General features: G+C 35.3%; 1 long non-coding RNA gene across 1 annotated transcript; it reads left to right on the forward strand.

The window, feature by feature from the left end:
* Positions 1-20360: 20360 nt before the first annotated feature.
* Positions 20361-49557, forward strand: LOC106017437 (uncharacterized). Its single transcript, XR_001190925.4, has 4 exons — positions 20361-20564; positions 35574-35640; positions 42747-42867; positions 49363-49557. It is a non-coding gene; the product is annotated as an uncharacterized lncRNA (long non-coding RNA).
* Positions 49558-72089: the final 22532 nt, after the last annotated feature.

The following is a 72089-nucleotide window of genomic DNA, read 5'->3' on the forward strand; positions in this document are numbered from 1 at the left end:
CTAACCAAAAAAAAAAAAAAAAAGAACATTTGGCCACAATGGCTACTTAAACAAGTTTAAAGGTAACAATTTAACTAGAATGTGCCTTTGACTGAAGCTCTTAAACTAAGATTGATAGAAAACAGTTTTTGAGAAGAAATAATGCATACTGATTTATATAAAATGCCGTTCACTGTATTTCCCTTTTTGTATTAGATTTAATGAATAGATATGCCTTTTTTTATTTTGTGGTACCCTACCATTAAATGATACCATCATTTTTTTTTTTTTTTCTGCCTAAATAAATTCTAATTCTTGTCACCTACTATCTGTACAGGGAGATTTGAGACATTATTCCTAATTGAGATTTTCACTGAATATCTTTTAAAGATAAATTTGTTTTATTCTTTCATCTACTATTTAAAAGGATTTTTCACATTTTTATCTTCTAAAGGAATTGTCAATGAGAAACTAAAACTGCGTAGACTATACATTAAAATCACTTTAGTTTTTAAGCTGTCATGAACTGTTTCAAAAAATGCTAAGTTGCTATTGTTTAATGTCTGTCATTTTATAATGCTTTAGAAGTTATCTATCCTGTAAAATTATTAACTGATGCTAAAATTGCCTTGTAAGTATTAGGACAATAGCAATTTTGTAACAGCTGGGACACTGCCAATGTAAGATAAGTACATTTTGCTCTGTAGATTCATAAAGTGCTTTGAAATGGTTTGTAACTGATGGATGGATGCATTTTCTAAGTGTAGAAAGCAATATTTTGTAGAGGGAAATGGCTTGAAAGCTGACACACATGCATGCAAATGCCATTCTCTTCAGTAAGTAATTTGCTTTTTCTTTCAAAAGCATAAATGGCATAGTTAGACACATTATTTTGTATATTGCACATAACAATACAAGATGCACAAAAACAGCAAGTACAAAACATTTCATATTGATAGAGGAACCCATGGCTGTAGTATATGATTAGCATAAATGTATACACACTGAAGAAATGCCTTCAGGATTAAAAAGTAAGGCTGAAAACAGGAAAAGTTCTTGTAACTTCAAGAAATGAAAATATTTAGAATATACTTTTTATTTCTCAACCTCATACCTTTTAAAGTTAGTTAAGCCATGTAGGGCCTGAGTTGGATCTTACTTAAGATCAATACTCCATCTAACTCCAACATCAGGCTTTGAACTTAAAGATAAATACATTTAAAAGTGTTTGCATTTCAAACTTAAAAACCAGGATGTTTTTATCATACACATAGTATGGAACAAATTTGCTTCCTTATATTTAAAGAACCATTAAACACTAAATCTGATTTCTGATTTATATCATTGTATCTTTGTTTTGTCGTATTATTTATATCATGTGCATTGCAAAACCAACACTTGTGATGTGCCCCTGGACATTTCCACACATACTCAGCTAACCAACCTTGAGGAGACCCAGCCTCACTGAACAACTGACAATAATACAGCCAAGCCTATACTGATTATGTGAAGGAATCTCAATCTTAGTCTGGAAAATGATCCCCAATGAAACCTCTGGTATATCAGCTTCAACAGGTCTACTCAATATGATTAGTGTCAACATGTGACCTTTTTGTTTAAAGAAAGGAACATTTCTTTCACAGATTCTTGTTAATTTTTTCATTCAACAATTATTGTAATCATGACCTCTATTGTTCATCATTTCCACTAACAATTTTGCTTCTACATCAGCTTCTTTCTTAAGATATATATTCCCATTAGATACAAAACAGCCATTAATCTTAATGGAAGCTATGCTCAGAAATGGAGTGAGAAAGATACCCAGGAGGTTTTGTCATATCTTTAAATTCAGTAACAAAAAAATTGATTTGAGCTAAATTCTCATAATGAATGCACATTGTTGAAGAATTAAAATTTAAAATATATTTACATACTTCCCAAATTTATTTTAAGAAGAATTGAAATAACACTCATATTGAATTGTGTGGCAGATTTCATGTGGTATCCAAAGAAATATCACTTAGTTTGTGATATTGTAAGAAACAGTGTAGGGTGAATAGCTCTTACAAACAGCTTATCTGACAATTTGAATCTTTTTGTTGTTGGTGGTGGTGTTCCTTTGTGTGAACTGGAGATGTTTTCTTCTGAAGTTTATACTTTTTTACAGTATAGAACAATTTTATTTTATTTATTTTATTTTCTGTTATTTTCCTATAAATTTATATTTAAAATTCAGAATTTGATCTGCAAAGTTTTCTATTGGCCACATGGTTTACCTCTGTTCTTGGACCTGATGCCTGTAACAGAAATTAAACAAAAACATGAAAAAACATGAGCTTTTTTGTGGTCATAAGCTTTTTATTTTTATTTTTTAATGTATATTTGAAGTACTTGAACATATATTGGTAGAATTATTGTCAGATTTTTTGACTGCAAAATTGTGTCAACGTTACGGTACAGCTATATGTAACTGATATGAAGAATAAAATCACAAACAAAATTAAAAAAAATCATTCACAGGAAGTGTTCTTTAGAAGGAATTGTTATCTCTTCATGTAATAAAAATTGAACGAACCTATTAATAATAGATTTTTTTTTTTTTTTTACCAAAAATCCTGATTGCAGTTCTTTAAGTTTATCTCATAAAACTACCTTATTTTGAAAGATCAGTTTGCAGAGGGAATGTGAGAAAAAGATTTAATCAGAAGCTGGCAAACAGTCAGTAGGGTGGAAAGAATTTGATGGTAAACAATACTTCATAAAATTACCAGATTGAAAAGATCTGATGACTCCCACTTTCAGGAGTTACTTGGACATTTTGCAACACTTTTAAAATGTTTGTGTTTTTAGAAACAAGTTGCAATACAGAACAACAAAAATCATTTTATGAAGAGTAGGTTAGATGTTTATCCATATTGTATCTGCCTTAAGGAGAAAACTCAGAACACGGAATACGTTTGTCATCAGAGATTATGACTGTAACACATCAAAACCTTCTATGATTTTTGCTTGCAGATGTAACTGTAGCCCATAGGTAGAAACTATGCCAAAACATGCTTTATATATAATGCATGCAAGTTTTGAAATGTCACCAGCTGAAAATACAACCAATTGAATCAAAAATAACCTGAAATATTTACATTTGAATCATATTACAATCTGAGCAACATTATAATTGTCTTCATAGCAGTATTCAAATAAAATCAATCTACAGTTTTGATTTACAAAAATAGATTTTTTTTTTAATTCAAAATGATGGAGTCTTGGGGGAAAATGTGAGAGAATGTGAATAAATAAAAAAAAGCATTAAAAGTATTAATTTTACTTTTACAAATTGCATGTTTCTGTTTTCTTTATGTAAGAGAGTGTATAATTAATTGGGAAGAAAGTAGGAAAAAATGTATTCATTCATATTTTCTGTTCCATTACATTTCCTTTATCTTTACCCTAATTCGTGTTGCATCTTTTCCCTGCACGTTTACTTCAACAATTTGTAAAGAAACAAATGAACATAGAAAATTTCACTAAACTAAGTACAAAATCAAAGTTTGATTCCCCTGTTTATCATTCTTCTGGAAACTTCTTTATAATTGTTTGTGTGCACACACATGAAAATTAGATACTACACAGGACCTTTTATCAATCCTAATGCTAAGAACATAAAATTCTTTAGACACAAGCTGTTCTTAACATTCTTGAAAACAGATGCTAAAATGTTTGGAAACAATATGGAATAAAGCAGGTAATATGAATAGATATTATGCATATTCTGGCTTCCCACAGCATGCATATTGATGGTGTGTGCAGTTACTCTATGTAGAGTGGCGGAAAAGTTCACTGTTGGTTTTAAGAGGATGGAACTATACAGTGAGGAACAGTGAGGAACTTCCTCACTGCGGACTGCTAACTAGAAGAAGAAATTAAAGGACATATCAGACTAGAAACACCAGAGATTCAGTTGCCCTAGCTTCCCATTCAAAACCACTGGAAGTTTTTTTTTTTTTTTTTTTATAAGCTTGGTCTTTTTTGAAGCTTTTGCTTAATAGTCATATAGTCATCTTAAAATATCTGTACACCGCAAAAATCTTCAGACTCCAAAATGTCTTTTTTTTTTTTTTTTTTTTTTTTTAGCTATGATGTTTGGATTAAAACTCCCTTCAATCTTTTGAGAAAGAAAATGTGGCTTAAAGGAAATAGCATTAAAAAAAAAGACTTGTTACTCTTTAGGAAAAAAAATGTTTATGAAGAAAAATCTCAGTGAACATTTGACCATGATTTAAGGCCCATTTTGAATTCTTCAATTTGGCCTCTTGTGAAGTAGATGGGATCATTTTCCTCAATACAATTTCTGTAAATCCATCTCACTCTTATTTTATAATTAGGAGTCAAGCATTCTGAAGGAGCAGGTTATACAGAAGCATATTTACAACAGTGATTTAAATAGGTTTTATGTACTCAAGCTATCAAGATACAGTAACCTTTAATCACAACAGGGACTGAACTGAGAAGAAAAACTTGGTGGTACTCTGTAGAACACGCTTGCCACAGTCATAAATTCTTCATTCCCATTTGCTACTTTCAGGCTGTAACTCAACAGCTAGTATTATGAGACTGAGATGAACTAGCAAGATAGTTGTAAATAAATCATTACCCTCAAAATGTTTTATTTTCAAAATGCAATGGTTCTGGCAACAAAAAGCTTTAATCCCAGTGAATCATTGGCAGGTACTTTCACATATTTAAATTATGGAAGGTGTGAGGTTCTGGCAGGTTTCATTTACTTTCTCAAATTATATTTTATAAATTTTTGCACATCTATCATATGTTTAATTTTTTTTTTTTTTTTTTTTTTTTTAAGCATTTGCAAGGTTTAAGGAATTGGGTCTAAACATTCTCCAAATAGGTCAACGTCTAACCTAATTCTCTTTTTGCAAGACAGGGAAGCAGACAGACAGAGGTTCAGTGCTGATGATTTATGAACCATCTGTAAAACAGTGAACCCCTTTACCTTCTTACACATGCATTACTTTCTTTACACATGCATTGACATAAATTAAAATTGAGACGCTCTACATAGTACAACTAACTTACAGCCTTCAGAAGACTGAGTTTATTCAGACTGAAGTAAGGTATCAGTGCCATAGTCTTGGTAGAGTCTATCATGATAGTCCAGACATTTGAGGCAGCATGAACAATTTTATCCTTCACAGTAAGTCAGAAACATTTTAGAGGCTTCTTTGAGATTCTTCCTATTTAAAATTAGGTGCAGCCTGTGCTCTCACATTTCCATAGCCACAGTCAGAGGTCACCTAGGTTGGCTCCTGAGGTAATTATTTAGCTCAGTAAATACAAATAAACAGTAGGAAAAAAAAATGACTGATTTCAAGAGTCTTCTGGATTTACTAGGAAATTTTCAGATTTTAGATACAAAAATGTCTCCCTCCCCCCCCCCCCTCCTTTCCTCCCTCCTCCTCCCCTCCTCCTCCCCTCCCACCTCCCCCCCAATTCCTCCCTCCCTCCCTCCCTCCCTCCCCCCCAATTCCTCCCTCCCTCCCTCCCTTCCTTCCTTCCTTCCTTCCTTCCTTCCTTCCTTCCTTCCTTCCTTCCTTCCTTCCTTCCTTCCTTCCTTCCTTCCTTCCTTCCTTCCTTCCTTCCTTCCTTCCTTCCTTCCCTCCCTCCCTCCCTCCCTCCCTCTTTCCTTTCCTTTCCTTTCCTTTCCTTTCCTTTCCTTTCCTTTCCTTTCCTTTCCTTTCCTTTCCTTTCCTTTCCTTTCCTTTCCTTTCCTTTCCTTTCCTTTCCTTTCCTTTCCTTTCCTTTCCTTTCCTTTCCTTTCCTTTCCTTTCCTTTCCTTTCCTTTCCTTTCCTTTCCTTTCCTTTCCTTTCCTTTCCTTTCCTTTTTCCTCTCCTTTCCTTTCCTTTTTCCTCTCCTTTCCTCTCCTTTCCTCCATGTTTCTGATGTCTCTGATTTCTCCCTTGTTTCTTTTATGTCTGCTCATGTACACTTGACTTCCCATACAGCTATTTTCCTTCTGTCCTGATAAGCATGTATTTGTTATTCCCCAAAGGATATGTCCTTTAGATGAATAAAATAGATGTTATATATAAGTTCTGTAGTCTGACTTTCATGCTGCTCTATTTTCCTGCAACTTACAGGTAGCATAATTTAACATTTTTTTAAAACACAGAGAAGATAAAAATATTTTTAGGGTAAAACAATAAATTAATCTACATGAGATTAAGCATAATGTAAGTATCTGCATAGTACATTTGTTTACATTACTGAGTTGATTTTTCAAATAGATTATATTTATTCTAGTAAATAAATAAATAAACTTAATCCTGATACTTTTGTACTAGTGAAAACAATCAGGTATTTCACTGTATCTGCTAAAGCTCTACTCAACAGCAAAGCAACTTTACAGCACCACAGTTGAGGACATGTCATGATCTCAGATGTTCTTATGATGAAAAGGATTGAATAAAGGAAAGCAACTCTATGTACCTCATCTCACCACAACTGTACAGTTTGTGTCAGCAGAGCACCTGAGTCTTCCTGACCTGAGGGCTGTTGGCTGTTAGATAGTAAAGCAATCTAGGGGTGCAGTAGCAAGGAAGTGTAACTATTGTGTTAGGTGGCACCATCCACAAAATGAGAAAAAGGTGCCAAATCTTACTGATTGACTGCCATGCAGATGAAGTTTAATTTAAATACAGTTAAGAAAGAAATGAAGAATATGTATATTCTGGGCAGTTAAGAAAATCACTCTTAGAAGGCAGAATTCAGGATGCATGGCTGTGTATTTTAATTATAGTTTTCAAAACTATAATTATCAAATGCATTCCTTTCACTTCCTACAAATTAGAGGTCTGAGTTGCTGAACCTGACAGCATGAAAAAGTAAAAATTTTCGCTAGGAATATTTTTTTTTGTTTATCTGATAACTGAATTTCTTCAGATTTTTTTATTCTTCAGTTAGATATAATTACTTTTCCTAAGGTTTAGTGGTATTTTATGCATCTATAATATCAAGTAGGTTTGCAGTTGGAATGCTACTGCAGTAAAATAAAGGTTACTATATGACTGCTAAATTCCTGTCCTCTTTTTTGTATCATTCTGGTCATCTGTATATAGGGTGAGACAAACCACAGATACAAGCACAAAGTTTTCAGTTTATTGAATGGTGGTTACAGTAAATAGAGCATGAGATTTTAAGGCTCTTCTCCCTCCATACTGCTACTCCAAGAATCCTTGAAAAACATAGCACAATAAGATTGCCAGATAACATTCTCCTCCTATCCATCTCATTAAGCCACAAATGTTATAAAAGCAATCAACACATAAAGATTCCTGGTTTCTGTTTATTCATACATCTGAGGTAGCAACTTACTGGAGAGTATCATGATCACAGACCTTCCCATTTATGTAGTTTGAACTAAATAGTTTATATTTGCTGAATCCTTTCCTAATTATGATACTGGAACAAAATGTTCCCCCACCACCCATGTATCTCCCTCCCACATACTACTTCCATTCAGTTCCCCTGACAAAGTCTATCAAATTGCATGTACCCCTGTGCCTGATATATATATATATATATATATACATATATACATATATATATATATATATATATATATATATTAACATCACTGTGCCTGAAACATATCCTGCTTTACAAGGACAGGAAGAAAAACTGTATCACTAGGGGTGATAGAAACATCTGGGTACCAATTCCTATAAGAAACAGAAAGTGGAGATTAGAAATATACAGAAGGGGGAAGAACCACACTTCCTTCTACATGTAAATATATTAATATATTTTATCATATATATAATTTGTGGTAGTCTATAATATTAATATATACCTGTACATGTAATGTGTATAAGCTATATAATGTATTGCACTTATGTGTATATCTATTGTACTTATGTGTTATATGTAATGTTCTTAAGCTCAGTCAAATGCTGATAAACTAGATCCTTTGTGGTTCTTTCAGAATCAAGCTTAGATTTACCAACTGTACAAAGAAACTGAGCTAGTTAAACTCATATATGCAAGTTCAGAATCAAGGGCAACAGTATGTCCTTTAGCACTGCCCAGTTTGTGCAACATTTGTAAGCTAGGTAGCATTACAGCTACTCAGTCCATGGTGTACAATGTCATATTTGATTTTGGTTAATTCATGTCTGTCTTGAGAACAAAATTCTCTTTTTGAATATCATTTTCAATTTTGCTTCCACAAAGGCACAATGAGCAAGATACACTCATTGGAATGGTAATTGCCTGACTAAAAGGTTTTGGGTGTGATCAGAGCCATAGCTGGATCTTTACTTTGTGCAGAAAAACGTCGATATAATCTTGTGATCTTGTGAAAAGTGTGGTGAGGGAGAGCAAGCTAGGAGGAGATTGCTTTATTCATGTGTTCTCAAGTTTTGAATAGGAAACCACATGAGGATACCAAGCTGTAAGGCAATCCAGTATAGTATGTGAATTTTAGAGCAGTGAAAAAGTCAACCTTGTAAAAAGAACTAAGTTCTCAACATTGCCTATAATAGAGATAGTGTTCTGCTATCACAATGCAGGCCAGACTAGGCCACCAAAGTTGTTTTAGGAATCCAAGGAAGGAATAAAGTACCATACATAGCACAACAGCAGGTGAGAGACTCTTTTAAAGCAATTTTTGTAATATTTATTATAGAACTCTAAACCAAAAAATGAGCAAAGGATAGAAAGGAGCATTTGAACGAGTTATTGTAGGTTATTATATTTTCAGCTGCAATGAACCTGATAATGAAGTCAGTTGAGCAAGAGCATAAAGGTCCCACACTGACAAGAAAAAGACATCCCCAAGCCAACAGAGATGTTTTAACAACTACAAGTACAGTAATATAGACTGGATTGTAGCTAGTGACACTGAAAAAAATAATCAAGTAACCAAAAATAATGTTTAAGCTCAAAATATAGGTTCCTGGTGTCTCCAAAAGGGAAAATAAATAGTGAATTTAACTTTAGGGCTCTGAGAGACTAATAGAGATTACCAGAAAGAACACACATTTACCAAATTACAGCATGCTGACACAAACGACAGACTATTTTATCTGTCACTAAGCTTCATTAGTAATGAAGGGGGAAGAGGGAAAAGTCTGGTGGCTTCCATAGGGACTGTAGACCAGAATAGTTTGGGATTAAACTTTTTTGTGCCAACATTACAAGTATAATTTGCACAAAGATACAGTTAACATTTCATAAATGCAAAATAATACAAGCCTGGGGCATGTGGCTGCAAATTCTTAGAAGACTTCAGTCAGCAATACTTTTGAATCAGTCTTGAAGGAGACTGGAGAATTAAGGCCCCTGTGTCCAGCTGAGAATCTGAACAGCTCAGAATTTAAAGCAGAACTTCAACAGTTATTCTGAAAATAAAATAAAATAAAATAAAATAAAATAAAATAAAATAAAATAAAATAAAATAAAATAAAATAAAATAAAACAAAAATAATAAAAAAATACTAGGAGCTTGAGAAGCCATGAACTTTTTTTTTTTTTTTTTTCCAATTGGAAGTAAATTTTACCCCTTTGTCTTCTGTCTCTAAATGAACTATGTAGCTGTTTGAAAAGATATAGTAAACTTCAAACATTCCTAAGGACTTGTGGTAACCCCAAAATTCGTATTTATAAGAAATAGTTGAGTATATCACATAGTCAAAATATGCCTTAACGGATTTCATCTATTGAAAGAAAATCATCTTCATTCCCCTGAACTCTTCTAATTATGGTTTCAGCACACCACGCATTGCATTGGGTATAAGGATCCAGGTATTACTTCTTTATCAGGTAAGTGATGCTTGTTTGTCAGGCCAAAGGTATGGCCCTTTGAGCCTTAGAAGGTTCTGCTGAGAGATAGCTTACCTCTGTAGCAACTGAGAAATCATCTTCTGCTTTCAGTTACCACCAACCCTCAATCTCTTCTCTTCTGTACATACATCTAATGTAGTTGTAGGACTTCTCTGTACCAGCAAAAGCTTGTTAACCTGCTTTGTTCATGTGTAGGCAGCTATACTTAAAAGGATGAGATATACCTGTCATGACAGGCAACTGCCATATCTGAGAAGCATGCTCTGAACTTACCTAGTATTAAACAAAGGGTTTAGGCATCTTACAAAACAACATTGTAGGATTAAACACCACAGCTGTCAGTGTTAAGAGTTTCATGTAAAAAATGGCTAAAGCTCTCAGAACCCATGTGATACCAACCACCATGTATGAAATGGTAGTAGTGCGATTATCCCCTGATATCCATGTTGACGAACAAAGGCTCATGATGATAGAGATAAGTACTATATGGAAACGGAAAATTCATGGTGCTGGAAAAGAGAAACAAGGAGGAAAGAATGTGGTTGTATGTTCTCTGAGTGGGCATATTGTCTTTGGATTCCTGATGCCTGGTTTCTTATTTTTTATTGAATGATATAATTAAAATACAGAAGCTGGGTAATGGTTAAGATTTTCCTTTCTAGGAAAATACCTACTGACTGGGTTACGAAATCTATCGCCTCAGGAGTCTTGCATTCTTTCTTATGCACGTGGACATCTGGTACCAAAAGTTTGACTCACACCAGAAAAAGAAAGGCTCTTGTCAAGTCTTCTATATTTTACATGTATACTGCTCTACTCATAAGGCATTTTTATGAACAAGTTGTGATACTCATTTTATCAGGCCTATTTTAAAAGGCAAAGAGTTGCACTGCACTTTTCTATCCATTTCCTATCAGTGGGTCAACATTATATGAGTAAGAGTGAAAAGCATCTGCTTGACGTACATGTATTGAATTAGGTACCTAAACCCTGGAGAAGGCTGAAAGTTCAAAGACAACCTCATTTTGAGTGTTTCATATTTGGTAGATCATTGGAATTTGGTATTTGAAATACTCTAGCAAGTGTGATGATTTGGGGTTCACCCTTCTAAAAATTTTTGTAGTTAAGAGAGAACTAGAGAGATTATACAGATAAATTTAGTACTTCAGTGTGCATATTTGGAAACAAAACAAAACAAAAATTAGCCCTCATCTCAAACAATATTTTTAGGAGCTCAATTACTTATTCTTTTTCATGTTAAAAATATTTTCTTTCCTCAGTATTGTTATAATTCCCCTAAACACTCTTCAAAACAGGATACAGCAGTTTACATCTGAATTCTGCCCTAGGAATATCTGCAGTGCTCAGGCAGGATGACCACTTTAATTACACAGAAATGGTATTGAGGCAAGATATTATTTCAAAGCACATACACCAAACAAAAATCTATATAATTTCCATTTTCAAGCCACTAAAATTTGTCTTAGGATCCTTAAGAAGATAAAGTACAACTATTAGAAACTTCTTTTGATAACAAGTGCCTTAGTTCACCAACTTTAATCCTACTGCTGCGTTGGACATAGGTCACAATATTTTACCTGTTTCATACCTCTTTCCTACCCTCGAAAAGCTAGATTCCTAATGAATAGGTAATTAACAAATTCTATGCGTTAGCCAATTTTACCAAGTAATATAATCCTCTAATTTTTGTGTTTGCTTTCTGTTCATTTTTAATGTTTTAAATTCCCTCCATTCCTTAGGTGGAAAACATTTTTATTGTGTTAATATGAGAACTTTCAAAGATATTTTTGATTTATAAAAAATTCTCAAGGGATTTGACTTCAGTGCTGGGAAAATGCAGGAAGTACTTCATAACTGGATATCTTTGAGTAGGAGTTTAAAGCATTTACTTCTTTTTATTTTAATTTTGTAAAATTTTTACTTTTCTATCTAAAAACAAATTGTATCTATGAGTCCAACACTACTATTACCAACCAAAAGGATGAATTCTGACTGTTTAACATGGTGCCACATCTGAAAATATTAAAGCAATTTAAGCATACATATGTAGAGAAAAGGCCTATAATAATATCTTAGCAGATTTTTTTTTTTTAGCAAGACAGTCCACTGCTTAGTCTTTCTTAGTCATACATTATTATTCATTACACAAAGATCTTGTCCTGAGGCAAAACCCTGACTCAGTTGAGTCAGTAACAAAACTACCACCTACTTCAATGAGATGGAGATAACATCTCTGGAGCCTTGTTCATTAAATTATTTTTTTCAAGCATAATCATTATTTTTTTCTCTGTGAAATTCACCCCCAGAAGGCAGTTAATTGCTTTACTCAGTAGTGGGATTTTAAGTTTTAAGGCTGTGTATCATACAAAAACTTGAAACTTCGACGTGAAATAAGTGATTACATAGTTTGGCATAATTGCAATATGTCACAAAAAGACAAGCTGTTAAAAACCGCATTAGAGCTGGCAAAGTGAACACCTCTGAAGTACAACCAAAATGGTGTCATGCTTGCAACAGCAACACATATGTTCCAGAACATAGATTGCATCAGAAAAAAAATAAATGGAGTTTCTTTGTCAAAGAAAGAAATCATCTGCTATTCTACCCAAACACAGCAAAAACTGTCTTTATTTATTACTGGGTAGTGTATTTGTGTTAACTACATTTAGGACAGGAGAGTTTGTGGTGACACAGAGCTCAAAAGGAAAAAGAAAGAAACAGTAGGAAGCAGTAACATTGGACATAAAACTGGTTTTGTACAGCAGTTGCTGTTACCACTGCTTGATGATTAGTGTGGCTGGATGATTAGTGTGGCTGGTAGCTGTGTACTTCTCCCACTTAAAAAAAATAATCTCAGCCTCTGAGCAATGTTGTCCTGAATGGTTGTCATTGGGCAACTTCTGCTTCCATTGGTGTCCTTGAGCTCCTGATCTTATTATTACCTTTAATTATGTAACCTTCACTAAACAAACCTTCACTTCATTAAGTATGACCTTCACTAAACAAAATTAACCTTAATTAGTCTTTTCTGAAGCTATGACACCAACAACTCTATATTGAATTCTCAAAGTTTTTCATGATCAGATCACAAAACTCATGTAGTCAGATCAATGACTACTCTTGAGTTTGTATTCTCTACATATCAGTATTTACCAGTTTAGTCTCTCAGTGAAGAAGGTTGTTTAAATTCATTCTCTGCATTTTCAGGCAGCATGTGTGTAGTAATTACATGTCCTGTTCCATGACATGGAAGATCCATGCTTTCAAAAGTATTACAGGAGACCTTGTAGCCTTTCAGATTTGATTTTGGATAATATCTAGACATGTCTACAGAAAGTCACATCTAGACCTCTCATTTCCTTGTTAGCAATTTCTATCTATACTGTCCAGAGTGCTCAGAAGCAACCTGCAATGCACATTGAAGAAATCTGGTTATTAGCCAGCACGTTCAGACATCCATGTGCCAATTCTGGTTACTGTAAATAACACATAATTATTATAGCATTTCAGATAACACACCATATTGGCTTACTTTTTTTTTTACTTTACATATTGGTTTACGACTGGGAAACAGCATGACAGGGAACAGTTGCAACATGCCTCGTACGCTACAGCTAGTCTTAAATGGACTTTGACAATTTGCAGGGCCAGGGCACTTGAAGAGGGCGAAGGTTTTTCATTCATCAGACCAGACTACAAAGACAGCAGAGCATTGTCTCACACAGAAAAGATGGACCAGCTTCTTTCTTCTTTCCTCCCCAGCTCCTTTTCCTTGTAGTTTAACTTACAGATCTCAAAAGCTGTAATTCCCAGCAGTTGGTCTTAGAACCTTTCCTCAAACAAGTTCACTTGAGACTAAGCTTGCAAAATACAGACAAGGAGTAAAAAATTCACATTCTTTAAAGCCTATTGCCTTGTTTTATTTATTTATTTATTATTTGTGTGTGTGTGTGTGTGTGTGTGTACACAATCACTTCTTGAGAGGGAAGAACAATCTGCTGTAAATATGCTACCTAGGCAGTGAAATTTTGCCTACAGGATCTGTCTTATTTTCCTTTGTGGCTTGTCTTAGTCTATTTTGTTCTATTTGACTGTGTATTTACTGGTTTTGTTTTGGTTTGTTTTGTTTTGGTTTGGTTTGGTTGTTTTTTGTGTGTGTGTAGTTTTTTTCCTCCCCAGAGGTATTTGATAGTACACATCAAAACAGCTTGCTGCTTCACTACCCAGGACTTTACAGAAGATGTCACCATAAAGATCATAGGCTTTCCTATTGAACACATATACACACAAGCTCACAGATCATGGTAGAGGAGTGTGGGTTCCCTTTATTAGCAAGTATGTTAGTCCACATTCTACAGAAATTACAATTAAATAAATAAATCTCTCTAGAGTGGTTGTTTGCAGTCTGTGGTCTTCAGCTGACCAGTCATCTATGAAGTAGATACTCTGAAGCAATTTAGAATATCCCCAGTCACCAACCTGACAATATGGTTTGTACACAAAGAAGAAATACATCTCAAGAAATACATCTCTATTGCTCAAAAAGGTTTCCTACATTTTGCTGTATAGCATGTCCACAGATCTTAAAGAGTCATTTGTAAATTTTTACACTGTATATTTATTTTTTATCTAATGAAGTCACATTCAAGCCTTAAGTTGAATTAATGCTAATTTAGTAATCAACTGGGATGAATTAATTCAATTGAACAGTGTTTTTTTAGAAAAATCATTCACATAAGGACAAACCACATCTTCTGAAGTTAAGACCTGAAACTTTTAAAAACAAGACACAGATCTTGCCAGGAGTGTTACTTCGGATAAGAAAAGAAAGTTCAAATAATAGTTGCAGCTTCCAGGTTCAAGAAGTCATCTGTCATTTCTACTATACATTTCAGAATTTCTTCTTCCCAGCTTGGGAAGAATTGCTGCTTCCCAGAGTGGTAATTCTTCTCTGCTAGAACCTAGTACTAGATTGCTAAAAAATAAAAATAAATAAATAAAAAAAATCCATCTCAGTGCAAAGGCATTTGATGGTGAGGAAAAAAGCCTACACAATCCCACAGCTTTTAAATAATACTAATCTTTTGCTGTCATGTTTGCCCCCTGCATACTGTTAGACCATCAACCACTGCTTGCTTATAATGGAAACAATTTGGACAAGTGCTTATCATTATCAAACAAGCACTTATCATTATTAATTTAGATTAAATGCTTAGAAGCAATATGCTATAAACATGTCTGTGATTATGTGTTCTCATTTTTGATTTATTGCACTAATTTACCAATTTCACATTTATTTACTTCAGAAGTAAGTAGAATTATAGATCTATGCATTCAGCAGGTACAGAGGAAGAATTCAAGCCTTTGAGGTGGCTTGTTCAGGGAATGACTGTTCTGGATTTTTTCACAGGTACTTCAAACATTACAGGTAGTGCTATAATCACGTGTAGGTGTAAGGATCCTGTGTAAGGATCCTTATGCAATATTCTTATGAGCAGAAGTCTCAGTGGTTTGCAGCAGTAGGCGTCAATAGTTCAAAAGGTATGGCATCTGCACTGTTCAATGTAGAAACAACAGAAGTGACATCTTTAATTTTTTTTTTTAGAAGGAAAATAGGCCTAACTGTGGAATATTTGGGAAAGTACACCTCATACCAATTCACCTAGACATTTCGTCATCCTTTCACTTTCACTTTGATGCACATAACCACATAACCATTTAGATTAAAAAAAAAAAAAAAAGTTTACAATATAAAATCCAAAGGTAAAAATACTGTGTGTGCTTAGTCAAGGCATTTCCAAATTCATAATGTTTATGTCCTATCACATTCAATATCCTAAAGAATTGCAAAGTATGCTAGCCCATGCATTTCCATATCAATTAACAACATAGAACTTTGGCCTCATACTTTAGATAGTAGAAATTATAAATTGCTAATACAGGTAACAGAGTATAATTGGAACACTCCTTGGTGTGAAATGGTGATGTCTTCTTTTTTAGTCCCTTGTACCTGTAAATCATTCCAGATAACACATCTTAAAACTGAAGTGACAGGACTGACGAACGATTTCACACAGACTTAGTGTAACTCTTCACACTATATTCCATTGAGTGTTGCAATATATGTCAATTAATATTGTTTCTTTACCTTACAATAGTTTGAACACATTTTGTTCCTTCCAAATTATTTTCAGAATTGTCATTTAATAAAAATAAAAATCTGAGAAAATCAATTGTCTCTTATGTCTTTAGCATCAGATAGCAACTTACTAAGGTGTCATTTCTGAGATTTTTCAAAATGGTATTTCTATAATAAGTATGATAAAAAGGACAGGTTGGTTCATGCTAATTTTTCAAGAAGTCTATTGTAGCACTTAAAAGGACTTGTTTTTCTTTTCTCTTAGTATATGTTTAAGTATTTTATATAATCCTTTCAATTTTTTTTTTTTTAACTTCAAACTGATATTCACTAACTGCTGTAAAAGCATTGGTAATTCATGCTTTGCTAATCTGAACGCTCCATAATTGGCACATAAAAATTCTCAGCAAAGGCTTAATAGCTGAGGGTTGCAATGAGGTCTCTTCTTACCCAGATTCCCTTCTCTTAAAAGATAAATGACAAGAACAGCTATTCTGAAAAGCAGGATTCTAAAAAATATAATTCATGTTATTAAATAACAGTTACCCACTGAAATTAAATGACATTTTATAATGTATTATTTATTTACTTGCTAATTTGCAAGACTCATACATTTTCTCCTCATTTTCACAGCCTAAAAGAACAGGCCAGTATGAGACAGGCAGAATATTTAAACTCTATGTAAGACCTTTAAACAGTACTGAAGTAGAACAGTGTCTTCTGATAACTCTGTAAGAGTTATCATAACTCTGTAAGAATTATCAGAAGAGTAACTAGTAAGTTAACTTCACTAGAAATACATATGAGTTACATTTCATGCCATGTAATTACTTGTTCTTAAGATCATCTCAGGTATTCTCTCCAGTTGTTCTTTTTGAAAACTGAATTTAGGATCCCATATATTTGTGTCAGAAAAAGTCACATTATGTAACGCTTAGTTATTAGAAGTGAATTCTAAGGGCAGCTAGGTAAATGATAAAAAAAAAAAAAAAAGAGAGAGTGAGAGAGAGAGAAGTGGATTGAATCAGAATAGATTCCAGGAATATTTTAAGTGAGGATATTTAGATATTCCCGGACTACAGTAACAAAAAGAAAATCAGGAGCAAAGGTTTGGACTGAGCACCACCTTCAAAAGAAAACAGTAGAACTCTAACTCAAGCTATTGGCAGAATCTATGGAATTTAATATGCAGCATCAATCCTTGAGGCATATGGTCCGCATATTAAGTTTCACCATCTTCTCTGTCCATACTGTTACAGTGCATTTTGAGATGCTCAGAAGGTGCATTTGGCTTACGAATTAAACCACAGTGGCATAATAAATAACAACATAGAGGAAAACCAGCACATTAATTACATAATACAATTTAACAAATGAATATATCATAAAAGAGCGCTGATAAGATTTCTATATTAGCTCATTTGAAAATATATTTAACAGGTAATGAATAGGTATCAGTTCTTATTTTGCTGTTTCTACATTTTTTATTATTTAAAGCATTAAATATTCAAAAATGAGCACATATATATATATATATTTTGTGATGAGCAATTGACTGACTTCATAAATCATAAATTATGAAATGTCATTTCCTATTTTTTCTACTTACAAGCTTGGTTAGCACTGCTTATATGTTTATATAAAAATAACATTTCTTTGAACAAAAATACTATTAATTCTATTGACTTACCATTTTTGCAGCTGTCAATGACACTGACTTGCACTACAGCTTTGATTTTTCAGGCTCTCACATTTCTAATGATAACCAGAGGGACTAATTTGAGTAACACTTTTAAATCAAAGGAAACATACATTGCTAAGTAAGCAATTAATAGATATACTCTCTTCCTATAATACAAAGGACAAATATAGTGGTAGCTATTCTAAAACATGAAGAAATAACAGATATTATGGTATTTAAATAGTTTTAGCAAGTATTTTAAAATGTATTTTTCTGCAATTGTGGCACAAATAGTAAAAGTTTGAATAATTATTTAAAGAGAAAATGTTACAACACTAAAATAATATGATAATAATGAATATAGATATAATATTAAATGTTAATGTACATTATTTTCATAAAAACACATGTTGCATAAAATAAAATTTTATATTCATCTCATCTTAATCCTTGATATAATTTCAACATCTCTCTATATCTGTGTCTTTTTTAACACAAACTCTGAAAACTAAGAAAATGAAAAGCTAAATTCTTAGTATTGTTTTCGTTGTTTTATTTCATGTGGAAGTACACATTTTCTGTACAGATTTTATTTCCTCCCTAGTCAGGAGTAGATGATTGTTAATGTTTTATTGCAAGTATCTGTGCACAGGAGGGTTGCTATTGCTAAGGGGTCAGTGGAAAGCTGGAATCCCTTGAACAACAGAATTAAGGGTGCAGAAAGTTCCATAATACCTTTAATTTTGATGACAGATGAGTCCTTATCCTATCAAGTCCATACAACACTGACAATATGGGCTAATATCTATTTCTGGTATCCAATTAACCACAGAACTGTAAGAACCGTAAGAGAGAACATTATATTTACAATGATAGCTGTTTAATTCCATCTTAGAACAGCTCAATATTTGGTCTTGAGAGTGCTGCCAATCAAATATAAAAAAGGCTGCCTTCAAGACAGCTGGGTACCATTTCTAAAGAGACTAAAAGAAAACACCGTAAATACTGTTATCAAAATAGACGACTATGCTCTACTCCCTGTGAGAAGAAAATTTTGACGGAATAATCTTTGTCACAGCTCTTGGCTGAGACTGGAAGAAGAGTCACTATGTTTGGTCCATAAAATTTAGTGCTTAGTGGGATGCAGAAATCACCTGTTCTTAAAATTACAGAGCTTTGACCAAGGTTCCTCTGATTTGCTAAGAAGGTGTGGTTGTTCCTCAGCAGCAGCTCACAGAGGCCCCTGTCTGTAAATAGGCAGCATTTGCACTCTCTTCTACCCTGTGTTTTCCCAAACAAGCTTGTTTGGGGTAGGAAGGCACTTAAACCATCTTCCAGGGCTTCCAAGAAAGGAGGTGGAGACTTTTAATTGTATTCAAAATGTACCAGTCAAGCTGAAGGTATAGTATAAAAATCCCAAGTTTCTCATCACAAACGCAGAATACATCTTGTTATTAATCTGAATATAAACAAATATTTCTGAGATGATTGTTGTTAGAGACAGCAATCTGTAAGGGAGATGACTGTGAATATGCTGCCTGACCCACACAAAAATTCTGTGTGAAAACTACAGAACTCTATCTGGTTTGTCTGAAATGAAGAGATGTCTATGTAATTGCCATTGCCTTCTTTTAAAGTCTTTGAAATGGAAACATACAAATCCTTAATTTTTACAAATGACGTTTCTTTTCATAAAGCACAATATTAATATTTTCATTTTTTTCCACTCATTACCTCCTCCCAAATATTTTCCACCTTGAAATTTTGTTCAAGTTATACACTTTTAAATTACAAGCAATTTTTATGTACTTAATCTTCCATATTAAACAAGTGGAATTTAAATTCTCGTTTCCTTGATGTTCTGTTTTATGTTAAACAAATTGAGGATTATGCATTGATGGTATAAATATACATATAATCACTTCTTTAATTATGCATATGATTGCTGCCTAACTTCGTAATACATTCCTACAGAATACATTCCTGTAGAACTAAAAGATTTTAATTTTCAAAATGTTTTTCACAATATTAATTTTCTTTAATTTCAGAGCATTATATTAAGCATATTTAAGAAAAGCTCTTTAATGGCCTTGACATTTACTTATCTACATATTTATTATTTTTTCTGTTTTCTTTAATGTTCTTATAATGACAGTTTTTTAAAGCTGTTTGAAGGATAGAAATGTAATCTAGAAATAGTATTTAACATGCAGTTCATCTTCTGTAACTACTGGAAAAGGGAACTTGCAGGGATATCATGATTGTTTCTTCATATCACAATAAAAAGATTTAATACTTCAGCACTGTGATCCTGAGCAGGCTAAGGTTTACGTTACAAAATCAGTTCTCACTTGTGTTGTATCCCAACAGTATTTCTTCAAGATAATGGTTTATGAATGTGTTTGGCAAAACATGTAATAGTAAATAAAACTGGGTTAAACCCAAATGTACACATATATGCATATATAAGATTAAACAGATATTCTGTTCAAAAAAAATTAACAGTCTCCATTTGATCCTAGAAGCACAGAAAAGCACCCTCAGCTTTTCACATGTGACAAAGGCCACTGCCAGTGGGCATGCTACATTTCTGCTCAGTGCAGCTGTGAACTGAACTCAGCTGTTTTCTGCCTGGGAAGCTCACGCGACCCAGTAACATGGGGCAATGTGTGTTTCCAGTTTCTGAGTGTTATGTGGAAGGGCTGTGCCTTGGCAGGACAGCACCTGCTGCCAGGTGCAGCAGGAGGGCAGGAGCGGAGTCCTGTGGAAGCCCGCAGTAAGGGAAGGTCTTTGGGCCTCCTGCTGCAGTGAGCTGGAGGCTCTGGAAAGGAAGCAGGCCCTGAGGAGGAGGATTTGGTTATGGAGCTGCAGAGACTACTGATATTAAGGTAGGCTTGACAGCCTGGGTGCTAAGCTGACTTTACAGTGGGGAGCGGTTTTTAATCCGAAGCTTTCATGGAACGGGGAAAACCTTGAAAAGAGAAATGGTGAATCTTAACTGACCCCGTCTCAGTTAAGGTATATTGGACAATAAATATGAGCCTGCTGTGACTTGCAGGTACTAAGCTCTGCTGCAGGACACTGTTAGCACCAGAAGGAAGACATGGGCAGGCAGGACTGGAAGACAGAGCTGGCAGCTGGCAGTATGTTGGCCAGGGTGCTGGGAGGTGAGGTGCCTGGCTGAGCTGCCTGCTGGCTGCTGCTGCATGGGCAGCCCTGTTTCCTCCCCTTCTCCTGGCTGTGCGCTTCCCCTGCTTCTGCCTTGTTGGTGCTTCTCAGACCTCTCTGAGCCAATTCAGTTAATTAAACCATTGGCAAACTAAACCAACCAAAAAAGCAAATAGCTTTCCACTGGATTAGTGGGTCAGTTTACTAAGGGGTCAGGTACGTGCCAGAGCTGGAATGCAAGGAAGAGGAGAATGGGACTGCTCCTTTCAGCATCAGAAAGCTGTTAAGTCTGCTCAGTTGCTCCTGAAGCACAGGACAAACGTCCCTTTGGACGCTGGTGTGACAATGCAGATAAGGCAATCAAAAGGCTAACCCCTGCTGAAAGGGATGTTCCTACTTCCTTCCTCCCAAGCTTTGCATTGTGCTTCTTCTGGTGCTAATGCGTATTTAATCCTACCACCAACTAGTTTAGGGGAGATTATTGCATTCTTTTGTTTGTTGGGGTGGCTTTCTAACCTGCTTGCTATGGGGTCAGATGGTGGTAGGGAAGCAGTGGGAATGCATGGCTGGACTTCCTCATACCATGTCAGTTAGCCTTTGAATTGTCTTAACTGCTTTGTTAGGCTGCACTCGGTGGTTCTGTTGGCTAATTATTGGGAGCAGTTGAACCCTGGAGAAACATGAAAGCAAAGCGCACAGGCCCTGCAGGCTTAAAGAGGCTGTTAGTGGGTAGGTGCTGACAACTGATTAAGACTTAGATGGTTCTCCAGCCAAACTGAGGAGTTTCAGGTGAGAAAAACTCATCTGGGTGACTGAATACTAGAAGAAAGAGGTCACACAGTAGTAGTGACATCTGCTGTAGTGGATAAGACTGGCTTCACTGCTAGCCAGCAGTTGCATGGTAGCAATAGCTCACTTAAGAATTAACAGGTGTTATGGAAGTATGATTGGGAAAACAGCATAGTAAAAATGTGTTACACCTGCATATGAGCCCACTAGAAACCCAATGACAGGAGTCCCAAACCTCAGTGCATTTCAGCAATAATGAAACTTGCAAACAAGGGTTATCAGTGAAATTATCATATGTTTTACCTATGTTGAAGTGATTGTGGAAATACAGCACAATAGCTGGGAATATCTTTCGGATTTAGAGCTAATTCCAGAGTGCTCTTCAGTCAAGACATCTATGTTTGAATTATTTGACTATAAAAGAAGAAAAGCCGCAGGCATTTTGAATTTATTGCATTCAGAGATTCAAGGGGGACATGAATAGTGTTGAGCTTATGTTTACTCAAGTTCTGGTTGGGGGTTATTTTTTGTTGTTGTTTTGTTTTTAACCAGAAAAAAACAGTTTGTTGTGACAGGCTCACACCTTGTCTCACAAAACCAGGGATAAATTCATAAAACTTTATGGACTAGTCTTTCTCAGACACATATTCCGCTTCTAAGAGGACCTTACTTATTTTCTGTGAGGACTTTTCTCCTTTGATCTTCTACTGCAGCATATCCCTGGAAGCTTCTGTCAGTAAGTGACCTTGTTGTCCGTAAACTGTTGTGTCTTTGATGGACTGAGTACATTCAGTTACTCATCCTGACCATGCAATAATGGGCAAACTTACAGAATCGGATGTATATAACACATGGAATAAATGTGATCTTGAGTGTCTTTTTATCAGAGCATCAGAGAAGCCTCTGCCACTTGCTTATAAAACACTCTTATGAGTGATTCTAATGGTGGATGACATTTCAGAAAATGTCATGTAAGGCTATAGATTACAATATGCAAATTTTTCACTTGATAAGTTACTATGGGACTGAGTGGCTCTCCATGTCTAATTTGTGACAGTGAACCCTTAGCAATATAGCTAACATTAGAAATAGAAGGATTACAGAAACACAAGGTACAGAAATTTCAAGTCTTTCCAAAACTACTGTGACAATGCAGGCTGTGAAATAAGTTACTGGAGAGCATGGTGATTGCCCGTGGTTCAGCAAAGATTTGGCTATTAAAACATATCAAATGACTTAAAATATGCACCTAGGACTTCCATCTGATGACTATCAGCACTTTCTTTCATTCAGACCTAAAATATATTAGTATTTCATGGATAGATGTTATGTTTGGTCACTTATTTAAGCACAGTTTGGTTTACCTTTTAAATATATTTGCCACAAAATAAAGCTGATTTCTTTCAAAAAAAAAAAAAAGAGAGAAAAAATGTCATTGCTATTTTCATGGTAGTAAAGTGTTTGCATACATTATCTCTGAATCACTAGGGAAATCCTAGGTGAAATAATTCACATGCTGGAAGTTAGAAAACAGTAAGGCTGCTGTGGAGAGGGAAGCAAAAAAAGAGAACCATAAGGTTTCAAATGAAAGTATTGGATGAAAAATAAATGCATCTTGGAAGATGAATATATGGTTTTTGGACTTCATATTCAAATTATGTGAATCATTGTTTTTCAGGTTAACATTCAAAAATTCAAATTCAATGATTATATAAGTATATGGTATATGATTAGAATTTTCTTACACACACACACACACACACAAAGTGTTTTGGAAAAGAGTTGACTATTTATTAAGACTTCCAGAATGTTTTGTTTCTGAGCGCTTGCAGCATAACCAGAATGAAGGACTTGATTCTGTTGCAGGAAGAGATACTTCCTCTTCTGCTTGGTAGCCCAGTAATGCTATCACTTCCGAAATGAAGAATGTCTGATAAAATTCCTCTAAGAGGATACTAGCTGTAGTTCTTGAAAGTGATAGAGACTTGGATTCTCATTTCAGGGCCAGCAAATGTCTGTCTACACAACTTCCCAAAGAAAAGATTGACAGGTATTCAGGACACCTCTCTGGTCTGATAACTTAGGTAGTCTGTCCCCTGAGGCCTGTTGTCTTTCAGACTTACCACTCTGAACAGTGGTCTGTTTAACTGTGTGTTTTCCATTTCTAAAGAGAGAACTTGGCTGGGAAGGGGAGAAGGTTTGGAGGGAGGAGTGTGAATATGAGGAAGCTCTTCTGTCTTTTGTGGTGAAGCCGTACTCTTTTTTGAAAGCACATGTTGAAGCTGGGCCTAGAATCTAGAATAGCCATTTCAACTTCTTTCTTAACAGCTTATGACAGTAGGGGAAAAAGTCATTTTCCATGTCTCTTGGTTTTCAGTCTAGGCCCTAATTTCTAGGCCCTAAAGTAGTGAATCAGACCATTGCAATACGATTTCTCACTGTTATTCTGGATGAAGCTATTAATAAACCACATGGAGCTTTGTCTCACTACCATAAAACAGTCCCATGGTGTAATTGACACTCGATATTTCAACAAAATCATAGTGCTATACATCAGTAAACAGTCTATAAGCTGAGCTACCAATTTTGGTGGGTGCCCTAGAAAGGCTGATGTCCAGTAAGTTCAGCTGTTTCCCTGTGAAGAGTTGTTGGCTCTTTCTGGGACCAAAGCTTACACTAAAATTGAATGGCAGAGAGCCTTCTGTTAATTTAATTACAAGTTGCTATGGAGTATCTATGGATTGTCTTTTTGAGTAGGTGGTCATACTAAAAATGGTGTTATTTGTATGCATTTCTTTTAAATGCAAACCTACCTATGAATGAATGCTTTCCTCAGTCTGACAATTTGAATATTTCAACAAGACTTCTAGTTTGAAATGGAATAAACTTATACACTTTGTTCTATCATATTCAGAATACCTTGCCTGTAATTTTTCTTAAAAGTCATAGAATGGTTTGGGTTTGAAAGGACCCTTAAGGATCATCTAATTCCAACCCACCTGCCATAGGTCAGGGACACCGCACACCAGACCAGGCTGACCAAAGCCCCATCCAGCCTGGCCTAGAACACTTCCAGGGATGGGGCATCCCCAACCTTTCTGGGCAACCTGTTCCAGTGGCTCACCACCTTCTGAGTGAAGAATTTTGCCCTAACATGTAAACTAAATCTAACCTCTTTTAGTTTAAAACAATTCTCTCTTGTCCTATCACTATCTGCACATGTAAAAAGTTGCTCTTCTCCTTTAAGTACTGAAAGGCTACCATAAGGTCTCTGTGGAACCTTGTCTTCTTCAAGCTAAACAGCCCCAGTTCTCTCAGCCTTTCTTCACAGGAGATGTGCTCCAGCCCTCTGATCAGATTCATGGCCCTCCTCTGGACCCGCTCTAACAGATCGACATCCTTCTTTTGCAGGGAGCCCCAGACCCAGATCACAGAATTTCTAGGTTGGAAGAGACCTCAAGATCATCGAGTCCAACCTCTGACCTAACGCTAACAGTCCCCACTAAACCATATCCCTAAGCTCTACATCTAAACGTCTTTTAAAGACTTCCAGGGATGGTGACTCCACCACTTCCCTGGGCAGCCTGTTCCAATGTCTAACAACCCTTTTGGTAAAGAAGTTCTTCCTAAGATCCAGCCTAAAACTCCTCTGGTGCAACTTAAGCCCATTCCCCCTCGTCCTGTCAGCAGGCACGTGGGAGAACAGACCAACCTCCACCTCTCTACAGCCTCCTTTAAGGTACCTGTAGAGAGCAATAAGGTCGCCCCGAGCCTCCTTTTCTCCAGGCTGAACAAGCCCAGCTCCCTCATCCGCTCCTTGTAGGACTTGTTCTCCAGACCCCTCACCAGCTTCGTCACCCTTCTCTGGACTCGTTCAAGCACCTCCATGTCCTTCTTGTAGCGAGGGGCCCAAAACTGAACACAGTACTCGAGGTGCGGCCTCACCAGAGCCGAGTACAGGGGGACAATCACCTCCCTAGCCCTGCTGGCCACACTGTTTCTTATGCAAGCCAGGATGCTGTTGGCCTTCTTGGCCACCTGAGCACACTGCTGGCTCATATTCAGCCGACTGTCCACCATCACTCCCAGGTCCTTCTCTGCCTGGCAGCTCTCCAACCACTCATCTCCCAGCCTGTAGCTCCGCTTGGGGTTATTGTGCCCCAGGTGCAGGACCCAGCACTTAGATGCAGCACTCCAGGTGGGGCCTCACAAGGGCAGCGCAGAGGGGGACTCCATTGCCCTGCTGGACACCCATCTGTTGATGCAGGCCAGGATGCAGTTGACTGCCTGGGCTGCAAGCACGCGCTGCAAGCTCACGTCAAGCTTTTTGTCCACCAGAGCCCCCAAGTCCTTCTCCACAGGGCTGTTCTCAATGAGTTCTTCTCCCAGTCTGTGCTCATGTCGGGCACTGCCCTGATTCAGGTGCAGCACCTTGCATTTGGCCTTGTTGAACCTCATTAGGTTCATGTGGGCCCACTTACCAAGCTTGTCCAGGTCCCTTAGGATGGTATCCCTTACTTTTGTTGTATCAACTGCACCACTCAGCTTGGTGTAATCTACAAATAAAGTTTTTAAAAGTTGTCTAAGAGAATCAAGCTTTTCAAAAGGCATTTTGATGTTTTGGGGGTGAAGTGACTGTGGCAGCCAAATAATTTTCACTATCTGTACCTGAATGATTGATATGGACAGTCATGGAAAACACCTACCTCAGTGAATTTTTATCAGAAAATTAATTATTGGGGAAAAAAACCACCAGTTTATTTCCCATTTTCGTTATATAAAAAGCCAGATTCCTATGTGTTCATTATGCTCGTATGTATATTTCATTTTTATAGTTCAATTTTTGTTCCGATGTGTCATTACTGGGAAAAATATTTGGCTAATTAAGAGTACCCTATAGGGTAATTTTTCATCAGGTGGATACTTTATTTGTTATAATTATTGTGCTGGATGCATTTGTTGTACTAAAATTAGGTGTACATATTACTTATGTATATTTCATTTTAAGATAGGACATGATTGCAATTTGTTTAGGTTTCATAAATGTTTTATATGCAGTAGTACTTGTAAATGCTTCCACTCTCTTAGGATGTTTTCTCTTGTCCTAGAAATCGCAGCAACTTGTCAATTGCTTGCAAAAATCATGTTGAAGTTCACTTGTAATTAAATTTTTTACTATAATTCTGCAAAATAGTGAGGTGTTAACTTATATTTGCGTTCTCAAGTCAGTTTTTATTTGCTTGTATGAAGGAGAAATTACTCTTGTCTATGAATGAATTTACTTCAAGTAGCCACTTACATGTGTAAACTTAATTGTTTTGTACATAGAAAGCAGTGAAGAATGCCAGCCTTCATACTTGAATGGCAGTGCTAAAACTGTTTGACATTGAAGTGGTCACTTAAACTGAGCATAAAAAGCTGTATGGAGGTGTCAATTCAGTCAAACAATCAACCACTTGCTTAACTTCCAGCAAGTATTAGTAATTTTCTCTGTTCAGTAAATATGAGCTTACTGGAAGATTTTAATAGGATTGAAGATTAGTTATGCTCTAAATAGTCTACAAGGAGAAGCAGATCAGAAATGTACTTACTTGCATGATGAGTTTGTCTATGGAAAGATTCTCATATCAGTAGATGATAGTTTTGTAAATGTTATAAAAATACACATATTATAAATGAATATAATAATGAAATGAGTTAAATAATTGAATGATGGAATGGAAAGTGAATGTTAAGATACATGGAGAAATGTTTATACAGCCCATACTTAATGCAGTTGTATAAGTCACACTAATTGACTGTCTTGTAAGAGATCACAATGAATATCCTTAAAAGAGCTTTAACCCTTTTCTAAAGGCCTGAAGTACTTGAACACTGTTCCATCCCATGCCATATGCATCCCTAAAACTCCCAAACCACAGCTCGATATTTTGGCTTACAAATGAAGGCAGCCTACTGCAGTGGTTTCTTGAGCCAATAGGCAATCTCATGCCTCTGCCAGACCCTTCTGTCCCATTCTCCACAGCTGTATAACCTCTTGATTTCTGGATCGGATCGAGCAATGGAGGCAGCATAGGGAAGATGAAGTGTGTACCTCTTTCAATGACCAAAATGAATTAAAAACAAACCCACCACCATTAGAGCAGCTAATAAAAGTACCAGAAGATGTCCAAATCATGACTTTTAAGGCTTGGGAAAACAACATCAGTTGACTACCTCATGTTTGAAGCCTTTGTGCTCTCTTGCTGCAGAGCTCAGTCTGCAAACTGCAGGGTTGCATGGCTGTATGATGCTTCAGACTCTGGAAGCATTAAGATGTATTATAGATCAGAAATCCCAGCTTTTCAGATGAGTCTGGAAATGATAATGTTGACATCTTAAAATAAGGCAGAGGATTTTAGGGCTCTCCCTGAAGACTGAGAGAGCAAGCTTCTCCTCTTTTACAGAAAAACTAAGCATAAACACTTTCATTTCTCTTAAATGGAAGGTTTTAAGAACGAACTTTCTGCAGGGAATTCCAAAATGTTTTTCTGATTTGTAATGAAAAGATGTTTAGATTTTCTCAGCAACAATGATCCTAGGTCTGTGTGTTGTCTGTGGCCGTATCTATCTCAACTCCAAATGTGGAACAGTGCCAGGCACAAAGCTGCTCCTCCAGGCATGAAGCTGCTCCTCTGAGTTTTACCATCCCTTTTTCCCCCATAGTCTGGTTTGCAATGGAACCTCTAGTCTTGTGAGCCAACTTTGAGCTCAGTCTCTCCATATTTACTGCTAAAAAAAAGAGACTTGACAGAACAAATCTGAAGACAACAGTGTATGAGAATTTTCTAATGCTTAAACTAAATGCTTCTCCACCTCTTGAATAGAAAAGTTTACACAGCTAGTATTCTTTGAGATACTAGAAAATGTTAAAGAAAGCTTGAGGTCCAGAGGTCTGAGAAATGCTATTCCATTGAAAGTAGTAAAAATATGTGTTAAATGAAGTTTCTGCTATTATAAAACACTTTATAAGAATGCAACCCTGAGTATATCTTAACTCTAGTGTTTGACTTTAAATTCCACTTTGTGCCATTATTACTATTTTTTGTACTTGCTAGGAAAATCTGTTTATATTACTTCTGTAGCCTCAATTGTATTTTAAGGAAAGGTTCTAAATTTAAAATGAACAATCAGTTGAGTCTGTATTAAAAAAATTGCAAATGTGCTACTGTATGTCCACCTGCAAACTGCTCTTTCTCAATACACTAAAATCTAGGGGCCTAAATTATTGCCATCATATTGTCAAATGCCATCATCGTTTGTACTGGAGAAGCTTTTTGTCTGATGAACCTAGCAGTGTAATGGTTTGCATAAGACTGTTGTTGTTGAAATGTAGTAGGCTTGATTATGTTTCAGGTGTAAGCTCTCTGTGCCAAGAAAGTGTACAAGTGAATCTGTCAGTTCTGTCTGTTGCCTTGGAGCTATTTAGAAGATTCAGTTGCGTATACCCTTGAGTGCCATTTCTATGAATATGAAAACAGTTAATGTCAGTAGATGGTGCTCAAGAGTACAGAGCGTAGTTTCTAGGTTTTTGTGAAGCTGGTTTAGCTTTTGCTCTGGGCAGAAAATGGCTTCCTTTGCACAGTACTCTTAGAAAAGTCCCCACACTTCATTTACTTAAAATTCTTTCTGTGAATATTTCTGCTTTCAAGGGGGCTTGCTGAATGCTTTTAGTCTAATTGGGTTGTAAGTCCAGTTTGTTTGTTGTGTACATGTATTGCGCCCCAAATGGAACCCTATATTTGGAGATGCAGCATAATACTAAAGCAAAGCTAGCTTTACTGAATTTAATTAGGTGATACGTGTTGACAAAAATTAATTTTCCATTGAAAAACCAGTAGGTAGAGGTCTAAGTGCAGGTGGTTTGTTTTCCTCCCATGCCTTGAGGTCTCCTATTAAATTGTGGTCAGCGGTACCTAATCTAACAATTTACTACACTTCAGAAATATATTTCCACAATAATGGAGATAAATATAGTATGAGAATCCAAAGAAGAATATTCCTATGGTGTACTAATGTACTAAAAATGAGGGTTAGGGGCTGGATGAGGAAACAGCATGTAAAATTTATAAGTAGTTTCCTTTTGAGACTTATGAAGAAAGGTAAAACAATGGAGCTTGGCTTTAGTATTTTCCAGAATACGAACTGATTTTTTTTTTTTTTTTTGCCAGAACCTATGACAGTAAAATGTAAATAATGCAGGTAATTACAGATCTCAAATAAGTTTATGTTCTTTGTCCAGCTGATAAAGTATAGACCTGGCAGGGTCCATGATTGAATATTCATGTTTGTTAACAAAGCAGATTGTTTGGATCACATATTCCGTTTCTGAAAATGACTCAAATTTTTGACTGCAGAGAAGCCAGTCCTCTAAGTTTAGATTACATTACTTCCTACTTATCTTAAAACTCTCCAGGGTATTTTGGGAAAAAAGTGGTGTTTCTCTGTCTAGATTCATATTAGGTGTTAGTCTTAGTCTTACTCATCTTAGGTATTTATTTAGAACAATAACACAAAACTAGGAAGTCTTCATGTTGCACATGGAAGTTAGTGTATTTTCAGTTTGGAGAGAATATTTAAAATTCTATCTTTCTTAATGTCCAACGCTGTAATTTTAAGGGGTTCTCTTTTCCTCACTTTTGACAATGGTTTTTCTTTAAGAGGCATTAAGGTTAGTTTCTTTTGCTTGAGATATTAACAGTTTACACCCTTCTGCCACAATAGAGAAAGCAGGATCTGTCCTTCAGTCTGTTCTTGGCATAGTTTAAAAAAAAAAAAAAAAAAAAAAAGTATAAACACTGAATTCCTGAGCTTGCTTTGAGATGGAAGGTCATTAACAGGGCACTTGAGCAGATTGGTATTACAGTCAATTGAGACGCTGAAACATCCTAAATGGCCTAATGCAGCAACTAAGTGCTTCTTAAATTCCAGAACTTTTACTTGAGCAGAGCATTCATGACCAAAGTGAATTTCCATTTCCTTTAGTAAATGCTGTTTTTATATAGTCGTAGTTGAAGAGGCAACACAGTGTAAACACAGCAGTTTGATTCTATCTCCACAGCAGCAATAAACTAATTTGTCAAGTTATAAACATGAAATCTGAGCCTCAGCTAAATATATATGGTTACAGGTTGAATTAATAGAAGTGGCAGGAGTATGTGTGTTTATATATGTGTATACAAACATACACACACAGAGCCAATGTAGCACTGTCAGACTGATCAGCATGCGAATTAGGAACGTTTCATCCTTTGAGAAGCTAATTTTTGCCCATGTTCAGTTCAGCATTATGGAAAGGATAAATTTGATTTCATTTCTTTGTTCTAAAGTAAATTTCTGTCAGGAAAGAAGGAATGGATGGAAATACATTGTATTTGATTTTGTGTGTAGCTGTTCTACTAATAAAGTACCTTTAGATCTAGCACTGTTTTTCCCAGTTGTTTAGGTAACCACTAAAGTTTTGTCCTTCTCATTAAAAGATTGTGAGAACATGGTTTGACAGGGAGAATAAAGAAAACATCTGCCCATGTGTAAATTCCTAGATGAAAGGTGATACAGGTATGGTTCATACTATATGTAAGGGCCTCCTGTGGTTTGAATTGTGAAGAGACTATGGATGGTAGAAAAGGGCAGCTAATCTTGGAATTTAGCTAAAATCTAGCCACTTTAGCAAGGTTTTATGGACAGATAAGACCAAGCACTGAGACTGAGTGAGAAGTATTGAAAAGTAGTGAAGTCCGAAGTGATTCAGACTGTATATACTGTATATTCAGTATATGCACCCTGGCAATGCTGTATGGTGGTGCATAGGAGTCATATATTTCCATCAATTAAAAATATGGCCTTCTAGAAGTTTAAAGAGTTTCTGAAGCACTTTGAAAAAACATTTTGAAGTAGGTCTTGGCAGATGATGTTTGCTGAATTGTCGTAGTTTTTTACTTGTTATCTCATCCCTCTGTCCCACCTTTGTAACAGAGGACATGTGGCTGTGCCCTGCTGCTCCAGTTTACTATCCAGTACTTTCACTTTGACACCTTTTGAGACTGGGCATGTGTTAAGATGCCAGGCTGTGATGTGGAGTTGCTGAGCGAGCAGCATATGTGCCCTTTTGCTGACTGTGTGTTCAACAGCTATCTCAGTGGAGGGCTAGCTGTGAAACATCAGAGAAAGAGGAGGAAGGCAGGTGAATCTGGGTGTCAGTTTGCCTGCTTCAGTGAGTCGTGACTCTCATTCAATGTATGATGAATTACCTCTTGCATGTCTAACAGATTTCCACGTCGCACTTTGTGAGATAAAGGTGGGCTTTAGTGAGTGAGGGCAAATTTGATCTGTTCTTCCCTTCCAAGTGAATCTTTGACAACTTTTTCCCAATTTCAACAAGCAAGTTCTAAATTAAGTGAGCTTCCCTTTTGTGTGTCTGCCTTGCCAAAGGCTGCTGCTGATATAGTCTTGACAAGCATGGCTTAAAGAGTCTGAAAGATGAAAAGCTCTTGTGCTTTAGAGACCAAAGCACAAATCCAGCAATGCACTCAGGTGTGTCAAGGTCACTCACTAGTATATCCAGAGATGGTGTTTTAGTGTGGACTTCTCAGTAAGACCCTGCTCAAATGCATCACTCTTATCTGAAGCCATATGTTGCACTAAGTTATGTAAAGGCCAAGACCAGGGCAAAGCAAGTTGGTGTTAATAGCTTTCCCTTTTTGTCTTTGTTTGCAGTAGTACTTCCTCACCTGGGGAAGGCAGAGAAGGGGAGTAAGGAAGAATATCTGTCTAAATATTTAAGTGAAGCAATGGAAAGAAAAGAAACAATAACATGTTGGAATGATGAGATTTTGGGAAAGGGATTGGAAAAAAGAAGAAACACCTACGTATGCACAAAATTATCTCTTACAATCTGAATTATTCTTAAAGCCCCTTTTCTAGTTTTCAGTTTTGCACCTGTTTCTATATGTTTGTTTACTACAAATTTTGGTCTCAGTTAGACTGATAGACTAGCCATCGTTTGACCTTTCTGAAACATTGTTTCTTTTTTTCTGGGAAGTCAGACAGAATGTGTTTGTACACATGGTGAGTCCAGGATATCCTGGTCTTAGGGCACAAAAATGGGCCAGCCATATGTGCAGTGAATCTACATCAGAGGTGCATCAGTTCTACTGTGTCTTTAAAACAGAATTAATTGATGCATGCCCAGAGATTACTTGCTCTGCTTTTTGGACTCCTGAAAATCTGACCAGGGCAGTTTTGACACTTGGCAGGAAGTGGAATATTGGAAATATTCGGCTGAATATGAGCCAGCAGTGTGCTCAGGTGGCCAAGAAGGCCAACGGCATCCTGGCTTGTATCAGAAACACTGTGACCAGCAGGGCTAGGGAGGTGATCGTCCCCCTGTACTCGGCTCTGGTGAGGCCGCACCTCGAGTACTGTGTTCAGTTCTGGGCCCCTCGCTACAAGAAGGACATCGAGGTGCTTGAGCGGGTCCAGAGAAGGGCGACGAAGCTGGTGAGGGGCCTGGAGAGCAAGTCCTATGAGGAGCGGCTGAAGGAGCTGGGCTTGTTCAGCCTAGAGAAAAGGAGGCTCAGGGGTGACCTTATCACTCTGTATAAGTATATTAAAGGAGGCTCTAGCGAGATGGGGGTTGGCCTGTTCTCCCATGTGCCTGGTGACAGGACGAGGGGGAATGGGCTAAAGTTGCGTCAGGGGAGTTTTAGGTTAGATGTTAGGAAGAATTTCTTTACTGAAAGGGTTGTTAGACATTGGAACAGGCTGCCCAGGGAGGTGGTTGAGTCACCATCCCTGGAAGTCTTCAAAAGACGTTTAGATGTAGAACTTAGGGATATGGTTTAGTGGGGACTGTTAGTGTTAGGTCAGAGGTTGGACTCGATGATCTTGAGGTCTCTTCCAACCTAGAGATTCTGTGATTCTGTGAAATACGAAACAAACATACAAAAAGCAAGCATGTGGTAAATGACATCTGAAAAATATAAATTCAGGCTCTATTTTTGTCATTCAACCCCTTGTATGAGATTGATTTAACAGATAAAACCAGAATCCTGCTTAAAGTGTTTGTGATTGTGCCTGTGTAAACTGGTGGACACTAATTAATTTTTTATTTTTATTTTTTGAAATAAGTGTATTTTTGTCTGTTCACTGAAAGCTGAGGGAAGAAAGACAGATATCCAGAGTCAGCAGTGCTCTATGCGGTGACATTACTCCTTATTGTATTTATTTTGCCCACTTTTAACAGTGGGAGGAAGTCTGTGGAGGGAGAGTTGTTTTATGAGACATCTGTAAAAAAAAGGATACCTTTATTTGCTGTTTGTCAGCATTTTGAAGATTGTGTATCTGGAGTCTAATCCTATGGTAAAGTTGGTCTCAAGTCACACAGGATTAGTTGTTTATTATGGCACAAGATTCATTTCTCAGGGGATCTCATTTCAACTATCACATAACATCCTGCTTATCTACTGATCTCTTGAACTTTCAGGTCTCTGTGTTTGTTCCTCTAATGTGGCTTTGTAGTCAGCTATTAAAGCTGTAATAGTTTACTGCTGATAGTAGTTTGGTATCTTCAGTAGTAGATGATATGCCTTAAAGAAACATTATGTTTCTTGACTATTTTACTTCTGAAGTTTCTTCAACTCTTAAAGAGTTTCTTTAAGAAGTCCTAGGTACTGGAAATCAGTTGAAAGAACCAAGAGGTACTGCCCATGGCTTTGGTTAAATTTTGTTTTAATAAACATTTCGGGAGTTGAAAAAAAAATAAAATGTGTATGAATTTTGAGTATGAATTCACATCAATGGAAGTATTCCCAGTAGCATTAAAATCTGGTTCCTGAATCACTAATTAGCTGCTACATGACAGTAAAATTTACACAAAACCAAAAAAGCTGATGAAATAAACTGAATAAACTTTCAAGATAGATTATATATAAACATTTTAAAGGATTATTAAATGCCTTGACTATGGCCTAGTAATTAAAATGCACAAGTAATTAAAATAAACAATTCATGCTTAATATCTGTAATACAGATTAGTGTAAAATTTTGCAATAAATAATAGCAATGTTCTTATTTAATTAAGTCTAGGATGAAAAATCTGCCCTCAGGGTTGTCTAGTAGATCTCAGTCTTTCATTGTTTGATCTAGTTACTGAATTTGGGGGGGGGGGGAATTTCAGTGTTATTAATTTTATCTCTTTAGAACATGCAAAAAATATATTTTTATTTATTTGATTTTTATCTATTAATTTAATTTAATTTAATTTCTTACCAAAAGCTTCCTGGAATATAGTCCTTCTCTTTTTACAATCCCTTTGTAGAAAGTATCCTTTCCCCATATTTATGAAATACAGATTATAGTTACAAATCTAGTGTGATAAAAAAAATATATTTTTTAATGCTGCTCATCAAAAATAAACACCATGCAATTGACCAAGCAGGATACTAGTCCTGCCATAGCATCCCTGAAATCAGACTGAAGTCATCAGATTCAAGCTTTTGGGCACTGGCGCCCTGAAGTCAAGGACATCAATTCTGTCTTCATCTAGCTCTCTGTTGGACTTTTAGAAAGTGATTTCATTGGCTGGTTGAGGGCTAAAAAAGAGTAAATCTTTTTTTTTTTTTTAAATGTACATGTGAAAATATTTAAGTAGGATATACACAGAGCAAACTGTTCCTGAGTGAATTATTAATTTAGTAAATTTTTCTTACTCCCAAGCCCACATAGATCCTGCCAGGAACATCCATGAATAGATTTCAAATACTTCATTATTTTTAATTTAATTTCAATACTTGCAAGGGTGTCATGTGCATAGATCAGACTGCTACAAATTTGCAGACTGCTTGGAATGTGGAAGCCTCTGGCTGTCTCCTAGAGGTTAAGACATTTTTGTGTTCTTCCAGACTTGTTCTGCTTCAGAGGCTAGAGACTTGTCATCTTAGCAGTCCAGATGGAAGGCTCGTCTTGAAGGTAAAAGCCTGACTTTGTCTATCTTGACTATTTAAAATCTGTCTTAAATGTGGGGTAAGCTAGTGCAGCCTTGGGGCTTTAAATCTAAGTCCTGGGCTCCTCTTGGAGAAACTTCTGCCTGGGCTCCCTCCCCCTTCATTCTTCCTCTCTATCCATATATTTTCCTCACTCCAGGGTTTGAGAAGTATTGCCTGGGAGTTTTTGTCACTGACAATCTTCTCTTGGCCAGTCAGTTTTTCATGTTCCGTTAAGGGTTCCCACTTTCTTACAGAGCAGATATAGGGTCCTAATGTTAGACCTTTACCTATTTGCAATTATGAAATAGGTAGTAATTACTCATTTCATCTCTGGGGTACTGTTTTTCCTGTTCACACTACTAAAATATGTATGAAAGAAGAATAAAATTTGGCTTTCAGGATGGTTGGGGAGTACAAGCTGTCACCCACATGGAAGTATGATTATTAAAGAGCTTGCTTGCCTTCAATATTTGTAGCTGAAAACCCAAATCCTTTCCTGCATGTTTGCTGAACAATTACTTGGAGTAACAAACACCATAAATGTAAAACTGTGGCTAGAAACTGCAGAACTTATCGAAGTCTGCTGTCAAGCAGGGTAAGGCAGTGAGATGGAAATAAGGTCTATAGTTTTACAGGGACTCAGAAGAAAAAAATCCCTTCTATGTTATTATTTCTCAAAATGGTTGTATATTCTCACAGCTTCTTGAAAGGTAATGTTCTCCCCTTTAACACCTTTCTTTAAAAACAAAGGAAAGAAATGATGGGAGGGGGGGAATGCTGGTGAGAAGTTGTGAAATCTTTTTTGTGGTGAAGTACATTGTTGGATAAACCCCTGTGATTGTGGTATTGTTATAGTGCTTATTATTTATTCTATAGAAAGTAGCAGCTCTATATTTACTGAATATATAGTTATGGACTTTAGAACATTTATTTACTTGGATGTCCATAATGGATCTGAATAAACTGCTGTGTAAGCACACATTCAAGCATTTTAAAAAAGTGCATATTGTTTACTTGATTGACCATATACAAAACCATGATAGAAGCACTATTGTTTAGCCAATACTGTTTTGAGGCCATGCCAGACTAATAAGTGAATAGGTATTCATAAGTGTTTCTAAAACATATATCATTTACCTGGTATTAGGAGTGTAGCTTTTCAGAAGTGCTTTAAAGTGTACCTTACTAATGTATTTTCCCAATAGTGATTACAGTTAAACACTTGGGATTTTTTTTATCTTTAAGAAAAGTACCCCTGAAAGTGCCTTGAAAATTTTAAAGGTTTACTGTGAATACAAAAATAGGAACTGCTATATCCAATAAGATGAATGTTGTTGTTATTACTATTAAGAGCAATAGTACAGTAGTGTTTAGAGGCTGCAGGTGATATTAGGGCCCACTCTGTTATGCACTGTGCAAATATACAGTTGCAGTTTTTGAGCTGATCTTTACAAATCCTGTTTAGTTAACTGGGTTTCGTAGCACCAAAAAGTTCAGCCTATCTGCTTACATTCACAACTGAAAATAAAATTTTACATTAAATAGTTCTTAAATATTTCTAAGAATGTTTCACACATGCTAACTTAATTTCTGATGTAGGTCTGCATTACTAATTTTGCAATAATATATGTAAAGATGAACATAATTTCTGCTCAAGAAACTAATCTTCCCTGAAGAAGAAAAATAATTACAGTATATTCATACTTTGACATACTAAAATAGCTTCATATTTACTGAAATTAATTAAGTGCTGATCAGACGGTGGCATTTTCTCATGTTTTCTTATCACCAGATCCTTCAATCTAAATGTTTTTCTGCTCTGGCCCAATACGAGCATACTGGAATATTGATGTTTGGACTTACACATCTCTTCCAATCTTCAGAAAGTTGTATTAGGAATCCCATTGCATATCTTTTCTTCCTTTTTCTGGTCATAATTCTTCCTGATGTACCTTAGACTCTGTTTTTATTAGTCACCTCACATTTTTTTCTTCAGTGTTGCCATCCAGAGTATAAGAAAATGATCCCTGCTCTTGCAACGACATACATAAACAGCATATTTTAGTCTTTGTTTCAAAATCTCTAGCTGGCCATTTAATTTGGAGAATATAATTTGCCCAATCCTTTCAAGTATTTGGCTTTTACTGGTGCACTATTTCTTGTATTCTGTACTTGGATTTCATAAATTTTTGTCTAGAGACAACTGCAAATATGACAAACTTGACTTTATCTCCCTTTGTAAGGGTGTGTCTATGGCTTGTATTAGTTCTGTTAGAGATACGCCGTTGATGGTTATCAGCTTTAAGATGATTATAGGTTTTTGGGGCTCATTGTCTCATTTTGTGTGAGAGTATATATATTTCTATTTTCAACCCTTATGTTCAATGTCACAACAACAAAGCAGGTACAAAATGTCAATGGATTCATAGCTTATTCTATATAAAAATCATTTTTGCTTAGCTTTGTTTGTGTAAGTTAGAGATAGTCATAGATGTAGACAGGACTCTTCTGTAAATGGAAGTTGCAATGTGGTATTTCCTGATTCTGAAGGTTTTTTTGATAGTGACAGTATTACTTGTACTGGTGTTCTGTATTTCATCAGAGGTGATCATGCACAGAAGCTGTCATTTGTTGCAGGGACTTTGCTGCATATACAGCTACTGCCTTTCGTTTGGACTAGCATTCCTTTATTGTTTAAGAAATTAAACGGTCAGATTAAAGGTATGATCATCTTCACGCATCCTTTAATTAGTGCTACACACTATTTATACCAGTGCTTACCTAGTGTCTTGGAGATTGAGAGGACTAAGATCCTTGAAAGTCATTATCTCCTGGCTACTGTCTATATTTCATGACTTGAAATTTTTTCATTTTCTAATACTTTTATCAGAGGAATGCCCTGGTATAGTTTCACATTAATGGAAGACAATAAAATAAGCACAGGAAAGTGGCAAGTAAGGTACTCTTATCAGCATGACAAACATTCTTGGATGCTTGTTTGTATTTTTTATTTAATATTTATCACCATAGATTGTTAAACAAACCAAGCTTGTGAACAAAAGGGAACAGGTACATTAATCATTCAGTTTTATCCTTACTGGAAAATAACTTATTCATACCAAATTGTTTATTTTCTGAAAGTCCAGGATAAAACATCAAGGGAAAATTCGTATTAGTTCTACTGGATGCATTTAATCTAATTTTATGCCTCAGATTAGAAAAGATTTTAGTGTACAAACAGAGAAACACATGTAGCTTTATTTTATACTGACAGCCATTTTTTTTGTATGACAATTGCTGATTTGTATCTTTGCTTGTTGAACAATAAGAACTTCTAAAGGTGCAAAATCCAAAACATAAACCTACTTTATGACTTGATTGGGTGTTTTTTTAAAAGGTTGTTGGTCTAGAAGTAAATTTGTTAATTATCCTTGGGGATGGTGAACTTGCCTTATGGGAGGCTTGAGTGATGGCAGAGAGCTTATTGGGGGTGTCTTGAGAGCCACTTCCTTGACTTCTCCTGTCTTTCTCCTAAGACATCTTGGCAGTGATGAAATACTGGCAGTTTGTGATGATAGTCTTATGAAATGAAGTTATAGTACACACAGTATGGTTCCCTAGTGTTTTGTTGCTAAGTAGTGCTTGTGCATGTTTAATCCCTTCCTTGAAAATTCCAAAATAGAAAATAGACACCTGGAGGGAAGGAAAACTATTCATCTCCGACCTGAAATATGTTTTCTTACATTGCTAAATAAAGGACTACACAAATTCCCTTATTTACACACCCACATTATGCCAACGTACATGTTAACCTTTACAGTTGGCAGAAATTGGGAGACTGGCTGCCAGTTTCTGTTTTGTATAGATTGAAGTAATCAAGCATGGCACTACAGTATGAAATATGTAACAAACGATGTTAGAGTGTATATCACAAGACTGCAGTGCAGCATGAAAGTAATGTTTCAAAAAGAGAAAGCAGAGAGCTTATCTTGCACCTTGCTTTGTCTTGTGCACTGGGGATGAATTTGGGCCTGTGATTTTGTTTCTGTAGTGACAGAAGTGTCTGCAAGTAATCTGCAAATACAAATTTTAAATGTGGAGAAGTATAAAGGAAAAAAACTTAAAATGTGGGGAAAAAAGAGCTCACATCATGTGTAGATGTGTATTATACTGGTAGAACTAAAGTAAGGGTGAAGTTCTGCTCCTGCTAGAACCAGTGGGACAAAATACCACTCAGATGCCTTTAATGGGATGCAGGTGTAAAGACAATTTTCTTGAAGACACTTTATACCCATTCTAGTATTCTCACTGCCAGCTTTACTCCAGAGTGCAGATAACTTTTCAGATCTGTCCTTAACACAAGATATTTGAGACAGCCTCTCTTACTAACCTGCTGTAGTGGTGCTAAATTCCAGAGCAAAAGAATCAGCAATCAGTTTAACAAGGTGCTGGCATAAGCACAGTTTCCAGAGCAGAGTAGAAGGAAAGGGAAAAGATACTCCTTGAAAGAAGAAAGGTGTAGAAATTGGCTTAAAAAGCTTGCTTTGTGCTACTGAATTTCCTTTTGCCAGTGAAAATTATTTTACAATACGGGGAAAAGGAAAAATAAAAATTGAGGAGAGGTGGGTATTTCTACCCAGTAAAGAGAACAGAAAAAGCAAAGTTTGGTGCTTAAAACAAAAACAAAAAACAAACATAGAAACGAAGATTGCATTTACAGTAATGTAATGGCTGAATGAGGAGTCTTTGAGACTGTAAAAATGTACCTTGGAGCTTTTCAACTCTGATAGTCTCATCTAAGGTTGTACATCCAAAATGTTTTGTCCAGCACCCAATGATCATATTCTCAAATCTGATGCAAATGTGGAAGTTGATATTTAAGAGTGTTTGGATTTAAAGATGATCTTATTTGAAACATTTTTTTAACTCCCATTTGTCATTTTGCTGTTTTCTGGTATGTGAGAGGGACTTCCAAGTATGTTTTACCCAGTGTAGTTTTGTTTCCAATAATGTTCATTCTTCCTTGCACGAAGATTTGATTCAAATATAAGGATGGAAAAGTGAGCTTTAGACTTCAAATGTCAATTTTCCTCTACGGTGTAAAATTGTCATAGTGTAAATAGTAAGCTTTAGTTGACTGTTACTCCCAGTTCAGTTTGCGGCTCAGTTACCCTCAGAGGTTTAGGTTTTTCATTTATTCGGTGCTCCTAAAATAGTCATGTTCTGTGACTTCAGCTGTTTCCGGAAAAGACGGATTCCTTTCTTTCCCTAAGATGTCTCGTGAAGCGTAAGCCCGAAGGAGCAAGCAGAAGACAACAGGCTTTTGCAATCCATTTTAGAGAGTAGTTGAAATATCTTCCCTGAAATTGGCAGCTATGTGCCGGCCCCTTCCATCTGCAGGCACTGGTACAGTTGGCAGTTTCCACCCTGCAAAATCAATCATGCCCCTTCCAGATTAAAGACCTAAATAATGTTCATGCATTTTAAGAGCATTTTTTAATTTCCTGATATTTATAACAACACTTGGGGAAACTTGACACCGAAATCTGTTTCCCAACTGCATTTGTTTTTCCCTCATGTATGCACACTGATTCGTTATTGCAAGATTGCTCATCAGTGCTGGGCTTTTTTCTGTTTTGGGGTTTTGTTTAGTTTTTAAGACAGAGAATTAAAGCACTCATTATCAAAACAAATATATATTTATATATATAAACCCCTTAGTTTTTAGAGGCTCTGAATTAGTGCTAATGACTTCTTTGAGCTTTCCAATACTATGTTTTCAAAAGTCCCTTAAAATGCTAACTCTAGATCATCTTTTGTTACACATGGTGAGTGAAAAATGAAACTGAAGAAGAAGATTTTGTGCTGACCTTAGACACATCTGCCAGAGCAGTCACCTCATATAAGCAACACCATGCTCATAGTTGAAAACGCTTTGGAAAGAAAAGAGCTAAACTGACTCTAGCCCATAGGAGACTAAACTGACTCATAGCCCATTTTTTTTTCTTTTTTTTTTTCCTCATTGTTATGATTTGTATACTTTTGCATCAGCAATGTAGCACAGGTTTTTGGGATGGGATTAACTTGACCAAGAGAGGAAAATATCTATCTTCCTGTGAAGTGCTTGATCTTCCCCCTGTTTCCCAACATATAATCTCTAGGCTGCTTTTGGAAGTGTGTCTTATCACCTCTTTGCTGTATCTCTGATTCCCTCCCATGTGAATACATTCTCATGTTTCCTTCAATGTCAAATTGTGTTAAGTGATGGTGCACCTAGGTGCTCAAAATAAGAAGCTTTCTCCTAGCTGAATGTGGAATTCACATATTGTAATAGGAAAGTAGAAGTGAGGCCAGATGATTTTACTGTGTAGACAATTCTGTTAATTTTAAATAAAAAACTTACTAACTATGCTATTTATCTTGCTGAAACAATGTTAAATATTGAGGAGTTCAGGACAAGATTCCTATTTATGTATATTGAAAAGCCCCCATTCTGGGACTGTTGTAGCTCAAGCTTTAATAATGTGTCAGATATCCAAATTGCTCAAGAATAACCAAAGTTCTAATCTGTCTAATCTAAAATAGGTGTATGTAAATACAGGGAGACATAGATGTTTTCCAGATTCATTATACCAACTGTGCATGCACTATGTTAGCTACTTGCCAAACTGAATAATTTTGCTTCAGTCAAGAACACTTCTACAATATTTCTACAACAAATACATTTCAGGAGTGGAATTGTCTGTAGCTCCTGTTTGGACCAGCTCTTTGAGCAGTAATTTCACATAATAATGCTGAACATAATTCTTGGAGGGCTTGAACCATATATTCAGAAAAGTTGTATATGTGGTGTCTCTGGAAAGCATTTATTATATGATTTTTTAAGAAACAGTAGAAGATACTCTAGGCTAGGTGAAATTTTATTGTCAGGTTATTAAACTGTAGGAAGGTATCTTTGTTTCTATGTACACTTAAGTAAAAGCTGAATAGTGTTGTGAGAGAACAATGAAGTTTTTTTTTGGTCTGAATTCCATGATTTTTCATTTATTTTTAGGCTTGTTTGATTATTAGGCTTTCTTTTTCCTCTAGGATTCTGAGCACGTCTGATACAGCTGAAATAAGGCATCTACTTTGATCAAGTGAACACCATTTGAAAGATCACACAACAGATAGGAGAAAATTATGCAGAATAACTGGAAATAATTGACAGGTAGATTCATTTTGCTCCATACGTGTTTATACTTTCACTTTTATGATCATAATAAACTTCCTGGGTTGTCTAGTTGTTCCCTGCTGATAAAGAAATCTTACCCAAAACTTTTATAAGCTTACCTAAGGTGAAAAGTATGACAGAAAAAAGCTGAGATTGTTTCACTAGTCACAGCTTCATAAGTATTTGGTATTAGAGGCATGAACCATCACATCTAGCAAATTATTTCTAATTACTACATATTTAGTTATAAAGCATGGCCCAGAGTCTGAAATGAGATCTGACCTGAGTCTTTATGTACTGATTCTCATCCCCCTGGATGGCAACATAATTTCTACTGGAGCAATGACAGTAACATGGTAAATTTAGTTTCTAAAGACAAGCATCACGATTTAAATGTTTAAATTTTAAATAAAATGGTCTAATTGTAAATAGAGACAATCATGATGCTAATGAAACCAAATAGGAATGAAGTGCTGCAGAAACGGTCATTTAAAAAAATAATTATGATTAGACTTGGGAGTATATAGACCAGGCCTGTTATGATTAATCCATCCATAGGGTTTTTGGTTGTCCTCAAATCTTTGCTTACCTGGTCCCCCTGCTTATCATAAGTGGTTGCATCTGACTGGACCAAAGGTTTCTTGTACCAATGAACTTGTCTTCGATATTGATGGCTAGGGAATATGGCAAGAGACTGAATGATATTTCTACTAAGTAGCATCCTGTAATCTGTGAGATAGGGATTTACTGAGTCACGTGTATGTTTGAAGATTTGATAGCCCTTAGAGGGGTTTTCTTCTACCTATTTGTCCAGCCATTATTTAACTAGATGTACATTTCTAGGAAATTTTATAATGTCCTTTGTCTTCCGTGTTCAAGCTGTCTCTTCTCATTATTTTCTCTGGTACTTTCTGTACCTTTTTTTTCAGAACAGTTTTTCATGTTTCATTCCATCTGAACTTTAAGGTTTCCCTTCTACTAATCTGTATCTCAAAGTCTGTCTTGCAATGTTGCTGATAAGGATCTTGCCAAGGTTTTAAAAAAAAGCATCCATGTAATTTATTCCATCTATATGTTTTTAGGGCTTTTTTTTTTACTTTTCTTGGTCCTTTAGCTCCTTAAGACAAATATCTTCTTGAATGTTGCTACTTATGGGTGACAAAAAAGGCAATAAAATAACATGCTTTTTATTTTTATTTTATTTTTGAGGATATTTCCAAACTTTGTTTAAAGCTCCCTAATGGACTGGAAGTTTCTACCTAGCACTTATTTCTTTGGCTTTAACACAAGACAATGAAATACAGGAAGCAAATGGGGCAGGGGTGAGAGAGAATTGAAGTACCAATTTGTAAATGGTCTTATTTCTGACAGAAATGTTGATAGGTCTTTTGCCAGGCTTGAGAGCCAGTTGTTGTGGTGGCTGCAGTTGTCTTGCCTGTGCACTTACGAGTGTCTGTCAGTCACTAAGATGATACATTTCTTTATCATGTGTGTGATTATAAACCATTATTTTGTGAGAGAGGCCCTATGCTTTTCCTAGTGTCTCAGCTGCTCTTTGTAAAAGTTCTTCTGTCAAGGAATTCTTCAGACTTGTACAATAATGTATCAAGGTGGCAAACTCTGACAGCTTCAAAAGCTGGGTTTCATTTCATAGGGGCTTTTAAGCTGTCTTGGATATATACCTGGCAGACATTTCAGTCACTGTCTCTGCACTGTTTTCCTCTTGTTTCTTTCCCACATGCCATGAAAATATTTTCCTTAAAGTATTTACATAGTAAGAGTCTTCCATGTGATTTTTTTTCTTAGAAACAGCATTTTAATGGATAATTGAGAAGGAACACTTCCTTTCTCATTAGACACAGAATAATTTGATCTCTGGCTAATGTATTTGAAAAATAATGTTTCAGTGTGTTATGATAATAATAAAGCAGATTTTTTTCCTTCCACAAGGTTACATCTGTTTACACTATTTTACTATCTCTTGAGTGGTATGATATGAAGTCTTTTTATTGCAGTTTTGTTTAAGAAGAGCTGAGCATGTGATGGAACTGTCAATCAGCATTTAGTCATACAGTATCTATTTCTGTCCCTGTTCCTCTTAACACAGAGGGCTATTATAGTCTACATTACGGGATAGGTACTTGGGATAAAGATATCCTTGAGGGGCAGGATTTATTATGAAAGGAAATTCAACATAACATGAGACATAGTTTAAACAGCTGAATTTACTTGCAAATTCTAAAAGTTAAATAAAGCAGAAGTTGCTTTTATACATTTGGATTTTCTGTTTGAACCAGAAGGGTGTTAGTATAATTGAATTTGCAACAAAGAAACTTCAAACAAGGCTATCAGGTTTTTCATAACTGAAGTTATTTGCCCTAAGTTTGATGTATTCTTTGTCTCAAAGGCTAGGACTTCCAGGGTTGTTTACATACTCCGGTGGGCACAAATTGCTTTCCAGTGGTCATATAGCTAGCTCACGCACATCAGTGATACTCAGAGTGACTGGAAGCCTGCTCCTGACACAACTCCCCCCTTTTGTCCTCCATTACAAGTCTTGCATAAAGTAAGCACCTACTGCATCCTTTAGAAAAAATAAACTGAGTAAGACTTACATCTGGCTAAGACAACTAAAACAAAAGGTATAAAAGGAATTACATTTCTGAAAAATGGAATAGATTAGTATGATGTCTGCATTCTTGTATGTATATAAACTCATATGTGTGGAGACTTATTTTGGCTAGATAAACTGGAAAGGGTCTCATGAGGTAGAATTACTACTAAAGAATTTGGTTGAGTCCAAACCAATTTAGTGTACATTACCCTGTCAGGGAACCTAATTTCTGAAAAGGAAAATCTTTTCAAAAGTTGTGTTATAAACTGCAGCTTAAAAGGAACAAGTGAAATCTGCATGACCTCTTCATTCTGTTATTGAAATGTATGAATTAATTCTTGAGGTCTTAATCTTCTTATAATGCTGCCAAAAGACATGTCGCACCATGTGGGACATGGAAGTTGAGAAATGCTGAAGGAAATGTCTGTTTTTTAACTATGAATTTTCTTGTCTTGTATAGCCTTTAAGCTTTCTTGAATGTAGATCACCTTGCATTTTGCAGTTTTAGGGGGTTGAAGTAAATAACTACTAGTTTTATAAGGCATTACCACATCTTGTTTAAGCCTGGTACTTTCAGTCAAGTATTGCTGTAAATTTGTTCTTTAAGTATTATCAAAATACCATATATTATTTAATGTAATTAAACGTTTGTCCAATAATAGTGTATCAATCTCTGCTGCTATGTAGAATTGTAAAGGGGTTGGCCTGTTGTCTTAACAATTAAAAATAACTTAATCTTATTAATAGAATATTAAATTGATACTAACTGTTCTAAAAATGTTGATGGCTTCATATCATTTAACAACTTCAGATGTAGGATTATAATAGTACCCAAAATGCAGCCAGTACTACACAAATATAGTAAATTAAAAATGTTTTTACCATATTTATCAACTATTCCAATAAGATTTTCTCTTGTAATATAGAATGAAAATAAATGTGAACCAGTCTCTATTGTGCTTGCTCTTTGGAAAAAAAAAAAAAAGTCCCTACATTTCTGATACAAGTAAATAATTAAGTGTTATTTTAGAGAAGTAGGAATTTGACCTGGATAACTTCAGATGATATGGATTTTTCCTGGAGTACTGAAAATTCACAGACAAGTCACGTGAGTTTGCCTTCCTGTACTGAGTCAGGGGAGGAGAAAAAATACTTATGCATGTTTTCAGTAATAAATCACTTAAAGAATATGCGTTTGCAGAAGACTGCTTTGATTTTGGAGTGCACAAATATTATCATCAATTCAGTTAATGTATGGTGTTGATCTTAAGGAGTGGATATTCCTTGAGCTTAATGGCTTAATCCATTCCAAAATGGAGTTACTTTGGTAGAGGTGGATAAATTTATTCTCAACTACAAAATACTTTCTGCCTTGTGTAGTACATGCAATATTAGTTACATTGGATCACAGGAGTCATTGGATCACAGGAGTTTTTCAGGTTCACATTTGGAAGGGGAAGATGCATACTTTATGAGAAGGCAAAATATTACTTTTAGGAGAAAGGTTTTAGCCTAGGAGAAATAGCCCTTGTAAGTTCTGTTCCTGGGACCATTTTCTAAAAGTGAGGTGGTGTTTCTTCTTTTATAAGTTTTATACGTCATACCTGTGTATAGTTCCACTTACCAAATGCTATTTGAGACTGTAAACACAACTATAACACAAAATGCTTAATTGTAATAATGATAGATATAAACTTTTAGTCTGACTGTGTCAGCAGTTATGTACAGGCAGTGTATTGTACGATCAATTTTTTAAAAAATAAAAAATATTTCTGTATTTTTTACAAAAACAAACAAACAAAAACAAAACAAACAAAAAAGGAATTACAGTGTATTCACACCAGCTAATTCTTAGTTACCATAGCAGCTTGTGGAAGAAGACTGGGGGAGAGTAATACTACATTTCTGTAGTGAATGCTGACAATAGCAGGAAAGTTTCCTGAGAGTTGAATTCCATGATATATAACTCTTAGATTTACATGAGAAAGTCAATAATTTAATCAGAGCATTCTAGTAAGAAAGAGGAATTTCTGCTGTGATTATTAAAAAAAAAAATAATTAGATTTCTGCATTCATTTCACATGCAACAAGATAAAGTTAGCAGAGTATGGTCTGAAGTGTTGTAACGTTTGTGCTCAGCAGGAAGAGAGTTCTTAATGGATATCTCAGTGCTTAGGAATTAAATGGTTATTTAGTCTTAGGAAAAGCAAGGTTATATATATATATATATATATTATTTTTTTTGATAGGAAGTAAATGAAAGAACACACACATCAGCTGGTACGAGGCGATTTTCAACAGATGATAGCTTTGTGCTGGAAATGTGGCTTCCATCAAATTCTGATATGTTGTTCAAGCATTTCTTTTCTGCTACCCACTCTTTCCCAACAAAGCAACACACAACAAAACTAATGAAACTTCAACACTTTTTCAAACTGAGAAATGCTTTTTTCTCAGGTCAGTATAACCCTCTGGTCTGCTCAGAGACTACCGTAGTGCTTAAATGATTGAGATAAGTTTGAAGAAACGGCCAGGCTCTTCAGAATAAGTGGCAGAGCTGTATGGAAGTAAATCTGGAAGTCTCTATTTGGTTTTCTAAAGTTGACTAGGAAGGTAGCTATTCTTGTAGCATAAATGATGTGCTATTTGACATTTGTTATTGTGGCAGATACTCATGATCCCAAGGATGGTGAAAGTCTGTTTTCCTGGGTTTGTATCAGTTCAGAAAGGCCTGGGATGGGTCATCTCACTTCTGAGTTCACATTTTTTCCTCTAAGATTGGATCCAACTTTCTGTACTGGTACTGACAAATTGCCTTTGTTTTCCTGATCTGGATCTATATCCAAAATTCAAATTCTCCTGTTGCTTTCTGAATTCCTGTAAAAAACAATTGCCTCAAGCCTAGACAAACTAGCACAGAGGTCTTAATTCCTCCAGTCTCTCACTTCTTTTTGCTAACTGTGAAATACTGCTGTCCTGCTTGTCACTGTACCATAGGCTCCACTTTTGTTTTTCTAGAACAAATTTAATGTTTTATGTGACAATAGCAGTCAATGGAGTCCTTTATTCTAATCTGTCTTGTTAACCTTTTGAACAAGTATATTTCCTTCTCCTGTTTTTCCACCAAGTTCACAAAAAACTCCTTCCTTCTTTGACTCTTCCTTCCCTGTCCCCTATTCATTTATACTGCATTAAAAAAATAATAAATAAAATTGAAAGTACATTGTGATGACCAGCATTATTCAGTTACCATTCTGTTAATGTATCTACCTACATGCACATTGCTTCTCATTTTCATAAACCTTTGGGATATTGTCAGCTCCACATGCCAGCAGGGTAGCAACTATTTATATTACAATGCCTGGCTGGTGCTCAGATCTGTTTTCTGCTCCAGACTAATTCCAGTGCCTTGCAGTTTTGCATTCATGTCCTGGGGTGACTCCTGCCATAGTTTCTGAATCTGTTCTGACATAGCTTCCTTCCTTCAGTTCTACTCAGTTGCAGTTTCTGTTTGACTAGACCATTGTACCTATTTATGTTGGCCTTTAATCTTAGCTCTTGGGATTCATGATCATTATAACAAGAAAAGACTTTGGGATTAGTTTTTTTTTTTTCCTACCAGAGAAGGGTATTCTTCTGCAACTTGACTCCTAAGTGTTGCTATAACTCATATTAATTATTTTAATAAACACAAAATGTGAAATAACTTTTGTTAAGTCATTAGTGGTCCTCTTATTACTCTTCTTGAGTGGATGGGTCCACTAGTACGTTCTGCTTATATACAAATAGCAGTAACTGTATCATATATTGAAGCTACACACTAAATAAGAGGTCACCAGGTAAAAGCATTTTTCTTTTTCTCTTTTCCCATCCTGCAGCTAGGTCTAAGCTAAGGAAGGAGGAGAGCTGCGAGGGATTTACATGTTGTATGCACATGCACAATGTTTAAGTGGAATAACCTCTCAGAAGCTCTGTTTAAACTGAGCACACTTACAAACTGGTCCTTCGTGCCTCCTCTTGTGAGTGGGGAGGAGAGGGTTTGCAAAATAAATTAACAAAATGGTTTTCCTGTGGCCTCTGATTGGTATGCTTCTTAGTAGATTATATAAAAACGGTGTCAAATTTACTGCTGCTGAAAATTTCACCTTTGAGGGTATTTTCTTCCCTGTTGGAAAAGAGATTGGATTTGATAATGTCTCTGTACCTTGAATGACTGGAAATGTCTCACTGTTTGTCCAAACAGCTAAAATGCATAAGACAATTGAAAATGAAGTTCTTATTGATTTGCTGCTTATTTGGTTGACTCTCTTGAGAACTGGTTGGTAGAAAAGCATATATCATCACTCTTACAAGTAGTTTTGGAATTTTACGAAAGTGACAGGTGCTTGCAAAACGGCTTTACTAATCAGACCTGCACAATAAGAGCAACTAAAATGCACCATGCCTTTCAGTAGAACAGGCTTTTTCTGAACAACTGTTTGTGTGAATCAATTCATGTCTGGAGACTTGTGAGAGCTGGAGAAATCTTGCTGGAATCTCTGAAGAAGCAACAAGCTAAAAAGAAGGGATTTTAATGTTTCTCAGGAGTTGTATGGGACTTGATTCTCAACAGAAATGCTACTTATGTAGTTTATGGGAATGTGGGCTTACAAGAGCTATGACCAAGAGTAGTGTAGAGAAGAGGAGGCTCAGGGGTGACCTTATTGCTCTGTATAAGTACATTAAAGGAGGCTGTAGAGAGGTGGGGGTTGGCCTGTTCTCCCATGTGCCTGGTGACAGGACGAGGGGGAATGGGCTAAAGTTATGCCAGGGGAGTTTTAGGTTAGATGTTAGGAAGAATTTCTTTACTGAAAGGGTTGTGAGGCACTGGAACGGGCTGCCCAGGGAGGTGGTGGAGTCACCATCCCTGGAAGTCTTCAAAAGACGTTTAGATGTAGAGCTTAGGGATATGGTTTAGTGGGGACTGTTAGTGTTAGGTTAGAGGTTGGACTCGATGATCTTGAGGTCTCTTCCAACCTAGAAATTCTGTGTGATTCTGTGTGATTCTGTGTGTGACAGTATGAACCAGATTACCAGAAGAGAAAACTAAGAGTAGATCGAGATCCATAGGACTACACCTATGTATTTCCTTAGTTTGCATGTTGCTCTTGCTTAACTGGCTGCTCACCCTCCCTTACAAATGAAGATAAAGAATACAACTCTTTAAAAAATGTCTTTCATCTTCTTAAAAAATACGAAAAGGCACATTCAAAATGTGTGTTTTTTTTTTTTTTTTTTTCTGAAAAAAAGAATAAATATTTGAAAATAATATTGCAGTTATTATACTTGTCCATCTTCTCTTCTGTTCCTAACATTAAAAGGAAAAAAAGGGGAATAGGGATCTCTAGATGTCCCTTGCAAGTAAAGAGGAATGTTTTTCAAAGCAGAAATTCCATTTTTATTCTGAAATTCTGATTACTGAGAAAAAAAGAAAAATATTTAAGAAAAAAAAAATAAGACCTTAATTTTAACAGACTAAGCTTCTCATAAGTTCTTTAAGAAGTCCTTTTACTTTGACTAGATCTGCACACAGTGCATAAATAAGCTATAGTTTTGTTGGGAAGAGTAAAATGCAGACGGTGGTAGCATATTCCTTGTTCATGTCAGTACATCTCACCTAACAGAATTTAAAGATGTAGATGCATTGTTTATGTGCTCCATCCTAACCTCTCTTGACTTAGGACTGTGCACTGACCTGAGTTTTCTCATGCCTTTCAGTAACAAAATCCTTCCCTCCACTTCCTTCTGGCCTAAAGACAAAACACACATTAGACACTTTTCCTTTCTGGGCACAGAACAAAGCTGCTGCAAGTCTTGCCTGGTTACCATAATGACACGTAATTGCAGTCCTTCACTTTTAAAGTTTACCCTGTCTCAAGGGTAATGGCAGTGACAGGAGGGGGGATTTTATACTGTAAAAAAGCCAAACTATGAAACTGTTGTGAACTATTTTAAGAAAATTCCTTTAGTCACCAGTACCTTAGAGGAGGGTGTAATATTTTGACTCCATTGTGCTTTCAATTGATTCTGGAAGGACCAGGCTTTCCCCTGCAGGAGCTGACCTTGTGCCAGTGACATCAGTGGAAACATTGCTATAGACTTTATTGGGAATTGGATCCGATGCGCAGTTTGCACCAGTTGTGTGATAGCCCTAGATAAAGTCTTTTTCTTTATCACATTAGTAGCTTCTATCATAATGTACATGTTAAGACTTCATTTAACTTCGTGTTGAGGATATGGCTAATATTGAAACATGATGAGCAATAATTTTCTTTCTTTGAAAAAGTTATTTTCCATACTTTTCCACTTGGAAATGATATTTTGTCCACGAAGAAAGAAAACAGTCACATTTTCAGACCTACCCCTGGAAAACTTTAATAGAATCCAATTCTCCTTCTGTCATTAGAAAAACTCTGAGAAGAAGAAAATATTTAACTTTCACTGTCCAGCAAGGATTCATTTGTATTTTTCATCCAGTCTTCCGTGCTTACCCTGTTCATTTTAGGAGTGGTTTCATGGTGGCAAAAAGGAACCACATTAACAATATTTCAGTTGGGAATATTATGAATTTTGTAGTGAACACATGGACTGAATACTAGTCTTAAAAGTCAATTAACAAGTTCTCCCACTTACTGGTGGAAGAATAAGTGAGTTTGGATATTCTTTTCATGGGCAATATACCTGTTTTGCTAAAGTAAATTCTTAATTCATTGCTTACTATATACTACATTTACTATATACTTCCATACAGTAGAAATATTTCTACATTTTAGATGAAGATGCTGTAACTGTATTTTAATGAAATCTAGCATTACTTAGACTACATTACTTTTGCCGAATGCACTGTTGAACATTTACAAGTATACTATGAAGTACTATCATAACAAAATTATACTTGTCAAACAAATGAATAAAGTGCATTTTAAGGCACATTACTTTGTTTTTAATTGTATTTGTTCACTTACTTGGTACATTAGATCATAAAACGCAGTAATTTGTGATGGAACTTCCAGCCAGTGTAAATTATTACATTCTTACTGTACACGTTTTATGGGATTTTGTTTTTTAAACTTATCACCCAAGTCTTTAGTGGCTAGGCAGCTATCAGGAGAAATAAATTAACATTAAAGTTTGTTATAGACTACAGTTTAGTTTGATTTTTAATCATGGACCATATGGTGCCATATTTTGTCATATCTGATAACCCATCTTGATCAATTCAGTACTGTGGATCTCTAGTGTCTCACAGAGAGTGCAATAATGAATGTATGACATGAATAATAGTCTATAATGCTAACACTGTCAGGTAGAAGGAACGATCTGGTTTGCAAGATTATTACTTTGTGATTTTATTTTATTTTATTTTTTGTCACGGGCCCTCATGATTATAAAATAACAAGCTAGCAACTATTGAACACAAAGCATGGGTCAAATGCTCTCTGTTTCTCATAAGCAATTTGTGATGATTTTAAGTATGATTCCTGTAAGTATACATGAGAATGTAATTAATTTCTTGCAGAATTGGGAGAAAAATGCACCAACAAAAATTAATGAGCAGATAGATTTTTGTTCAGAGAAATAGACACGTTAACAAAATACTCTGGTACATAATGTTTTCTTCACGTGGAAAATATCAATGTATACAATTTTATTCTTTGGTTATTTTTATATACAGAATAATGTATGTTATTGTTTAAAGAAATGAGGGAACACCAACCAAGGTTTTTAAGGTTTTATATATATATATGCAGATATATATATAAATTTTAAAAAGGAGGGAAGATTGGTAGCTAGTTGTGTACATAAGGTTAAATAATGTTTCCCAGAATTTGAAAATGTCACATTTTTCTACAGCGTATAGACGGAACATAACTAATTCAATAAAAACATGATTTGAAATTTTAAGTTAAGGTTTGCAATTCACAGAATTAGATTATGACCAATGCAAAATGATTCAGCTGGAACTCCTCAGTCCCAGTATGAAAATCTACAAGGATCCTGAATGGAACACTAACAAAAGGAAAATAATGCATTGGCTGGAAATTCATCTTCAAAGCTCTTAACCAGCTTTTGGCCCATGGTCTTTCCACTCCCTAAATAGCGTTTTTGTTTAAAAACTCTGAATTTTCATGTTGGTAACTCAGTGCAGCCAATTTGCCACATGTATGTGAAAGTTCCCTTGTATAGGACAGAACATAAAATAGGTGGTTTTGTATCTATGAAATGGCACATTGCTCTGTGCAATGTAAACAACAGATGATTGTGAGAAGCTAATTGTGATCCATAGTGATGCTGTTCTTACTAGCCAGAGACAAGCATATTCATTAACCTTGACAAAGCACTGCTAAATGACATCTTGAATTTGTCTGCCAATATGGGCTACAATTATCAAATCAATTGGCTTTGCAGAAAATCAGTTCCTATTCTTCTACATGGCTCTTTTCTGTTGGCACTACCTGTGCAATTTTGGCCTTGCCAAACCCTTCTTTGATGGAGGAGCTCCCTAGATTTTATTAAGAAGCCAGTATTTTCAGAAATACGTCTCAAAAAGAAAGATCTCAAAATAAAGGAAACACTACTACAGAATAAAAACTAAGTTCAATATTTAAATGGGCAATTCCGAGCATCAGTTATTTTGTACATTTAATGCATATGAAGTCTGCATATGAAGAGTGAAAACTTCATTCCTGACTGCGAAAATAATGAGGTTGATTTTCTCCTCCTAAACAATCCAATTACACTTTTTCTTAGAAAGATAATTTTATATTTTTTGATAGGATGTATAAATCTGAATTTAATTAAACATGCCACTGTAGACATGCCTACAATTATTACAAATTAAATTTTGCACTTATTTTACATGTAAGCTAATTAATAGACAATGAAAGTGAATAATAATCACTGTCTCACAGCAATGGAAAGCACTACAGTTCTTCATGGAAATTGGTTATAATCTGTGAAATCATTACTGAAGTTACATGTTGCTGTAAACATTCCTCCTTGTTTAAGAGCTCTTAAACAGTTGTAGTAATGTTTACTTAATCTCTATTCAGTTCATTGTGGAATATTTAAAATCTTATTTGGCATACAATATTGAAAAGACAATCATTATGCATGTTGGTTTTTTATTCATTGTCAGTGGAGAATGTTCATCTCCCAGTAAGCGGCAATAAAATTCTTTTATTTTGTTCTGTAAGTGCCATTCTCAGGTTAATTATTTTATTGCACTTTTGATGAGCATATTTTTTCTTCCTGATTAATCTTTGGAAAACTTTTTAAATGGCATTTAACACTCATATAGAATTTTTTTCCACTTTCCTTGACTGCTATCAGCAGTCTGCCTGCCCTCCATGGCGCACAGTCAGCATCTTCAGATTCAGCACTTTCTGTCATTGATTGATAGAAGACACTTCTTTCCCAGTTCCTGAGTCAGACGCATCAGGGAGAGACAGACAGGCTGCAGGGGAAAATTTAATCAAGCAAAAGGAATTTGGAACCAGAATTCAATACTAAAATCTGCTATAAAGTATATAAAATTTCTAAATATTGCTTAGTTGATAACGGACATTTAATGAAAAAAAATTAACTTAGTATTCTAAAGCACACCTATTTAATGACACAGTGTAAAAGACAACGCAGTGAATCTCAGGGGCTGGATTTATTATGTTCAAAAGTACTTTTCACTTAACCATATTGTAACCAAGTATGCCCACAGTGAATTTGGTACACAGTATGCACTCTTCTCACTGATGATTCAATTAACGTGTAGTGGCTTTTAATAAACGTGTTAGTCAACTCCATCCAGGTTCTAGCAGAAGCATGTTTCATAGAACTGTTATTAAAACAATACATTACAACACAAACATTTAGCTAGAGCCTGTGCTAAAATGGCTTTCTCATTCTAATGGAACCATTTCATTAAAAAGTGAGTTTAAAGTTAGCACCTAACTCCATACAGAAGGGAAGAGAGAAAGAAAAGAAGACAATGACCACTTCAATCAAATTCTTAATGCTGAGCTACTACAGTTCTTTTAATCTAACTAAAATTTTGGTTCAGTATGGTCAATAAAGGCTTCCCACAATTGGTTTGGTCCAAATATTTAGTTGTTCTGAGCTGGCTGCTGGCAGTGCATTCTTTTGTTCTGCGAGCACCATCCATTAACTGAACATTGGAACATTTTCTGAAAGTCAATCCCAAACCCAAAGTTAGTCTATGTTCTGAAAACTGAGGAAACGTGGGGAAAAGCCAGAAGACTGTTAAGAAAAAATAATAATTTTCTCTCAAACATACACTTGGGAAAGGATGCTGCCCAGTCCCATCTATCTCAGTTCATAGCATTTTCTTAATGTATCTCAGTCCATAATATTTTCTTAAGTACAAGAACAGTGCATCACATTCTTCAGAGCCATTGAGCAACTTTTCTATGCCTTTTAACATAAAGGAAAACATTGAGAGAGCAAGAGTTAGAAACAGTTTACCTTTCTATGCAAATCCAGGAAAAACTAGGTCTTCCTGGTTTAGGAGGCAAGCAGTAATGATAAAATTTTTAAAGTTATTTTTGTTTTTCCATTTTCTCTTTATCCAAAACAAAATCAACTTTGTTACTGTACTAGTTTTGTTAATATTCCTGCTGTATGTTCTTGGGTTCACAAGGAAAGCACTTTTTGGGAAAAAATATCATGGCTAATAATCCAGATTTGCTTAACTGTGGTTAGATTTAAGTTTGGCTGTATGTAGGTCGACAGCTGGCTTTAGGATAATGTTTTCACTTTTCAGAAAGCTGTCAGCAGATATATGCATGTAGGTCTGCCATAGGATATATAGTTGTATGGGTTTATGTTAGCAATGTGATTCGTGATTACTTTTAAAATGTCAATTACAGGGTTATTTCCCAAAGTCTATGGGAAATTATTTATGGGAAAATGTATTATCCATCTTCAAGGTAGTGCCTTCATGTAGACTGCACACTGTTGTAGATATTATCTGCCTGTCCCAGAAGGATTAGCCTTTTTTTGTTCCTTTAAAAATCCATATTAATTATGACTGCTACTAAAATGAAAGTTGATGCTCAATGGAAACAAGCAGAGAAAAGTTAGATATCTTTTAAAATGATAGGCAAAAAGAAGTTTATGCTAAATTACCATATTTTTGGTTTTCCCAAATACTGCAATCTGCAAGTTTCCACATGAATGCAGAGGTCTGTCATCACTAAGTAGTTTCCAGGAGCAGAATTTAAGATTGCAAAATGGGTCAGACTCTAGTCTACTCTCTGACTTAGTCTTGGTACTTTTTAAAATCCATGCAGTTTGTTTACTAGCCATACGCATTGATGAGAATGATCAAAGGACTATTTACATTTATACAATCTGTCTGTACTGGTATATTATTTAGATACCCTGAAGTACATTCATCAACCAGTATAATCTTGTCACTTAGCCAAGTGTGATACAGAGGTCCATTTGGCAGCAGAGTAGATTTGAGATACAAAGTTTTTAAGGGAAAGAAAACAAAACCCCAAAAAATTCACAGTAATACAGAATCATTTCTTACAAACACATTTGCATTAAAATGCACAATAAAACCAAACCACAATAGGCACAAAATGCAACAAAATACTCAGCAACAAAATCAATAATAACAAACAAGCTGAGCAACAAAATGAGTAAACAACAATTAGAGCATTTAACAAGCAGGCAGAGAGAGTCTGAGTTCCTATGCTTTATATTAGGCAATGATAATTTGAGCTTTAGAATGCTTTCTTCTTCCTGCCACTTCCAATCTTGTTGTTGAATTGTATGTGACATTCAAATTTATCTAGTGAGATAGCACTCCCAATGCAAAGGTTTTCAAAATACAATCGTATAAAACCTTATTTTTGCTCTTTGATTATTTTTCTTACCATGTAGGTGGACCAAAATCATGTCTATCTAACCAATCTAGATGATATTGTTCAAATTTCTATGCAACCTCTTGTTCAAATCAACTCTACTGTCCCCCCTACTTCTTATTAAATGTAGATTTGTAAATTTGTAAATTTTACAAATTTAGATTTTGTAGATTTGTACATATTTGTAAATATGTACATTTTTCATATTTGTTAGAAGCAAAGCAAACTTCATAGGACAGTATTTTCCAAATGTTTGGAATCAGGGATTTTTTTGCTTTAGATTAAGCCGGACCATATAAACCTGGTCTTTCTGAGTGGCCCTAACCCTGGACACTAGCCCTAGCAGTGTTAGCTGCTGGTTTTATATCACAGTATCCTGTCCCTCCACTTCATAGAGCTGTATGCTCCTGCCAGTTTCTTGACATTTTTCTAAAAGCAGATCTGTAAAGCACTTAGGTCTCCACTGCTATTCTAGAATATTTTTACTGCTTTTTGGCACTCAAATGTAATTTGGTACAAGCTTTGACTGTCAATGGTATTGAACGTTTTTCTTTCTACTTCTTACATATTTAAGGCTTTGTGTTTATATCAATACTTTATTTCTTAAACAGGCTAAATCAATCATCTAAATATTCAGGATATCCAGATTACTCTTTTCAGAGAGGTTAATTTCCTGTGTAATGAAAGTAGACAAGGTCTTACAATATTGCATTTCATAATTTAAAATTTATGCTGATGCATTCTGTCTAAATTGTCAGCTCTGTAAGACTGATACTAGCAACTGTAGGCAAAAGATGATGTAGGTTGTTGATGAACACCTATTTCTTTTTATTGATGTAATAAGATTTCATTACTGTTGTAGTAAATTAGTAATAGGAATTTTGGCAAGTCCAAAACAGTAAGTGTATGTAATGCATGTTGTGATGACTTTTTTAGATTCTGAATTCTTTTTAAAATTGTTACTTTGAAATAAAGATTATAGATCAAGAGTTAAATTGTAAAGAATATATCAGGTGAACCACACAGCTTGATAATATATATATATATTTTTTTTTTTTTCTCTTAAGACTACTGTTTTTATCAAAACACGCTACATTTTCTAGGGCCAAATTGCACAACATCATTTACACATGAAGTGGTCTGAAAAACTCAAAATGCAAGATTCTCAGATATTTTCCTCAAATAGCAATTACTTTGAATAAAAATAGTCCTCAAATAAAGACTTTCTTGCTAATCACTCAATTCAGTAAATATCCAGCTTAATATTGCACATTATTTTTGCTTTTAGTTATGCACAAGGTTGCATACTATTTTTCAAATGAAATACTTTATACTTACCCTGCAGTGCTATATGCAAATAAGGAAAGTCTTACATTAATTTTTTATTCTTTCTGCTTTATACATAATTTCATTGCAATTATGCTCTCACAAGTGCTATTTTCCCCATTTTTAAAAGCTGTAGAATTCAATACTTAATTTTTGTATCAATATAATGTACTAATTTCCTTAAAATCACAGTAAGCGATAAGGCAGTAAATAGTTTATTTATTGGAAAAATTTAATGGCATAATGTTGCTCTTTATTGTGTATTTTCTCACTATCACTTCAATTAGATATAGAGTTTATAATTATACTATACATAAAACAGCATACATGATTCCTGTTTATCAGATATACATACAGAGATGCACAGCCTGACTGAAGCACCAAGGAAAATTTTATGAATCTCAGTAAGCATGTGAAGTCTGAAATATATGTTGCGATAAGTATCATTCCATTTCCTAGAAGAAACAGGAGGAATATCAATATCAGCATATTAGCTGGCAGGGAGTCCTGGACTGTTCTTACAGGTCTGAAATTCTAGATGAAATGGACAACATGATACAGCAATATTTAATAGCTGTGGTGATAAAACGCGTAGGCATTTTAGGTCACATAAGAAGTTTCATATGCTACTTTATCTTCATGCTATGTCATTAATTAAATGATTTTGAGACATAAATAAAGCTTGCATGAATAATTTTAATCTACCCATGATGAATTGATAAGAAGTACAGCGCTTGGAACCATGAAAGGCAGTGGACATCTGAAGGTGTCAGACTTTTCCATTTTCTATATTTAAAAGTTTTGCTAAAAATTCAATAAAACTTAGTCCATTCACATATATGCTTTGTGTTTTGCTGGTCTTACATCTCTTGTGATATCTCCTGTGCACTCACAAAATTCTGTTTATATACTGTTGCGACTATGACAGACTTATAAGGTCTTATGAAATTATTCATGTAAGACCATTATACATGATCTGTAAGTGACCTGATCTTTGAACTCATTACCATAAAAATAAAACAAAAATAAAAACACTTTGATGAATGTCAGTGTATATCCTGATGTGTGTTTCACATGATATTGTGCTGTGGAGTGTCTCTTGCAGAGAAAACAAGAACCAGCACTAAAAATTTGCTTAGATACCTTTGTAATATCTTTTATATTTTATTTTTATTATATTTTATGTAATATCTTTTATATTTTATTGCACCAGCAAACTTAATGAGGGTGCACTCTATTCCATCGTCCAGGTTGTTGATGAATAAATTGAACAACACTGGACCCAGTATTGACCCCTGGAGGACACTGCTTGCTACCAGCCTCCCAACTAGACTCCTCAGCACTGAGCACATCCTTCTGAGTTCTGCCATGCAGCCAATTATTAATCCACCTCACCATCCACTCATCTACGCCACACTTCCTGAGCTTGTTTATGAGGATGTTATGGGAGACAGTGTTGAAAGCCTTGCTGAAGTCAAGGTAGACCGCATCCACCACTCTCCCCTCATCTACCTAGCCAGTCATCTCATCATAAAAGGATATCAGATTAGTTAAACATGATTTCCCCTTGGTGATTCAATGCTGACTATTCCTGATCACCTTCCACATCCTCCACATTCTTGGAGATGACCTCCAGGATGAGCTATTCCATCACCTTTCCTGGGCTTGAGGTGAGGCTGCCTGGCCTGTAGTTGCCTGGGTCCTCCTTCTTGTCCTGTTTGAAGATTGGCATGGCATTGGCGTTCTTCCAGTCTTCAGGCACCTCTCCTGTTCTCCACGACCTTTCAAAGATGATGGAGAGTGGTCTAGCAATAACATTGGCCAGCTTCTTCAGCACCCATGGGTACATTCTATCAGGGCCCATGGATCTGTGGATGTCAGGTTTGCTTAGATGATCTCTGACCTGGTCCTCTGATCAAGGGAAAATCCTCCTTTCTCTGGACTTCCTTTCCTGTCTCCAGGGTCTGAAATTCCTGAGGGCTTATCTTAGCAGTAAAGACTGAAGCAAGATAATTCAAATAATCAAGAAAAATAAATTAAAGTGACTAACTTGCGACTAACTTGCTTAGAAATATGGGGCTGTGTGTTTAGTATAGAAGTAGGTTATTTGGCGTTTACCTGGTATTATATATAAAGGATGTTTCTTATTTCATGTTGCTTTATATACAAGTATCTAAGCTGTGAAATTCATGCCAGTAATGATAAACAAGCCACTTCAAGGTGCTATATACAGCTGAGTTGGTGATAGTTTTCCCCTGCCACTGTTGGTGATAACACCAAGCAACATTAAATTTGAACTTTTAGTGCACAGCATGAGTTAGATAATATAAATTGAAAAAGAAAAAAATCCTAAGCATACAAAGTTAGGTCCACTGGTTATGGAACCAAGTAATTTTTGCTGATCTGGCTTGTGTGTGACTGTAACACTTTATATGTAACAGTATTGCATGCCTTTATTCAGACAGTTCAGTGGTCTGTATAGCTATTCCCTTGTATGTTGGCTGTCAGACTTATATTTTGTAAGTGGATGTTATACTTTATTTGTTAAGATGTCTTGGAAGTACTAAACTTAAGGCACTCTGCTTTTACTTCATACTTAATAAATTATCCTTCTTCTCCGTATAGAGGTACTAAGATATTAATTAATAATAATGAGTATTTTCCAAAATATTATAGTTAAGGGATGACATAACATCCCAAATAGCTGAGTGCACAGTAATTATTGATTTGGTTCTTCAGCACATCTGGCGTAAACTATTAAAACTATTCCTCCTGTAGATGGAGGAAGGGAAGGTATACAGTCAAAAGGAGTTCTTGAACCACAGTTATATCTTTCTGCATGAGTTTACAAGACTGGATGATTATATGTAACACAGGCTCTCATCTGTGCTTCTGCACTCACCTCTAGAAGAGGCTCTAACCACATGCAGTTTAAAGTAAATAAAAGGAAACTTTTACAAACAGGAAAATCTTAAGACTTCATGTGCTTATATGGTCTCACAATGGAAATACTTTTTTCCAGTGCAGAGAAATTAACATGTGTTTATGACTGCAAATACTGTGGCAGAGAAATAATATTAAACTATTTTCAGAAGTTCAGTGGAAAAGTCATGTATTAACTAGGTATTACTTACATCTTTGGTTTATGCAGGTTTTAAAATGTTTGAATAACAAAATAATGATACAGTTTGCCTTAAATTCATTTAATAAGTCTTTTATTGATACTTGTATGTTTCATTAAGCAGGAAACTGCCAAAATGAGAACAGCAGTTTGTGTCTTTTCACAAAAGTGACATAGTTTAGGCAAAAATTGTCATCTTAAAAATTAAGAATGCTTTTACTCTCTCTGTGTTTCACAAAACTTTACCTCTAGTACTGCAGATTTGGATTAAAAACATTTTTATGAAATTGACAGTGTAGTTTGGGGAATTTTTGTACATAATTTTCTTGTCATGTTTCTTGTTCAGTAGTAGCTAGCATCACAAGCATATAAAGTAAAGTAAGATCTACATAAAAATCTCTTAGAGTATTTATTGACACTGCTGCTGAGCTGGGGTCTATATTTTTCCAAGCAGCGCTGTTCTGAAGTAGAATTTTAAATGTCATCTCCATCTGTAAAATAATAACGGGATTTTGTAAAGGCTACCTTAATATTATAAACAGTGATCAGAAAACAAATTTTTTAAAAAGTCACATTTCATGTGGAAATAGATCGTCTCAGGTTTAAAACTGGCCAGTAAGAAAAGACTGGCTAGCAATGGAAGTTACATGAAGCATTTACCTGTCACTTTTTTTTCTTTTTTTTTTTCCATTGAATTACATGGGGTATGCTCAGTAAATAGCAGCTCTTTCCTGATATGTAGTACAACTCAATGTGTTACTACTTGAAACTTGCTTTTTCTTAGACAAACTTGTAGTTTTTGTTGTGTTTAGTTCAGAAGACAGTAGACAATACTGACAAGGAGATAAAAGGAGATGCCCTCCTAATAATTATAATTGTTCATCATTGTTCTAGGCAGACTCAAGTAATATTCAGTGAATCTAGCATGAAACCATGTTGAAGTAATAAGAACATTAAGGTACAACATTACTGAAAGTAAAAAAAAAAGAGTGCCTGCATGACTCATTGCCTTGCTTAAAAGCAGTTTAACCCAGATGTGAGTTCAGAAGTTGTAAAATGCCTGTATTAAATAAGGCCTCAGAAATATTTAACAGAAATTAAAAAAATAATAATAAAATGGCTTGAGGAAGCTTACAAGAACTTGAGCTAAATAGTAGTTTTATTCTCAAAACAGTCAGATTTTCATAATCAGATCCATTATTAAACAACAAACAAACAGACAAACAGAAACACAACAAAATCCTGCACTCAAAAAAACTTTAGCTGGAGTCACTCTTGTGGGCCCATAATACATACTTGGTTAATGTATTTTGTCATAAAGGAATTGCAGTTGCCAATATTTTCGATTGAATGTTTAATGGTCAATATTCCTTACTTGATTCCAAGTTACAAAGCAAAATTTTGTGGCAATATAGCTATTAATTAGATGGTAATTAATAATTTCAGCCACGTAACGTTTATAAAACAAGTAGGCAAAGCATTACTGACCAGCCTGCATTCTAGTGAAAATTAACCTTTGTTACATTCAGCAGTAATTCTTGTAGGACCATAAACCTCTGAAAAACTGGCCAGAGATTCCAAGTGAAAGTTTTCAGGTTTATGCCTATTTCAATATTTCATCTTAAGAAATTATCCTTGCATTGGATAAAATTGTAATTATCCATAATCTTTTGAAGCTAATCTCAAATCCTTAAAATAGACCACTTTAAATTAGACCACTTTAGGTCTAATTTAAAGAAAAACTTAGATTAACAATCTGTATTTCAAGAAAAAAAAAAGTGAAGCCTCACACTGAATTTATACTTTGTTTAAGTGTATATATTTTTGGAGTGATTAATTGTGGATATATTCTTGTCATATCATAAAGACATGACATTTTATATTCAGAATTATATTTGAAACATTTCATACAGAATATAGGTATCAACATTTTAAACCACTGTGGAGTGCCATCATAAGTTTGCTATCACCTGCCAGAGTAATCTTTTCAGGTAAGGAAGAACTTTATCCTCCTTTACATGTATAGAGGCTTTAAAATACTTTGGGGAATTTTTCTGTACCTACAAGTAGTGAAAATAAAAATATTTCCTTGTGGCATAAATCTGCTGATGCCCATATTGTCACTTCTACAATTAAAATTTTTAAATTTTCCCTTCTAATTTTCACATTTTTATACCTTCCAGTGTTCTGACACTAGGTCTAAAACACAGCTACTTACTGTACCTTAGTTTCTAATCACATCAGACCCACTCTCATTATCATTGTGAGCAGTTCTTTCTAGTCCTTTAAGGGTTCCCTTACAACGTGAGTGGAGTGGAGTGCATTGCACTGAATGAACACCTTAATCTTTCAGAGTGTCTTAGAAGGCACACTTAATGCAAGTCACAAACTTGCACTGAATTATTCAAACAGTTGTTTTTGTTTTACTGGCATACTGCACTGCACAGCATTGAGACACCTATAAAAATGTGATTATTCTGTTGCTTTGCAAACGTTAGTTATCAGTGTCAAGATCTGGTAAATAAGCTCAGTATATCTGCAATTTTATATCAGTGTTTAAAATCCTTGTTCTCTTCAGCATGATTTAAGCTTTGAAAACTCAGTAGGTGCAATCATTTTATTTCACCAAGTAGTACCTATTGTTGTTGAAGATACACAGCACAGATCCTTATGCATGCTGTATCCTTATGTGCATGTCTTAGAAAGTTAATCTAACCAATCCATCGTTTGTGCTTGCCCTAAATACTGTATTTTTAAAAAAATTTTAAAAATAAACCTGTTACATTTTTTCCCCAATGTATGTAAATTATGTAAAATTATGTAAAAAAAATGTATGTAAAATTACCTAAGGACACTGGAACCATTCAGAATTATCATATGAAAAATGTTTCTAAAACTGTGGAAGCAAAAGAAAAAAGTTAAAAAGGAAAAAAAAAAAAAGTAAAACATATCTGCCTATGTCCCAGATTGTGATTCTGAGAAGTCTTACTTGATGTTGCTGAACATGGTTATAAATGCTCTTCTGAACATTTTCTATAACCTTTTTCTGAATTCTTACATAAATGCTGATGGGAAAAGGCCTTCTCTGATATACAAGTCTTGTCTTCAGTACTTGAATAAAATAAAGAGTTTGAAATTAAAATAACACATTAGAAAGTCTTTTGTTTGTTTGTTTGTTCATTCGTTTTTACATGTTCTGTATTTCTTGATGTCAAGCATTCACCAAACCATGATGCCTTTGTTGCTGATAAATAAGTCAGCCACCCTTATGGTCAACAAAAAGTCAATACAATTAAGCAATCAGTGTCACCTGGTTTCAAGGTTTGAAGTTCTTATGATGTAGCATTAAGAGGATAGAGTACTAGCTGGAAAAATTGATACCACTTTTTGGTCAACTGTGCGTATGTTATCAGTAAGCATATGAGAATCCAGCCTAACCCTGCTTAGATGCAAGATTATTTTATGTTTATAAAATAATGCAAGTTAGAACCATAAAAACTACTGATCTTTGACTCAAACATTTAATAAAGATAGTACTTATCATTATGAAAAATAATGATGGATATAATAATGAACTCCTGGCCTGAAAAATGGCAAATCCATTTTGATCTGATGACATAGTTAAGGAGGTGCAACTGTTAAAATAGACATTAAAATTTTTTCTAATTAAAAAAAAAAAAAAAAAGGAAAAATTCCTCTGAGAATTTGAGTGGCTGTGGGAGAATTCTTAATGGAAAAATGCTTTAGTGCATCAAAAATCTAAGCTTTTTTTTTTTTTTTTCCTATGGTATAGAGTTATTTTTGTTGAAAAAAATAATCTTAACTGAACTTTCTCTTTAAATTGCCTTAAGAGTTTTACTTAAAATTCTTTCATTTATCTTTAATTCATGAAAGGGTTGGTAATACTTATAGGAGGACATTTGTATGTGAAGAAGCCTCCAAGTATGTACTTACATACTTGTAGTTACATACTTTTTCATGCAGTATGTTTGATATAATGGATAACTGTGTATGCATACAGAGCTGAATCGACTTGCATGACAAAGTCATTGGGAATAAATACGTGAATGTATAAACATTGTACAGTTCAGGTACTTGCAGCTTTCCCTCTACTTTTAAAACAAAGATTGCTTTCAATTATAAGTGAAATATGTAATAGTATTGCCAAAGTTTGGATGAATTGGTGAGACCGTGTCGTTGTATGGTAACTGTATTTACAAATGGACTGATACAGAATTTAAGAATTTGTTTAGCAGAACTGCAAGTATTTTGTTTTTCGTATACATTTTGTCTTTTAAATTCCTTGGTCTGTCTTATATTGACATCCCACTTTAGGGGGGTTAGGTTTGTTTGTCTTTTCACTAAAATTAATTGAAGCACTGAAAAAAAACCTTAGCCTGCCTTTTTATTTTTTTCTTCGTTTTCTAATGACTTTGAATCCCCAGAAAATGGTTGCTTTGCACCAAGAAAGATGCACAGTGCAGCAGCATTATTATGAGTCTAATTTCAGAATACTTTTATGAGGGAAAAATAAAATGCAATCACTTGTGAGTCCTAAAAAAGATAACTATGAAAAAATATTCAGACAGCTAATACTGTTCTCAGAGTATTGAAGTATAGCACTGTCCTTTGCTATGCTTTGTTTTTGTTTTATTTTTCAAATAGTGTTGAGCTGACAAATGCCAAAGGAATACAGTATAAATTCCCTAATGTGTATTCTGCCTTCTTCAAAGTTAGAGAAGGGGGAGGGAGGAAAAGCTTTTTTGTTTGTTTGTTTGTTTGTTTTTGTTTTGTTTTGTTTGTTTTGTTGTGGCTATTGGATTCTCTCAAGTGTGTGAAACAGTGAAGCAATTGCTATGCAAATGCATTCAACAACAAAAACAAAATATATTCTTGAAGTTATAAATATATATGGGACTTAGAAACTTAAATATTTTTTTATTCTCAATGTTAGTAGGACTAAGCGCACAAAAGAAGTCTTTATGCTACATGGTCTGTGAAGATTGTGTAAGTGACTTTGTTCAAACAAAGCAAGCAAATTTGTTAAAGCAAACTAAGCCCAAAAGAATTGAGCAAATGTGTTCCCTGTAATTCTTGTTAATTCTTCAGTGTTAAGAAACCATACTTTTTTTGTACAGTTTGCACAGTGCATGATGAAAAGGGATCCTCATCTATGTCTTAACTAACATGAATTAGTTAACAGTGATAAGAATTTCTGGACATGGTATTTGTTAAGCAGAATTTTTATTCATAGTGCATTAAAGAAAAACAGTCTGTAATCCTATGAGTTTCATACTCAGAACGAGGTGGGGGGAAACAGCAAAAAAAAAAAAAAGTTAAATAAAGCAAGTGACCTTACTTTACTGAAATGTAATTAAATAGAGAATTAATTAAATAAAGAAGAGTAAATTAAGAATTGTTATTGAGAATAGAGATTACCTGTTGAGCGCTGCTTCTGTTCCATACAATGTACAGTATTTTCTGAGTTCTGTCTGAAATAATCCTGACAGATTCTCTCAAAATTATTTTATGTCTCTTCTAATGTTGCATTATCACATGCCTCATTTTTATTTTTTTTCTTTTCATACCTGTTTCTATTACTTATAGTTGAGGTTTTACATGCTACATCTTATTTATAAATATACATTTATATATATACATAACTAAGTTATGATTAAAGACCTTTTGTCATTATTACATGTTAGATCAGGCAATAATTTGCAACTTTGAAAGCTGTTTAGGTACCATGGAAAGAAATCAGTTAAACAGAATTGAACAGAGAACAATGCTTTTTCCTGAGTATTTATCTTACCAGTTAAGGAAGTGATGTTCTATACACATAGCTCAGTGGAAGACTTACAGTACTGAAAAAAAAAAAAAAAAAGATTTTACTGTAGTGCAAACGTATCCCATGAAATGGAGATAGCATGAGAGGTTTTCTTAAATCAGCCTATATATTCATTTATTATATACACGCTGTTAAAATCATAAGAATAGATATTCAGATAGACCAATTTATCAAAGCTCATTGTCATGGGATATTGATCTTAAGGAGCAGTGTAACTCAGTTAGTTTTCTGAAATTTTATGCTAATCTCATTTAATAATTTGATCTTCTTTCTCTCAAATTTTAAGTGAAATCTGAGTTTTCAGAGTAGACATTTGTTCTTAGCTGTGCAGTTGCTATGAAAATGAAAACAGTAAAATTCTGGATCAGAAGTCATAATCCAAATAACACTGTAAGGATATCTTAAGGTGTGTATTGGTGCCACAGGATAAACCAAGCTCCTACCCTGTGAGCCTGTATCGGGCAATGGAGTCTCCAGTCTAACATTAGACAAATTTGCTGCCTTTGAGGAAACTCACTAAATACGTAAGTACATATGCTTAAATACTTTACTATCTTGGGATAACAATAACAACAAAAGTTTTTGCCTCAGAAATAAAGAAAATATCTGTCCAGAATTTCCTGACCAGAATCTATCACACCCAAGTCACATCCCAGTGATCCTGTTTATCCTTTAAGGGTCTGATTTAGTAAGTGTACCTCAGTAACACTCACCTCACTCCTTTAGGAGCTGACTCCATACCAAATGCACTAGCTGGTGCAAAAATCACTAAACTGTAGAAGTAATGTCCCTCTTTTTAAAAATTAACTCTTTGGAGTTACAGGAAAAAAAAAAAGAAAAGGTGATTCCTCTTGGTGGTTTTCATATAACAGTCTTTTGTGCCTTGGTAATATTTATCTAGTCTTTGTATATTAACATATTAGAAAAATATTGAAACAGAAGATTGATTAATAAGGTAGGGCTAAGTGATGGAGAGGAACATCGCTCATGGCACATGCATCTCTTCTCAGAGATTCCACACTGTTGTAGGCAGCTCCCTAATCAACACGGTTAACCAACTTTTTAGTTTGGACTTATGTCTAGTGCCATAAGCTCTTCAGTGATTTTCAACCTTTAGCTCAGGATTCCATAATCCTCCGCAAGTCTTAGCTGCCTAAATGCTAGGCATGGTCATATACGACACTGCAGTGCCTGTCTACACACAAAAAAATACCTTCTTTTGCTTATATAAAAAAAATAGGCTTTTTTCCTATTCCAATTAATAAACAGGCTACACACATAAAACAATAATTTAGAAGAAAATTACCGCATTGAAAGGTTATGACTAAGGCAACTTATTAGGTTACAGAACTTATTAGAATAGGAGTAATATATGCACATACCACTGGCTATGCTAAAAATGAAAGTTCCCAAACTAGCTCTTTGTGCTTCTGATAATTATATTTTGCATAAGCAAGTGGATCAATCAGCTCCCACAAGAGAATCATCTAACATAACTGTTGAAAAACAAATGCAGTATTTAATTGTATGAATGCAGTACTGCCCAAAAATATGGTAAGTCAAGCATGCTAAAGCTATTTCCAATATGATAACTAGCAATTTTTAGTATTAATCAGCTGGAGGTGAACATAGGCCCTTGACCTGCCAGGGACAGGCCAATTTTAGAGTGTTACAGACATTCTAAAAAAAGATAAATATTTCCATATAAATAAATATGCAAATAGTCTACAAAATATCATGACATTATGAATTTATATAGTACTATTCATCTTAAAATGTGCAAAAGATTTACTAAAACATTTAAGTATATGGATAATGCTAAAGTTCAAGTCATAGCTATAATAAAGAATATAATTTGACTCTTCTATAGTTTCACTTCAGAGTTTGTGTAAACTTATAATTAAGCAAGTGCTTAAGCGCTTTGCTGGATCTTGGCCTAAGAGCTTAATGATTATTTTACAGTATAATGACATGTCCAGTATGAAGGGAAACAAAACCTCTGTCTGTAGAACTTATTTGCTATGAAAAAGTCTATCGGTATGTTGCATGATAATCAGTTCAATTCAATGTACAGTAAATTGGATCATTGTTATTAATTTTCTCATCTCCCAAGCAATTCATGAACCATTTTTAGAATTTCAAAAAAACAGTTCATGAATCAGACAAAAAAAATTAAATAAAAACTCAACCCACAATGAGATGATGAGTCAGAGTTCTTTTCTGTAGCAGTGTCGACCAAAGTACATCTGAAATCTAATGAGGATTGGCACTGATGCAGAAAAGGCCATGATGAGCATGAAACAATATGTTGAATTTACATGTTAAGACTTTTTGTTGGTTTTGGCAATTTCACTGAAGATTAACTAAAAATCCATAAACATCTGGATGAGAAGAGAGAGTGGGGGGTGTCACTTTATACTAAAATGATGGAGTTTATATTGGGATACAATACTATAAATGGAAGAGGAAAGTAGTTTCTTGCACAGCTGTTTCCAATTTTGTTAATCTATATTTCAGGCCAAATTCACCATGGAATTAAACCACACATTTACATTGATGTGTATGTGTCTGAATTAAAGATATGGGGAAAAAACTTTTGAAGATCACTAAATCTCAATAATACTTTGGAGGTATTTAGTCAGCTTTATTTTCAGAAGACAAAATTAGCACGTACAGCTGCTATTTGCAGGGCTGTAGTTTTTGAAAGTGAAGGACTAAGTTTTCAAAAGGACATTTGCACATTTTTAGGCCCTGAAAAATGGGTGCAATAAAGGCTGTTCAGAGTTAGAGCTTACATTTCAGTCTGATAAAATATTTTTGTTCGAAAGGTTCTATGTAAACATTTGAACTTGAAGTTGCTGAGTATCTTCGAATCTCAACAGTAGTTTTTAACAACAGGTGCGTATGCATATAAAAGCTAGGATCCAGCAGTGATTCTTATGGTGTATTCTGAAAACATGAGAGTATGTCCCTTTGCATTTATTTGTAAAACATTAATTATGCATACCCAAAGGTTTTCCTGTCCTTATGAAAGAAACTGAACTCGTAGTCAAAAACTATATGTTTGCCTCAGTAAAAAGAAAGTAATAAACATATCTATGAGGTGGAGAATAGGTTTTCAATAATGATGATGATGAGGCTCATAAAATTATTTTGTGCGTACTGAGATTGATGCTAAGATTTGCTTTTTAGCATGTATTAGTAAGGGTATTACTGAGATCTGTATCTTATAATAAAAATAATTTGAGATAAAGTGCACATACTGATTTATGTTAATAAATTGTTTTTCCATACAATATGGTAAACATTTTGATGGTGTCATTGGTTTTGCAGCACTCAAAGGCAGTACATCTTGTTTAGACTGAAAAGTATATTTGAAAGAATAGGTGTAGTTTCATATAATTAAAAAACTAAAGCAAAACAAAACATAAACAAATCAAACTATCTTCTTTCTTTTAACAAGTAGCTTTAAAATTGTAAGCAAGTATTATTCCTTTCTGGAGATCTTTAATCTAAAACTTCACGTGAAAAATAACAGAGAAAGCTTTATGGTTGTTGTAGTTTATGCAAGTGCTTTAGTCACAGAATCACAGAATCACAGAATTGTCTAGGTTGGAAGAGACCTCAAGGTCATCGAGTCCAACCTCTGACCTAACACTAACAAACCCAGCTCCCTCATCCGCTCCTTGTAGGACTTGTTCTCCAGACCCCTCACCAGCTTCCTTGCCCTTCTCTGGACTCTTTTGAGCACCTCCATGCCCTTCTTGTAGCGAGGAGCCCAAAACTGAACACAGTACTCGAGGTGTGGCCTCACCAGAGCCAAGTACAGGGGGACAATCACCTCCCTAGCCCTGCTGGCCACACTGTTTCTTATGCAAGCCAGGATGCCGTTGGCCTTCTTGGCCACCTGAGCACACTGCTGGCTCATATTCAGCCGACTATCCACCAATACTCTTAGGTCATTCTCTGCCTGGCAGCTTTCCAACCACTCATCTCCCAGTCTGTAGCTCTGCTTGGGGTTATTGCGCCCCAGGTGCAAGACCCGGCACTTGGCCTTGTTGAACTTCATGCAGTTGACTTCAGCCCATCGGTGCAGCCTATCCAGATCCTCCTGCAGAGCCTTCCTACTCTCGAGCAGATCGACACAAGCACCTAACTTGGTGTCATCTGTGAACTTACTGAGGGTGCACTCGATCCCCTCATCCAGATAATCGATAAAGATATTAAAGAGGACTGGCCCCAGTACCAAGCCCTGGGGAACGGCTCTAGTGACTGGCCTCTAGCTGGATTTGACTCCATTCACCATGACTCTTTGGGCCTGGCTATCCAGCCAGTTTTTAACCCAACGAAGCATACGCCAGTCCAAGCCACGAGCAGAAAGTT

Source organism: Anas platyrhynchos, chromosome 5, assembly GCF_047663525.1.
Source record: "Anas platyrhynchos isolate ZD024472 breed Pekin duck chromosome 5, IASCAAS_PekinDuck_T2T, whole genome shotgun sequence".
NCBI classification, from domain to species: domain Eukaryota; kingdom Metazoa; phylum Chordata; class Aves; order Anseriformes; family Anatidae; genus Anas; species Anas platyrhynchos.